The following is a 72,089-nucleotide window of genomic DNA, read 5'->3' as shown; positions in this document are numbered from 1 at the left end:
ACCAAGACCATACTCAACAAGCTGTATATGGCCATAAGCAAACAGGAAAACGCTCATCCAGAGGCGGCGCTCCTAGTGGCCGGGGAGTTTAATGCAGGGAAATTGAAATCCGTTTTACCTCATTTCTATCAGCATGTTAAATGTGCAACCAGAGGGAAAATAAACTCTAGACCACCTTTACTCCACACACAGAGACGAGTACAAAGCTCTCCCTCGCCCTCCATTTGGCAAATCTGACCATAATTATATCCTACTGATTCCTGCTTACAAGCAAAAACTAAAGCAGGAAGCACCAGTAACTCGGTCAATAAGAAAGAGGTCAGATGAAGCAGATGCTAAGCTACAGGAGTGTTTTGCTAGCACAGACTGGAATATGTTCCGGGATTCTTCCGATGGCATTGAGGAGTACACCATATCAGTCACTGGCTTCATCAATAAGTGCTTCGATGACGTCGACCCCACAGTGACCACAGGTACATACCCCAACCAGAAGCCATGGATTACAGGAAATATCGAAGAACCATCAAACAGGCAAAGCGTCAATACAGAACTAAGATTGAATCTTACTACACCTGCTCCGACGCTCGTCGGATGTCGCAGGGCTTGCAAACTATTACAGACTACAAAGGGAAGCACAGCCACGAGCTGCCCAGTGACACGAGCCTACCAGACGAGCTAAATTACTTCTATGCTCGCTTCGAGGCAAGTAACACTGAAACATGCATGAGAGCATCAGCTGTTCCAGAAGACTGTGTGATCACGCTCTCCGTAGCCGATGTGAGTAAGACCTTTAAACAGGTCAACATCCACAAGGCCGCAGGGCCAGACGGATTACCAGGACGTGTGCTCTGAGTACGCGCTGACCAACTGGCAAGTGTCTTCACTGACATTTTCAACCTGTCCCTGACTGAGTCTGTAATACCAACACATTTCAAGCAGACCACCATAGTCCCTGTGCCCAAGAACACTAAGGTAACCTGCCTAAATGACCACGTATGTAGCCATGAAGTGCTTTGAAAGGCTGGTCATGGCTCACATCAACACCATTATCCCAGAAACCCTAGACCCACTCCAATTTGCATATCGCCCCAACAGATCCACAGATGATGTAATCTCTATTGCACTCTTCACTGCCCTTTCCCACCTAGACAAAAGGAACACCTACGTGAGAATGCTATTCATTGACTACAGCTCAGCGTTCAACACCATAGTGCCGTCAGAGCTCATCACTAAGCTAAGGACCTCCCTCTGCAACTAGATCCTGGATTTCCTGACGGGCCGCCCCCAGGTGGTAAGGGAAGGTAACGACACATCCGCCACGCTGATCCTCAACACGGGGGCCCCTCAGGGGTGCGTGCTCAGTCCCTCCTGTACTCCCTGTTCACTCATGACTGCATGGCCAGGCACGACTCCAACACCATCATCAAGTTCGCCAATGACACAAAAGTGGTAGGCCTGATCACCGATAACGATGAGACAGCCTATAGGGAGGAGGTCAGAGACCTGGCCATGGTGGTGCTAGGACAACAACCTCTCCCTCCACGTGATCAAGACAAAGGAGATGATTGTGGACTACAGGAAAAGGATGACCGAGCACGCCCCCATTCTCATCGCCAGGGCTGTAGTGGAGCAGGTTGAGAGCTTCAAGTTCCTTGGTGTCCACATCACCAACAAACTATCATGGTCCAAACACACTAAGACAGTCGTGAAGAGGGCACGACAAAACCTATTTCCCCTCAGGAGACTGAAAAGATTCAGCATAGGTCCTCAGATCCTCAAAAGGTTCTACAGCTGCACCATCGAGAGCATCCTGACCAGTTGCATCACCGCCTGGTATGGCAACTGCTCGGCCTCCGACCGCAAGGCACTACAGAGGGTACGTACGGCCCAGTACATCCCTGGGGCCAAGCTTCCTGCCATCCAGGACCTCTTTGCCAGGCGGTGTTAGAGAAGGGCCTAAAAATTGTCAAAGACTCCAGCCACACTAGTCATAGACTGTTCTCTCTGCTACCGCACGACAAGCGGTACCAGAGCGCCAAGTCTAAGCCAACAGGCTTCTTAACAGCTTCTACCCCCAAACCATAAGACTCCTGAACAGCTAATCAAAAAGCTACCCAGACCCCTCTTTTACGCTGCTACTACTTTCTGTTTATTATCTATGCATAGTCACTTTAACTCTACCCACATGTACATATTACCTCAATTACCTCGACTAACCGGTGCCCCTGTACATTGACTCTGTACCGGTATCCCCTGTATATTGCCTCGCTATTGATATTTTACTGCTGCTGTTTAATTATTTGTTACTTTTATTTGTTATTTTCTATTACTTAACACTTGTTTTTCTTAAAACTTCTTAAAGGATTTTGTTGTATTCGGCACCTGTTGTATTCGGCGCATGTGACAAATAAAATTTGATTTGATTGGAGTATCAGGTGAGCTTTTAATTTGTCAAACACAGTGAATGCAGCGAACTTAGTAAACAAGGAAATATAGTTATTTGCAAATAACCATTAAGGTTTAAATAAACATGCAGGCAGTTTGATAAATGGATTGTTGGCCATTGTATTTTGGCTTTGTTAAGAAGAGATATTCATCTTGCTGAGAGAATCTAGACTCTGGAGTTTGTTGGCTTTCCTCATTTCCTGATGACAAAGGGTTTATTGTAGCAGAACTTGCCTGGACATGTTTCAGGGCAGGTGATTGGCTGTTTGGCTGATGCTCTGAAGAGGTTTCAAATGAACTAGAGAGAAGAAGACACAGAGGGACTGTGACCTCTAACCCAACATGTCAGGGGTCAAAGCCCATCGATCTTCACATGCTATTCCTACTCGACTGTATGTTGTAGCCTGCAGATATTTGGTTACTTTGCAGTCAGGATAAAATGTTTTATTATTTGTGTGTTTGTATTGTGTTTGCGAGACATTCTACTTCACTGTTGGAGCTAGTAACATGAGCATTTCGCTGCACCTGCTATAACGCCTACAAATCTGTCTTTACGACCAGTAAACTTTGATTTTATATGTGTGTATTTCTGTTACAAAGCCTTTGTAAAAGGAGGTAGCTATTACAGTACCAAATATGTTCCTAAATAATATGTAGGCTATTCTCATTGTAAGAATGTAGAAGGACCAGGGTAAAGTTTGTGGTGTTCTTTTTCACCAGCCCTCTCGTTGGCACTGGGCCTACTGTGGCATTAGCTCAGTATCTCAATAAATGCTTTTAATCAAACCAACATTTCCCTTAAATTCCTCAAGTTTAGCCTGTACATTACAATCTCTCTCTCTCTCTCTCTCTCTCTCTCTCTCTCTCTCTCTCTCTCTCTCTCTCTCTCTCTCTCTCTCTCTCTCTCTCACACACACACACACACACACACACACACACACACACACACACACGCACACACGCACACACGCACACACACACACACAGCAGGAAAGTGTTTCGCAACTCACTTCTCTCCTCTCTCCCTTTCACTCCCTCTGTCTTTTTCCAGGAATCTGGTATTCTGGAAGTGGGGCCAATGAGTTTAAGAGTGTGATGGGTCGGACAGCTGCATGCGTTTAGCTTGGAAGGAGCCAGGCATGTACTCACATGCATGCAGCCATTCCTCTCTCTGTCCCAATTCAGGGAGTGGAGAGAGGATAAGTGCTTAGCAATCACAACACATGCAGATTAGTCATGAAACATAAACAGAAAAGAAAATCATTCCCACACCTGTAGAGGTCCTTCATGCCTACTCGATCGCTCCGTCTCTCTTTCACGCATGCAAACACTTGCACTACTTTTCCTGAGAAAAAGGTGATGCAAATTACAATACTCTACCTAACCCTTTTCAAATTTCTACCATCTTATTAAGCCAATGTAATCAAGCCAATGTATGCCCGTGGCAAATAAACTACACATTTATGAAATAATCTTCATTCCGGTGTTCTTCAAGTCTTGCCCTGTGGATCCACAGGGTGTGCAAGCTTTTGTTCCAGCCCAGCACTAATAAGACACCTAATTCAACTGATCAAGGGCTTGATGATTTGTTGAGTCCGGTGTGGTACAGTAGCAATGGGCTTGAACAAAACCCCTGCACATCCCAGTACAATTCTCTCCGCCTCCCTTTCTCTCTCTGTGTTCTGCTGCATGCATGGCCAGCTGACTGGTAAGAGCCCTTGTCCTGGGACCGCCCTGTGTTAGCCTGCCTAGCCGAGATCCTTCTGCTGGATCTCCAGCTATTAATACCCAGTGTCCGTGTGAAAGAATGTGGACACAGGAGGTTAAATCTCACTTAAGCCCACGCTGCATTGGATCAATTTGGTGTTGGAAATATAACAATAATTATATTATTATTGATAAATGTATTGGATTGTTGAGGGAGCAAGCATATAGGCACTTTGCTGCACCTTTTATACCTGCTGGAAACTGTGACAAATAGATTTTTATTTGAAATATGTTTGGTTATCCTTGTAGTATCCAGAACACGCCTGCACCCTGTTCCTTAATAGTACCATGTTTTATTCATTGAGATGTTACAGGGATATAAGGGTTTTATCCTTTAATACCCACCATGTTGCACATTCATTTTAGACTGAGTCTATGGTCACGCCCCCAAGTGTACAGTACTGTCGTGAGTTTATGAAAACAGTTCTCCTGTAGGTTTGTTGAGTTGACGTCTGGGCTTCCCTGTGGAAAGAATTTGAGCTAATCACTTTTATTTTATTTAACCTTTATTTAACTAGGCAAGTCAGTTAAGAAGAAATTCTTATTTACAATGACAGCCTACCCCGGCCAAACCCTCCCCTAACCTTGACGACGCTGGGCCAATTGTGCACCGCCCTATGGGGCTCTCGAACACGGCCAGTTGTGATACAGTCCGGGATCAAACCACGTGTCTGTAGTGACGTCTCCAGCAGTGCGATGCAGTGCCTTAGAGCACTGCACCACTCGGTCCCACCAAATATTACCTCACTTACATTGAAGTGTAAAATTAAGTGTTCAAGTTGAACAAGCAGTGGTGTGGTTTAGATGGTTCAAGTTGGTAAGAGAATAGTTTAGGTAACGCTACAATTGACTCCTGGACACATATAATTTAGGTTAAAAGCACAGCTATTAGTTTACCTACACGTTGAACAGCACAAGCTTGAACAGAGGCTAGAGTAGAAACTTGACACTGCATAGCAAACATGCCTGTAGACACAATGCAAATGGATTACAGCGTAGAGTAAAAACGTCTTTGATGCCCGACATCATTCCGGAATACTTTTCTGTATCTTGACAAATAGTTTGGCTCTCCCTGCTGAGCTATAAAAGTGATGTTGAGATGTTGCAAAATGATTGGACCAGACTAGAGGAACAGTGCTGGTTATATCACCAACATCAGGTCTTCTGTACACATCCACATGATGCTTAGCAACAGCTGCTCTATCAAGGTCAAAACATTATTTTGTCTCTAGCAACACCACTATAATCATTGTAAGAATGGGCACAATGGAGCCAGAGCATCTAAAAGCTATAAGCCTAAATTTACTGATGATCAGTAGTTGGGCTTATTTAACCATGTTGAACTTGCTTTGAGAAATACATCAAATCGCTTTAATGGCAATGTATGGTTAAATGACTGGAATTGTTTGGTAATTTTATATTACTTGAAGGGTCACAATACACCTGCATATGATAATGTATCATAAATAGGGTGAAGTTGTCTACAGTACAAATGGTATCCTACTGCTCACATTTGGACACCAACCTCTAATAGGTGACACGACACTGTCCATGTAGCAACACTTGCTGCATTATGTACAAACCAACCCCCATTAAAAGAGCACAGAAAAGTGAATTGTTAGACAATGTTTTAATACGTGAGCATCACGCAATTATCATAATCCATGGCAGATTATGAAAATACATAGATTGAGTAGGACAGTAAAACAGTATTTACAGGCACACTATTACAAATGTACAAGTCTTTATAAAACAAAGACACTGTAGTGACCAGCAAATTCACAACAGATTGCGTTAGCATCGAGTCACATTCAGTCCCATATTATCCACGCTAAAAAGGATAACGTATCAATTGATCAAATGTAACATGGCGCTTTTGGTACGTTACAATGTACACGACTTGTGTAGAAGAAGCACGTTGACTATCAAGAGCCCATCGTTAACATTTGTATCACTTCCTAAAAGCACCTCTCGAACATTCTTTCAAGAGACGTCACATGTAAATAGCTACTACAGTAGGCCTACTTTCATTATGATGTTTGGGGAACTCCAATTTTACTAGGTACTCAGTCCACCACGTGTTTGTGGGGGTAGTTGGTGGAACTTTGCTTCATGTTCCAGCTTTATTAATATCCCCAAGAGGTCAAAACCACAGTTTCAATGTTTAAAAAGCGACAATTGCAGTACTCCAAGGGTTGATGTTTTTTAACATTTGATCACAACAAATTTGTCCTGAGTCACTGTCCTCTGCCTCGGAATCGGGCTGCGCTCCGTCTTCACTACTCAAGAGTCCAGAAAAACTGGAACCGAATATTGTTATCAAACTCGAGACATTGCTGGTGTCCATTTCTTCGGTTTCCGCTTTCTTTTCGTCGTTTTTAGAAATTAGAGTTGGGGACATTACTTTCGTTCTTTTCGGCAGGGAGTCTGTGAGTTCAGAGTCGTCGGCACTCCGTTTCCTGTTAGTGCAAGTATAGGGCACTATGGGCTCGTGCGAATTTTCCTCCACTGATTCACTGTCCGTCTGGCAGTCGTTCGGCGTCTCTGTGGCCTGTTTTGGATTACTCGGAGGGGGACCACTAATACAGTTGGATGAGATAGTAGTAACAACATTGGAGACCTCACATGTAGGACTAGCCTCTGGGCTCTCTGGTGTTTTCAGTTTGCTGCATCCTGAATCCAAAACTCCATTTTCGGCGTGATCTTGCTCACCTCTCGCTTCAGATTCAACGTCCAGTGCCGCGTGGGATTCGACCACAATGCTGGGCTCCTGCTTGTCCACGGCCACTTCACTTTGCCCGTCTGATTCAGGCAGGCTCTCTGTCGAACCGGGGACCAATCTGTCTTGTTCTGAGTCCATGTATTCTCCCTCACACCACTCTCTTGCTTGCTGAGCACTCAGGCATATCCCGCCGTAGTAGTCACGAAGGTATACTTGCCGGGCACTCCGTAGAACCAGGGAGACCAGAAGATTTTTGTGTAGTTTGATCCCACCACGTTGAACTCTGGAGTTGTAAATCTTCCCCAGTGAGATACTCATAATCCGATGCGCCTCAACTTTATACTCCATGATTAAACACTGAGGTTGTTTAGCAAAAGCACCAAGTCTCTCGTGTTTCAGTTCTTGTGGAAACACAAATGGTTAAAAGTAGCCTAATCCTCAAATCCCCAACGGAGTTGTTTGTCCTATAACGTAGCGACTAATTGCTTCCAAATGGTACTGAATTCTCAACAGTGACGTAACAACTTGTTTGTTTTAGAAACATACATTTGATAAACGCAAGATGTGCTTCATCGTTTCTATGTGCAGAAGCCAATGAGTGTATGGGTCTAAGAAATTAAACGGTAAACCAAATCAACAGCTGAACATTGAGAAGAATGGAACTGTTTCTAGTTGTAACACTATTTTATACCCTAACGTAATAACCACGCCATCCAATGAAAACACATCTCGTCTTTACCATCCCTACGAATTCCGCCCCGCCAAATTCATATGGACCAATGGGCGTGCTCTAAAAAGAGAAATATAATTTGAATACACACGTGGGAGAGTGATTTAAAGACATAAGCACACGTTTAAAACACTGGTGGGAATTGCTATCTAAAAAAAGAAGTGCAGATAAACTATAGCTTATTATACTGTAGGCTACTCATGTACATTTCACAATAAGAATGCGTGTATTGTATAATTACATTTTTAAAAAAATATGCTATCGATTAATATAGGTTATTTTACCCTAGTCCTAAATGTTTCCAGTTATCATACCATTAACACCAGAAATAAGTTTAGATTTCCCCTCACTGTATTCTCTCCAACCAAAATGTTAGTCGAGTCTTTTAGCTAGAACAAAAACACTAATCCACACAGTTGTTTTCTGTTCTAATGCCCATTTCAGAGTATGTATATTTTATTTTGATGGCTGACTTCCTGGGCTGATGTAATGCTTGGACTTTTTTTCAGCCAGGTCACATGATGCTTTTGTGCTGCGTCTTGGCAATGGCTTAACGCTATAGAATGGAACCGTTAGAAGGGGGAGGGGTAGTGGTGTTTTGTCTCATGAGACTGTTAGGTATGTGGGATGAGGGGCGTAGTGACGCCTCAGGCACTAAGATGCAGTGCCTTAGACCGCTGCGCCCCTCGGGAGCCCTTCTTGAGCCTATAGCTCAGTAAAAATGTGATGATTTGTCAAGTCATTGTGTGGGTCATAATTTGCATGATGTTTGTGTAAAAAAAAAAAAAAATGCATGCCCCTGGGCTACTTTAAAGAAGGATTTCCCATTTTGGCATGTTGAATAATTATCTAATTGATGAATGATTGTTTATTTGTATTAATGCTTTTTAATCACAAATATTGAACACAAAGGCCCCCTTTCAGACTGTGCTCGAGTTTGAGATCGACTACTGCAGTCAGTAAACTGACTGATCCTCAAATGATAATGAGCCAAATTCCCAACCTGGCCCTTTTCAAGCATGGCCACCTAATCATCCCACTGATTCCCAATTGGCATATATCACTCCTCACCTCTCTATTTTGAGGTTTAGGTCACATACACGTGTTCAGCAGATTTTATTGGGAGTGTAGCGAAATGCTTGTGCTTCTAGTTCTGACAGTGCAGCAATATCTAACAAGTAATATCTAACAATTTCACAACAAATACCTAATACACGCAAATCTAAGTAAAGGAATGGAATAAGAATATATACATATATGGAAGAGCAATTTCAGAGCAGCATAGACTAGGATGCAATATATAGTATAAAATAGAATACAGTATATACATATGAGAGGAGTAATGCAAGATATGTAAACATTATTAAAGTGACTAGTGTTCCATTTATAAAAGTGGCCAATGATTTCAAGTATGTATGTAGGCAGCAGCCTCTCTGTGCTAGTGATGGATATTTAACAGTCTGATAGCCTTGAGATAGAAGCTGTTTTTCAGTCTCTCGGTCCTAGCTTTGATGCACCTGTACTGACCTCGCCTTTTGGATGATGGCGGGGTGAACAGGTTGTTTTCCTTGATGATCTTTTTGGCTTTCCTGTGACATCGGGTGCTGTCGGTGTCCTGGAGGGCAGGTAGTTTGACCCCGGTGATGCGTTGTGCAGACCGCACCATCCTCTGGAGAGCCCTGCGGTTGTGCGTAGTGCAGTTTCCTTACCAGGCGGTGATACAGACCGTCAGGATGCTCTCAATTGTGCATCTGTAAAAGTTTGTGAGGATTTTAGGTTGCGCCTTCTTCACCACACTGTCTGTGTGGGTGGACCATTTCAGTTTGTCAGTGATATGTACGCCGAGGAACTTGTTGACGTTGAGTGAGAGATTATTTTCCAGACACCACACCCCCAGAGCCCTCACCTCCTCACTGTAGGCTGTCTCGTCATTGTTGGTAATCAAGCCTATTACTGTTGTGTCATCTGCAAACTTGGTGGTTGAGTTGGAGGCGTGCATGGCCACGCAGTCATGGGTGAACAGGGAGTACAGGAGGGGGCTGAGCACGCACCCTTGTGGGGCCCCACTGTTGAGGATCACCGAAGTGGAGATGATGTTTCCTACCGTCACCACCTGGGGGTGGCCCCTCAGGTAATCCAGGACCCAATTGCACAGGGCGGGGTTCAGACCCAGGGCCTTGAGCTTAATGATGAGCTTGGAAGGTACTATGGTGTTGAATACTGAGCTATAGTCAATGAACAGCATTCTTACATAGGTATTCCTCTTGTCCAGATGGGATAGGGCAGTGTGCAGTGTGATGGCGATTGCATCGGCTGTGGACCTATATGGGCGGTAAGCAAATTGAAATGGGTCTAGGGTGACAGGTAAGGTGGGGGTGATATGATCCTTAACTAGTCTCTCAAAGCACTTCATGATGACAGAAGTGAGTACTACGGGGCGATAGTCATTTAGTTCACTTACCTTTGCATTCTTGGGTACAGGAACAATGGTGGCCATCTTGAAGCATGTGGTGACGGCAGACTGGAATAGGGAGAGATTGAATATGTTTTACTCACGTCCTCCACGGAGAAGGAGAGCCCACAGTCCTTGGAAGCTGGCCACGTCAGTGGCACTGTGTTATCCTCAAAGCAGTCAAAGAACGTGTTTAGATCAGTTAGGCTGGAGTCGCAAACTGCAGTAGTTGATCTCAAAGACACCGAATGAGCAAAATAATGCTCTCAGTCAAACACTTCCCTTAACATAGTGGATCCAATCAGTAACCACACAGGTGTGGCTGAAGCAGTTGTCGGGGTTTAAGTTCTAAAAACAGTCAGTGTGTAACGGTAGTCGTCATATTCCTCCTCCTCGGACGAGGAGAGGCGAGACGGATCAGACCAATACGCAGAGTGGTTAGTGTTCATAATGATTTATTAAAACGAAACTGAATACTGAATTACAAAACAAATAAACAAAGTGCATAAACCGATACAGTACCGTGTGGTGCAACAAACACAGACACGGAAACAAACACCCACAAAACACACGTGAAACCCAGGCTGCCTAAGTATGATTCTCAATCAGGGACAACGATTGACAGCTGCCTCTGATTGAGAATCATACCAGGCCGAACACAAAAATCGAAACATAGAAAATCAACCATAGACAAACCCACCCAACTCACGCCCTGACCAACTAAAATAAATATAAGACAAAGGAAAACAGGTCAGGAACGTGACAGAACCCCCCTTAAGGTGCGAACTCCGGGCGCACCACCATAAATTCTAGGGGAGGGTCTGGGTGGGCGTCTGTCCACGGTGGTGGCTCTGGTGCGGGACGTGGACCCCACCTTAACAATGTCTTTGTCCGCCTCCTTACTCGCCCCCGTGGCCTCCTCCTAACAACCACCCTCCATGTGCGCAGCACCGGACTGAGGGGCAGCACCGGACTGAGGGGCAGCACCGGACTGAGGGGCAGCTCCGGACTGAGGGGCAGCTCCGGACTGAGGAGCGGATCCTGGCTCTGGCGGATCCTGGCTGGCTCTGGCGGATCCTGGCTGGCTGGCTCTGGCGGATCCTGGCTGGACGGCTCTGGCGGATCCTGGCTGGACGGCTCTGGCGGATCCTGGCTGGACGGCTCTGGCGGATCCTGGCTGGACGGCTCTGGCGGATCCTGGCTGGACGGCTCTGTCTGCTCATGGCTGGCTGACGGCTCTGTCTGCTCATGGCTGGCTGACGGCTCTGTCTGCTCATGGCTGGCGGAAGGCTCTGACTGCTCCTGTCTGGCGGAAGGCTCTGACTGCTCCTGTCTGGCGGAAGGCTCTGGCTGCTCCTGTCTGGCGGAAGGCTCCGGCTGCTCCTGTCTGGCGGAAGGCTCCGGCTGCTCTTGTCTGGCAGAAGGCTCCGACTGCTCCTGTCTGGCGGAAGGCTCCGGCTGCTCCTGTCTGGCGGAAGGCTCCGGCTGCTCCTGTCTGACGGAAGGCTCTGGCTGCTCCTGTCTGGTGGACGGCTCTGGCCGCTCCTGTCTGGTGGGCGGACGGCTCTGACGGCTCGGGACAGACGGGCAGCACAGCTCTGACGGCTCGGGACAGACGGACAGCTCTGACGGCTCGGGACAGACGGACAGCTCTGACGGCTCGGGACAGACGGATAGCTCTGACGGTGCTGTGCAGGCAGGCAGCTCAGACAGTGCTGGGCAGATGAGAGACTCTGGCTGCGCTGGAGAAGAGGAATGCTCTGACAGCGCTGGACAGGTGGGAGCAACTGGGGAGAGAACCCGGAGAGACAGCCTGGTGCGGGGCTCTGCCACCGGAGGACTGGTACGTGGAGGTGGCACCGGGTATACCGGACCGTGAAGGAGGACACGCGCTCTTGAGCACCGAGCCTGCCCAACCTTACCAGGTTGAATGATCCCCGTAGCCCTGCCAGTGCGGCGAGGTGGAATAGCCCGCACTGAGCTATGCTGGCGAACCGGGGACACCATTTGTAAGGCTGGTGCCATGTACGCTGGCCCGAGGAGACGCACTGGAGGCCAGATGCGTTGGGCCGGCTTCATGACACCCGGCTCGATGCCCAACCTAGCCCTACCAGTGCGGCGAGGTGGAATAGCCCGCACTGGACTAAGCACGCGTACTGGGGACACCGTGCGCTTTACCGCATAACACGGTGTCTGACCAGTACGACGCCCTCTCACTCCACGGTAAGCACGGGGAGTTGGCTCAGGTATCCTACCCGGCTTTGCCACACCCCGCGTGTGCACCTCCCCAAGAAATTTTTGGGTATGACTCTCGGGCTCCAAACCACGTCGCCGCGCTGCCTCCTCATACCAGCGCCTCTCTGCCTTCGCTGCCTCCAACTCCGCCTTGGGATGGCGATATTCCCCTGGCTGAACCCAGGGTCCTTTGCCGTCCAGGATCTCTTCCCAGGTCCACGAGTCCTGTGTCTTCTGTTGCTGCTGTCGCTGCCCTTCTCCACTCCGCTTGGTCCTTTGTTGGTGGGTGTTTCTGTAACGGTAGTCGTCATATTCCTCCTCCTCGGACGAGGAGAGGCGAGACGGAACGGACCAATACGCAGAGTGGTTAGTGTTCATAATGATTTATTAAAACGAAACTGAATACTGAATTACAAAACAAATAAACAAAGTGCATAAACCGATACAGTACCTTGTGGTGCAACAAACACAGACACGGAAACAAACACCCACAAAACACACGTGAAACCCAGGCTGCCTAAGTATGATTCTCAATCAGGGACAACGATTGACAGCTGCCTCTGATTGAGAATCATACCAGGCCGAACACAAAAATCCCAACATAGAAAATCAACCATAGACAAACCCACCCAACTCACGCCCTGACCAACTAAAATAAATACAAGACAAAGGAAAACAGGTCAGGAACGTGACACAGTGGCAAACCATTACCTGCGGTCCCCATGGTGTGTTTGGGGGACCACCATACTGGCTTGTAGAGCAGTGACCAACCTCCCCAAATCAACATGTTGAATTTATCTGCAGTGATTCCTTTCCGCCTTGAGCCAATTAGAAAACAAATGTTGTTAGTAAATGAGGGGTGAATCTAAATGTTTCTTGCATCCTCTATCACCTCATTTTCAAATAGTTTTCTTGTAGAAGTTCTGAGAGGAATCTGAGACCTCCTCCAATGCGTTTTAATAAGGAGATGGGGAAAGAGGACAGGAGGAATTAAGAAAATAAAGGAGGTGCACCCATTCCCAAGATGATAACTAAAAACCTGGGTTCCTATAGAGCCCCACAGTGGAGGTGTCATAATACCCATAAAACCTAGCAGTCAAAATGGTTCCAATAGTTTTTCCACCATTCATTTCCCAGAGGGGATTTTAGAAACACTCACAATAATGTCTGTGTTTCGTGTAGGCTTACCATGGTGTGACGTTTTAATAAACATGTAAATCTCTCTCGGACAAGAGGACTTTTGTTTGTTTTTGCTGTTCTCCAAATGACATTTTAGAGTTTTTTAGTTGTGTAGAAGTACAGTAAACTGGTGGGTGTATTTCTACCCAACCCACTTTGCCATACCTTAGGTTTAGCTGAACTGACGCCATTGTTCCCCACCCCACCCGCGAATAAAACACAGCCCTCCCAGCCCAAACTACTTCCCGCAACTATGAATTGTATGATTTCATGAGTTGAGAAATGGATTGATGTTATATCATAATGTGACCATCAAGGCAAAACCCAAGCCAAAATGTTGGATTGAAACAATCATCTAAATGTCCGTACAGCCTCTTTATGTGCAGGTGAAGTAGTTGTAGCTAGAGAAGTTATATGGGTTCAGTGCCTTGCTCAAGTGCACGTCTGGAGATATACTGAACACAAATAAACACAACATGCAACAATTTCAAAGATTTTACTGAGTTACAGTTCATATAAAGAAATTTGTCAATTGAAATAAATAAATTAGGCCATAATCTACGGATTTCACATGAATGGGCAAGGGTGCAGCCATGGGTGGGCCTGGGAGGGCATAGGCCCACCCACTGGGGAGCCAGGCCCAGCCAATCAGAATTAGTTTTTCCCCACAAAAGGGTTTTTATCACAGACAGAAATAGTCCTCAGCACTCCCACAGGTGAAGAAGCCAGATGTGGAGGTCCTAGGCTGGCGTGGTCTTGGGCTGGCAACAGCTCTTTTGGACATTGCTGCAGTCAGCATGCCAATTGCACAATCCCTCAAAACTTGAGACATCTGTGATATTGTGTTGTGTGACAAAACTGCGCATTTTGGAGTGGCCTTTTATTGGTCCCAGGAGAAATGCTCACTAACAGGGATGTAAACAAATTTGTGCTCAAAATTTGAGAGAAATAAGCTTTTTGTGTGTATGGAACATTTCTGGGATCTTTTATTTCAGCCCATGAAACATGGGACCAACACTTTACATGTTGCGTTTATATTTTTGTTCAGTATAGTACCTTTTAGTTACCAGTGCCCCACCAGATAATCCCATTACCTGGGATACGAACCAGTGACCCTCCAGTTGATGCCCTTCTACCTGCTGAAGGTTGTTTCTTATCTAGGCCTACGTGTGACGACTGATGGTTAGATAGCTTTAAAGATAAATACTTCTGGTTGTTCACTTTGCATATCTAAATATTTCAGAAACCAGTCACCAAATAATACACTGACCTTCGAACCGGAAGCAAATTTGTGGGGTCATGGACGCTTTGAAACGTTTTCTGTCGAATGCACGCATGTAAACAGATCCTCTTGTTTTGTTGGTGTAAGACAATCAACAGGTCATGCATGCCTCTCAAGGGGGTACGAATTTGAAACATTAGTATTGCAGTAAATTATTGAGCAAAAATGTCTATGGAAGATCCGTTTTTCGTCGTCAAATGGTAAATAGCTAAGCCAGCTTCAACGTTATATTGTATTCCATCAAGCCTGACTTTAGCAGGGATGGCTAACGCTAGCTAACTAGCTTGTAACAAATGGGATTTGTTGATGCTATCCGTCTAGGAAATTGCATTCGTATTTGACAGCCAATTTCACAATGATGAGCGGCATACGATAGCATTTTGTGGCATTTGTCTAAACGGTTTGGATATACAGCTACCATTATAGCTATAGCTAGCATGTTTAGCTAACTCGCTGTCGCAGTAGACAACGTTTAGCTTGTTAGCTACTGTACAATGTATGATTTGTTAAAGACAGAAATATCAGTAGCTGTATTAATGATGTTGTATGTGTGGTTATGTTAATATTCCACTGTGACTGTAATGTTATGTCTTGCCAGCTACCTTTGATATACACAGTATTGCATTTCTATGTGATTTAACTAGATATATAGATACATGTACTTTATTATTGACTCTCCTAATCTCCAGTGAGGTCCAGAAGGCGGTGAACACTGCCCAAGGTCTGTACCAGAGATGGAGCGAGCTGCTACAGGATCCTAGTGGTACTTCCAAGGAGGAGGTGGACTGGACCACCAATGAGTTGAGAAACAGTCTGCGGTCCATCGAATGGGACCTGGAGGATCTCGATGAGACCATCAATATCCTTCCAACATAAAATGTAAATTAGTATAACTTGCACATATATTGGTTTATCAAAACAAATACAGTACTTCCTCCAATTGTAGTAGAGTTCAGTCTTCATAGAGAATCACATGTAATGGATTGTCATGTCTTTGGTGCATGTTAGTGTTGAATAGGCTATTCCTTAACAGTGAATGCAAGTATTGTTGAATCAAACCCTAAGAAGTTCCATCTGGATGCAGTGGAGCTGACCAAACGGAAAGGCTTCATCACAAGCACTAGACAAACTGTTAAGGTGAGTCAGGCCTGATTCACACGGGCTAGGAAGGAATCCGGTTGAACTTGAAGTAATCATCACACACAAATATGACTGCAAGCAGCAGTAACACTTAGAATAACAGGGTTCCTGCACCTTCTGTGCTAAAGGTTAAAAAAAACACCCCTAATTAGAGTTGTTGTGTTTTGTAATAGCCATTAACGATATGATGGCCGGTGTATGGTGTATGCCTTTATTACATTTGTATTAATTTCTTTGCTGTTTTCTATTTCAGGAAATGAAAGACCACATGTCCAGTCCAACGGCCTTAGCCATGTCAGACAAGAAAAATAGACAGGTGTGTGTAGCTCTGAATAACTATTGGACTAAGATCTTACTGAACTATTTGCATGTAATGGTGCAGTATGATGGAATGCACTTGTCAAACATGTAGCACATGTTAAAGCAGCAGGTTGCTTACGGCTTTGTCAGATCGTGAACACTGCAAACATCCTCCATTAAAATTGGTCAGAGAATAAGTGCCATTTGTATTGGCTGGATCCTTGCACAGAAGACTCCTCCTCACCATTGTAGTTGAGCGACCATACTTCAGCAGATCTCATGTGTAATAATGTCTACTCTACTTCTCCACCAGGCTCTGTTAGGGAACAGTGGGTCTCAAGGCCCAATCTGGCAACCAGGACCCGACAAATACACCCGTCTGGACCAAGAGCTACGTACGGCCAACTCGATGTTCATTGATGAGCAGCAAACCCAGCAGCAGGTATAGTTAATAGAAATGTCTCACTCATTCTTATGATTTTGATATCGACTATTGCTGATTGCTGTACTTACTATGTGCTGGATTTTACATTTTTTTTGTCTAAGGAATCATTTTTCCTGGTGGTAGAAGCTGTTAGGGAGTCTTTTGGACCTAGACTTGGTGCTCCGGTACCGCTTGCCGTGCGGTAGCAGAGAGAACACTCTATGATTTGGGTGTCTGGAGTCTTAGAAACAATTGTTTGGGCCTTCCTCTGCCAACGCCTATTTATATAGGTCCTGGATGGCAGGAAGCTGCACTACCCTTTGTAGCGCCTTACGGTCAGATGCCGAGTACTTGCCATATCAGGCAGTGATGCAACTGGTCAGGATGCTCTCTAAGGTGCAGCTGTAGAACTTTGAGGATCTGGGGACTCATGCCAAATCTTTTCAGTCTCCTGAGGGGGAAAAGGTGTTGTCGTGTTCTCTTCACAACTGTCTTGGTGTGTTTGGACCATAATAGTTTGTTGGTGATGTGAACACCAAGGAACTTGACTCTCGACCCGCTCCACTACAACCCCCTCAATGTTAATGGGGGTCTGTTTCGGACCTCCTTTTCCTGTTGTCCACGATCAGCTCCTTTGTCTTGCTCACATTGAGGGAGAGGTTGTTGTCCTGGCACCTCTGACCTCCTCCCTATAGACTGTTATCTTTGTCGGTGATCAGGTCTACCACTGTTGTCGTCAGCAAACTTAATGATGGTGACATAAGACATCGGCATTGACCTGTGTGTGTTTACATGTGTGTGTGTTCCTGCGTGTGTGTTTGCCTGCATGCGTGTGTATGTGTGTGTGTCAGCTCATGGCAGAGCAGCAGGATGACCAGCTGGAGCTGGTGTCTGGGACCATCGGGGTGCTGAAGAACATGTCTGAGAGGATTGGTATGGAGCTGGATGAACAGACCGTGTACGTACACAGCCACAGAAACAATAATCAATAACAAGGTTTCAGGTCTGCAAAGATAATCAGGTGCTGTATGTATCAAGCGTGTCTGACTAGGAGTGCTGATTTAAAGATGGAATTCACAGTAGGGGAAACGGAGTCACTGTCCGCCCCTCCGCCGTTGTTTTGATTTTGTTTTATTGACGAATCATGGGTGAGGAGCGTTGCGCAACATGGTAAAAGATGTCAGTCCATTTTCTGCTGTTCTATCGTGGCGCAGTGATGTCTGAGGGAATACACAGTTTTCTTGTTTGCAATAACTTTATTTGTTGTAATATCGCAAATGGACGTGGTAGTTTCACCATTAAGGAGTCCATCTTTAAGATCAGTTTTGACGTTTAGATTATCATGAATAATATTATATGCAGAGGGGGGACCTGATCCTAGATCAGCACTTCTACTCTGAGACGTTTTGTCAATACTGGTATATATCTTTCCTGGTATCTACAATGCAGCATCTCTTTCCTCTTGCAGGATGCTGGATGACTTCTCCAATGAGATGGAAGGTACCCACTCCAGACTAGACAATGTCATGAAGAAGCTGGCCAAGGTCTCCAACATGACCACCGGTGAGTAATACAGCAGTCTCTTTATTCACTACTTTCTACCTTGAGGAAGAATACACTTCAAAGTTCAGGAGCCATCTCCACTACCGCAAATGATCAAAGTCTGCAACTTACAGAGGTGGCAGTATGGTATTATTGTCGATGTCTTTTGATGTTCTTTAATATGTCCAGGTCACTGATGTATGGATGGTCATTAAAGATGATATATGCTTTACTTGAGAGTGGAGGCTTCCTGTTGAAGGGAACGTCTGTGCCAGACGACCTGGAGTCATAAAGGGTCACGGCTGGAGAGGAAGGAAAAGTACCCCCCCACACCCCATCAAATGGTGGCACCTCCTTATAAGGAAACACCCTCAGGAAGCTTTCAACAGGAAGAACTCGGGAGACAGGGAGTCAAATGAAATCTGGCCCTTTTTTTGTCAGGATATCCTGCCGGTACTTTCCCCCCAGCCCCTAGACAATGTGCCTGCCGGTACTTTCCCCCCGGCCCCTAGACAATGTTCTTAGGGTTTTATATTGTATTATTTCCCTGCTATTTCTTCCCCCCTTTGCAACATGCCACTCCAGTTGCAACTTTAAAGTATGATTGTTTCAGGTTGAAAGACATGATAGCCTTCATAGAACATAAATTCCTCACAATTGTATGTATTTGGACCTTTCATGCGTTAACATGTCTGAAATAATTTTGTAGTATTTTTTTTTTTTTTTTACAAAAAAAACTGCAGATCAATTGCTTCTCCCGTTGTTTGATACAGTTCACCCTCCTCCTCTCTCTTTTTCTCTCTTCCCTTCTCTTGCAGACCGCCGACAGTGGTGTGCTATCGGCATTCTACTGGCCATTCTGTTTGTGGTCGTCATGCTCCTCTTCATCCTATGATGACCGTCCACCACCACAACAACACCCCTGTCTCCTTTTCACCATAGGGATGGACTTTACTTGGGGCTTGGGAAAACATCAAGGTTTCCATTGACATAGTCATTTCCCTATCTACCCCAACCCTCTTAACTACATACTGCTGAATATACAGCGATTCTTCTGTAGCTGGTGCAAGTTTCCTCTCAAGCAACATTCTCAGTCGTCATTTTAGCACTAAACTTAAACCTTCCTTGGCATCTCTATGTAGGATTTGGCCCTATGTGAATACTAGGCCTCAAAATATTTTCCGGAAACCCATTTGAGGTAAACCAGGGTGTAACCAGGGTCGTTGCATACTCCTTGTGACATTTTAGTGTTAATATTCAGAGTATAATGTATGAGATGACTCCACTCCGCTTATCTAATCGTTAGTGTTTTTATTGAAAGGGGCTTGTCTATCGTTTCTCGCTGGAAAAACCCCTACGGCTACCTGATGCACTGTTGGCATAAAACGTTTATATGTATATATTAAACTGTATATATAATCTTAATTGAAACAAAACACTGGAGTTCCCTAACAAGGAAAATAATATATATTGCTAAGCGGGTATACATATCACTAACCACACTAAAATGGTTCAACTAAATGTGTTATTATATATATATTTTTCTTAATCTATGTTTTTTCCTTTTGTACTATATGTATTTTGGAGTGTTGGCTTATACACGATCAACAGGTGTTTAACACTCGCCTGCAAGATCAAGTCGCTGCCAGCAATACTGAACGTAGTGGAGCATGTCCATAGACATCTGGAACAGGGCTCAATCCTGAATTTATGTGTCTAATGTGAGTAGTCTTATCTTGTACGTAAAGTGGCATGATCTAGAAGTCCTTCGCCCACATGTCTATATGTTTGATATCTTTCAGTCCGACAACATTTCACCATGAGGGCCATTCTAAAGACTTCAATACATGCTTATGAACAGTGTGTGACACACCCCCAGGTGTACTTGAAGGTAGCATGTCAACAGACCTAAGGTTCTTTATCTCAGCGACTAAGGGTCATGCATTTGTTTTGGAATGTGGTTTTTACAAGGCCCTAATACCAAAGGCTTGTGTTTTTTTTTTCGCTAATTGAGAAGCCTGACCTGTGTTGTGGTTAATCAGTGTTACAGGAACCCTGTTGTAATAAGGATCATTAGGGCACTCCGTAGCGAAACATTTTGCAACAGAAAAGTAATGTTTAATTTCAGTCAGCTTTCTTCTGTTTGGTGCTTAATGAATACAGCCCTGGTAGTTGTGATAAGACAGAGAACATCTATCTACATAGCCAGTGCTGTCTGCTGATACTGTAGTAGGCTGATGCTGTATGTTATGCTAGGGCTGGAAACGTCATTTTGATCTTGCTTCCCTGTACCTCGCCCCTACCTTGGGTTCCAGGATAAGTTGTAAATTGAGGGTTGAATGAATCTGCTCTCAGTGTGTTCCTATACAGTTCAAGGAGAATGATACTGTTATGTTGGTTATCGTGGAAACCTGGTAACAGTTTGATCTGAAAAGGCCTCAATTCATTTGAGGACTTGATATGAATGTAATACATTAATTGACTGTATTTTAGGTTGTACCACCTCAATCCACAAGTGACAGTAAATCAAGACAGTCAAATAATGCAATTCACCAGAATGATAAGGGTCATGTGATGGTACTACTATATGAAATATAATGGACACTTGTGATCAAATCTGAGTTCTGACAACACTCCACTATCTTCTTTTAAAGGTTTTATGAAGTTAGAAAGAAATATTGTATGTCAATTGTTTTTATTTGTTTATTTATTATTTCATGACGGTTAGTTAACACACGTTTACTGTAATAGGAATACAGTATTGCATTTATAGTGTATATGACATCATTAGGTAGAAAACATTTACTAACATGTCTTTGTTTACTTTGTTTTCTTTTTCAAATGGTCTCTTTTAAGCGTCCACACATTTTCAGCGGTGTTATATCTGGTAGAAAGGGTGTAACTTGGTTGAAAATATTGGCATTTATTTCAGATTATGGATATTTTGAAAGCATGACAATGACCCAGGCAGTGATGTACCATCTCAGAATCACTTGTCGGTCACAATTTTGAATTTGTTGAAGTTGCAAGTAATTGTGATGCTGTATTACGATACAAAGTACCCTTAGTATTAAATACTGTACTTAATGCACAACAAAGTCACTGGTGATACGTGGATGAGACCTATTTGGAATATGTGATAATAAACAGTACTGTTTGTGGAGAATGGGTACAGTCCATGACATTGGAAGTCATGATTAGTGTTTGATTGGGTGAAACAACTGTGTTCCCAGAGAGGAGGAGGCGAAGCGAGAGGTTTCACTCGCCAAAATCTGATTTAAGCTTGTCGCCCGCCTTTGGGACAACGACTGCCATTTTTAGGGCAGAGACATAAGCATGATCTCGTCATATACAGATCTTTGGTGTTCCTCTTCCTTGTTTGTGTAGTCATGCGTCTGGAGTGTATGAAAATGCTTTTTACCCTTGAACTTTGACCTCATGTCATCGTATCATGGCTGTGTGTCTGTCCTGAAAATAAAACAGCAAGCAGGATGCTGCGAAGATTCACTGTTTCAGCTCATTTCAATAACATATGAATGATGTGCTCAATTTGCCTGATTCTCTTGTGTTTTCAGAAGGGTCTACAGCTCTTGATGTAAACCAATACTAGCCGCAGATCTAGGATCAGAATACCCTTCTCTGTTCCTATCCATGTAGAGGGAGGATAAGTTATCTGACTCTGTATTATTGGTTATGGGCACCTTGTTCCTACTCAGGGTTGTTATTCTTCCTGATTAGTCAAATCCTAATTTCTAGATGTTCTACGGTGTACTGATCACGAGCCTTGTCCATTTGGCTCCGTGGAATTGTCCTAGGATGTACAATGAGTGTACAAAACATTACACATGCTCTTTCCATGACATAGACTGACCAGGTGAAAGCAGTGATCCATTATTGATGTCACCTGTTATATCCATATCAGTGTAGATGAAGGGGAGGAGACTGGTTAAAAATATATTTTTAAGCCCTGAGACATGGATTGTGTATTTGTGCCATTCAGAGGGTGAATGGACAATACAAAAGAGTGCCTTTTGAACAGGATGTTGTAGTAGGTGCCAGGTGCACCGGTTTGAGTGTGTCAAGACCTGCAACGCTGCTGGGTTTTTCACGCTTCACAGGGGGTGTGACTCATTTTTAGGAAGGTATTCCTAATGTTTTGTACACTCATTGGATGTTGGGAAGGTTCTAAGAGGAAAAGGGGAGACCGCGTTAATGTCAGCGGGGCCAGCTGGGCCGGTGGTGGCAGTTTCAGACGTCATCTATTGATCCAGACAGCCAGAAGGGAGCAGAGCACTTCTTATTGAACATCACTGAGCAGTGGTTGAACCCAGGCCACTTGACAGGTGGCCCTCTCCTCTCATGTTTCCCCTCCCTCCCGCCCTCCCACGTTTTTCCTTTGTCCGGAGAGGAAATTATTAGTCATCCACACCTGGGTACCCCACTCACACACAGCGCTCACCCCTGAATACAGCACTCTGTATCTGTGGAAAGACAATGGTTTACAGGAAGCCAGAGAAGTATAACATAACGCTGACACTAAGTTTGTCCCCCTGACATTGTCTGATAGCAATGACAGTGTTATTTTTACCACTAGATTGCAGCTTGTACCACTAAGGGCAAAGAGCTTCCTAGGATCCAGGAAGAGATGGAGACTGCTATGAGGGGATGTTTGGATGGCACTGATATAATGTGCAAATCTTCATATAAAAGAAGAGAAATTACTGTATGTGTGCGTTCATATGTGCCTGGTCCAGAAGGTTGGTGGAATTGGGGAGGATGGACTGGTGGTAATGGCTGGAGCTGAGTAAGTGGAATGGTATCAAACACATGGTTCCAGGTGTTTGATTCCATTTGCTCCGTTCTAGCCAATATTATGAGTTTTCCTCTCCTCAGTAGCCTTGTGTGGTGCCTGGCTGTGTGTACATGTGTTTGTGTGTGTGCAGGAGCACCCGGCTAAGGGGTTGGTGGTGTACTTGGTGGGGCGCAGGTGCATGTGGCAGGTTCCCAGCTCCCCCCTTGTTCCACAAAAGATGTATAGAGGGGCCAGCTAAGCACACGCCCCCATAGAGAGGAGAGGACGGAGGGGGTTCAGCCAGCCCCTCTAGACAGCTGGTGTCAGTAGCTTTGCAATGCATGGTGGGGGTGAAGTGTTTGGGGCTCAGACATTGTGAGTATTGGTATACAAGAGAAGGACAGTGGAAGTGATTCCTTTGCTGAATTCTAAATGGACAGTGAGTCACAAAAGTGTATCCATTCATCTATTTGATCTACTTCGATTGTTCTCCACCAAATCATCTGCCTGAGACACCTCTATAGTTAAAGAGGTCTTGCAGGGTGTGTTGGTGGTGATATACCAACCATCATGTTACCAGGGAGGTATAGGGGGGGGTAGGATATTGATCAAACTCCCCCGTCGGTCTCCCCTCCTCGCTTTCTACAGACCACCTGAGGCCCTGGCTAGTCAACTCTACACAACGGTCTCTTCTTCCCAAATTCATCCTTCTTTCACCTCTATTGCTGAAAGTCAAAGAGGCCATTGACTCAAGTGGTGAAAGATGACCCCATACAGCTGGTTGACATCGGTAGATACTGTGTAGATGCTTCTTGTTATTGAAGTGAAGCTGACCATTTGCATTGAGCAGGACACAATCAGTGTGTATAATTTGAATAATGGAGAGGACAATATTGAATGAGAAACAATTCTAATGCAAACTATGAAAGAACGAGTAGTACACAATCTGTTTTATTTGGACCATAGATATAAATAAAACAAAATACATATTGCGTGACAGTGTATGCTATAGCGTCTGTTCTTTGTCCACTTTTAATACTGGTGAAGCCGTCAAATGACTCTTCACATGTCGATACTTTCAGTGCTTTCCTGTCGTCAGTCACCCATTTAATGACCTCTAGTACCGTGTATTTACTGTTGAAATGTCAAAATAATTGACTATGCATTTCCAATGGGTCTGTCTGATATTGACATCAACTTCTCTGATCTCGTTTCTCATCGTTGTCTCTACAACCCAATGGTTTGACATTATGGTTTTCAAATGCCTTTCTTCGGACACTTAGGCAGTTATTGCTTTGTGTACAGTGCATTATTGTAATAACATTAACAAATCAGCAGCATTGGAAAAGACTTTGTACATTGACAGATTAACCCAGAATTCAGAACCAAGACTGACAACCAGGAATAACCTAATAAATGAGAGATGATTAGATAGCCTGGTCTCACATCAGATGTGACAATGACCATAAGAGTTGGCAAGACAGAATAAACAGATCTGGGCCAGGCTAAGATAAGAGGGGTTCAGTCACTGTGAGTACATTTCTGATCAATAGAGGAACTTAATCCTATTTGGGTACAGCACATTTATATGGCAAATGTCAACTAATGATGATTCTTTGTTTGGCAAATAGACAAGCAAAGAAGAAAGTGGAGGATCCTTCAGTACAATCAAGTTGGCATGGATATAGAGTGTTGTTAATCCATGTGGATTGAGGAAGAACGTCAAACAAAATGGAAGAGTTCGAGGCTATGGGTGTGGGTTTTGTAGTGATGTTCGATAAGAACAGTCTAGGATAGAACACACGAGTTCAAAGAATTAGTAACACAATGAAATATTGTCATTTTCAAGTTATTACTATTGCAGTTGACAAAATGTAGTTGAACCTGGTTCTGAAGTGACGCCTCGTGCCTTAGATCCGACAGACCATTTCTGTATGGACCTTGCTTTGTGCATAGGGGCATTGTCATGCTGAAACAGGAAAGGGCCTTCCCCAAACTGCTGCAAAGTTGGAAGCACAGAATCATCTAGAATGTCATTGTATGCTATAGTGTTAAGATTTCCCTTCACTGGAACTAAGGGGCCTAGCCCAAACCATGAAAAACAGCACCAGACCATTATTCCTTCTCCACCAAACTTTACATTTGGCACTATACATTAGGGCAGGTAGCATTCTCCTGCCATTGACCAAACCCAGAATCGTCCGTCGGACTGCCAGATGGCGAAGCGTGATTCATCACTCCAGAGAACGCGTTTCCACTGCTTCAGAGTCCAATGGCGGCGAGCTTTACACCACTCCAGCTGACGCTTGGCATTGTGCATGGTGATCTTAGGCACGTGTGCGTGCGGCTGCTTGGCCATGGATACCCATTTCATGAAGGTCCCGACGAGCAGTTCTTGTCCTGATGTTGCTTCCAGAGGCAGTTTGGAACTCGGTACTGTGTGTTGCAAAGGAGGACAGACGATTTTTACACGCTATGCTCTTCAGCACTCAAGGGTCTCGTTCTGTGCGCTTGTGTGGACTACCACTTTGCGGCTGAGCCATTGTTGATCCTAGACGTTTCCACTTCACACAGCACTTACAGTCGACCGGGGCAGCTCTAGCTGGGCAGAAATTGGATGTACTGACTTGTTGGAAAAGTGTCATCCTATGACGGTGCCACGTTGAAAGTCACTGAGCTCTTCAATAAGGCCATTCTACTGCCAATGTTTGTCTATGGTGATTGATTGGCTATGTGCTCGATTTTATACACCTATCAGCGATGGGTGTGGCTGAAATAGCCGAATCCACTAATTTTAAGGGGTATCCGCATACTTTTGTATACAGTATATGGTGTACTTCTTTATCCCCTTAGTGCTTCAGTTCATATCCAGTACTATTTTTATGACTAGTCCAAGTCCAAAACTCTTATTTTTCGGTTATGATGCTCTCCTACAGTTCCATTCACTCCATGAGGCTGGCTGAGCAAAATTAGCATCTTGGACTCGAAGAGACTGCCCAGTGTCTTCTCTAACAACTGTGAGGTTTGCTTCAATCGTATCACTTTTGAGATGCTTCATGTTTCTAACCCATACATTTATTATCTCAATTCCAGGTCTGGTTTCTGACTAAACCAATTACCAAAATAAAAATAGGATTTAATTGCATAAAGATGACCTCAGTCAAGATGCATAGAATGGAGGAGATTGGTGTGAGGTATTTAACAGAGAATCTCCTACCATACTGTATTGTTGCTGTGTGAGCAGCTGAAAGCTTTGTGCATTACCTGTAATGATAATGTGTATTTTGGCACTGCTGGTTATGTTTTCAACAGAGAAAGTAAGGAGCATCTAAAGCCAAAGATCTCAAGGAAAAGTATATAACAGGACATGAGGAAATGTGAGACAGCTTCTGCTCTAATAGCAACTCCATCTGAACCATCGAGAAAAATGACCGAATCGTGTCAAACATCTTGACGTGTCTTCCGAAGAATAACGCAACATTTCTGAGAGAAGACACTACGGTCAAAGCAAGCGGCCATAGACATATTCACAGTCATTGAGCCGGTCTCACTCACTGTCCCTCTGTCATACCCCAAACACCCCAGGTTTCCATTGTGTTTGTGGTTGCTGTGGTGTCTGGTTGCCATTACATTGCGGGTTTCCATGGCATTGCATGGTGACCGGCGATCCTCAGGTTGTGTAGCGAGGAGGGGGGAGCCTCCTGTGTCGGAGCACGCGGACAGAGGCTATGTTCTCCTTGGTCATGAGGCGTGTCACCAGGTCCAGACTGAGGCCGGCCACCTTCTCGCCGTTCACCTCCAGCAGCTCGTCTACCACCCCCAGCAGCCCCCCGTACATCTTCACTGTGCTGCTGTCGCCCATCTCTTCAACATACACACCTACAGAACAAACAGAATAACGTACTGGTAGGGTCACACATACACACTTATTTTATAACACACATCTACAGGCAAATGTATGCATGCTACTGATAGCACCGGGTACATACGAGGAGTATCATTACACCTGATAATTACACACAAACACCTACAGGACAGACTGTAGGTGAGGGGAGTACTATTACACCTGATAATTACACACCAACACCTACAGGACAGACTGTAGGGGAGGGGAGTACTATTACACACCAACACCTACAGGACAGACTGTAGGGGAGGGGAGTACTATTACACCTGATAATTACACACCAACACCTACAGGACAGACTGTAGGGGAGGGGCACACACACACAACTAATATAAAACATACAACCTTAGGTAATATGTTGTATCCTAACACACACACACACACCTACAGGACACATATATTACTAAACACACACGGAATACAACACTAAACACACATCCAACTGCAGGACACGAGTGAAGTAAGTTAACAATAAAATATTCACACCTTGAGCACACAGAATTGGAACATTTTAATGAACAGGACATCATTACACAACACTAGATTAGAAAGTCAACCAAAACAACAAGTCCCCAATCTGGCCCCAGACGGCTCTGGGTTAGAGCAGGATAGGCCATCTAGGACCAACCCTAGGCTTTTGGCCCCAGTCTAAGTCATGGAAACACTAGACTTTAGGCCCAAGTACCGGTGTAAATGGATGCAGTGTAAAAGGCTTATTTTGTGTACCTGAGTCGGGTCGTCCTTTGCCCCGGGAGATGAGGAAGCCGAAGGGTCCTTTGGGAGGTCTGTTGAGCTCCAGCAGGGGGGTACCGTCAGGGAAGGCCTGGGCCACCCTGCCTACCGAGCGCACCCCACTGGGGCTGCCCACATCCTCCACACTCAGAACCATCTGGAGGCCCTTACTGGAGAGAGACAGAACAGCAGCTTTGAGGTGACATATATGGGGTGCTGTAGCATGCTATATTTAAAAAAGATATATATGTATATATATATATATGAATTCCGTGCCACATAATGCAAACATTGAAATCTTTGACACAGGCTCGGATACATCCATGTAGAGTTTACAGGATACACGCTGCAATCTATCCTCCCAGGTGATTTCCTGAACAACGTTTTGACTCCCAGGTCTTCATCAAGTCCCATTACTTTTTGCTGGTTCTTTTTACTGGAACTCTTTGACCTAAGATCACCTGTATGATACTTGTGGACGAGCGTAGGTAATCCTGTTGTATAGAGTATCATATTCAGTACGGCCAATAGGGTTTCAATCAATATATACTGGGCACACCCTTGTGGAATCAATGTTGTTTCAATGAAATTACGTTGAATTGACGTTGTTGCCCAGTGGGGATGTTTTGACTCATTTCTACATGACGTTGATGTCGATTAAGGCAGCCCCTCCCACCTCTCTAATTCAGAGGGGCTGGGTTAAATGCCATTAGACACACTTCAGTTGAATGCATTCAGTTGTATAACTGACTAGGTATCCCCCTTTCCCTATCATACCATAGCAAACATGCAATTTGATTTCAGTAATAAGCTATGAAGGTGATTGGAGAGACAAATGATGGCCTGCTGCCGTGTGCCATTTCCAGTTTTATAATGTAAATAATGAAGTCATTGAATGGAGATGGTCTGCTTCCTATATTAAGGTCTCTATGGCAGAACCCCCCATAGAAAGCCATGTAGCGCGGCCCATATATAGCGCGGCTCTGTCATACTCCTAGCCTATCAGGTTTCTGCCTCTCCACGAAGTTGAGTTAAGTGCAAGGCTGAAATGTCCTCCTCTCTGGTCTCTAGTGTGTCAGCAGCTGGGACACACACACACACTCACGTACATGTACAGGCACACACACACATTGCATTGTTGGGTTTTGAATTTGCAAGAAAAGCATTTCACTGTAGTTGTGCATGTGACTTTAAAATTTTAAACACACACTCATGTACAGACACACACACACACACGCGCGCACGCACTTGACGGACACGCACACTAATAAACAAACACACACTCACTAACACAGGCAGTGTCAACAACATCATCAAACAGTCAATGTTCAATTTCATCACTGCTCCAAGCCACCTTCCCAAATCCAACATAAGATGTTGCAATAGTCTTCGAATTCCATGTCTTTCTTCGGCAGCACCACTGCACTCAATCTATTTTTATCTGTCCACTTCGAACACCCCGTCAGATCCAGTGAATGGAAACTATTCGGATGGACGACACACACGGTAGCCATCCATGCATACCAGAGATTCCCGGGAGCCTTGAACACATGCCATCCGTGTAACATCCTGTCAGGAAGGATCCATGTTGACTTCATTCATAATGTTTTGACATGAGGTGCCACTTTAGAGAAGATCAATGTGCAAGCTTTGCATTGTGACAGATTGGATGTTAGATTGACTGTTATTACTGCAACAGTTGCCTATTTTTATGTTGCTGATGTCATAGTTCTAATGTGTGTGTGTTTATGTTATACCCAGTGATGTGTATTCATGGATCCCAAGGGAAGCCAGGCTTCCCCCAAAATTTGACCAATAAATAAATTAACATTGCCGTAGCATTTGATTGACTGATACCAGCAAGCATTTGGCCTCCCTTGATAATTTTTGGGTAAAATAATTAGCTGAGCTCAACTGTGGGTTGTCCAGGTGCAGCAAAACACCCGCCAAGGGAGGCCAGTTTGGATTTGGCTTCAGACAAATCAAATCACTTCCTTTGCAAAATGTAATATTCAGAAAAACGTGTCCGTTTGTCTGCTTGTGTTGATGTCCTGCAGTAGTTAGCTTGCTAAATTGGCCTCAGTCTCAGACGATCCCGCAGGTGAAGAAGCAGGATGTGGAGGACCTGGGCTGGCGTGGTTACACATGGTCTGCAGTTGTGAGTCCAGTTGGAAGTACTGCCAAATTCTATAAAACGAAGTTGCACCTGTGTAATGATCATGTTGTTTAATCAGCTTCTTGATATGTCACACCTGTCAGGTGGATGGATTATTTGGCAAAGGAGAAATGCTCACAAAACTTTGTGCACAAAATTTGAGATAAATAAGCTTTTTGTGCATATGGAACATTTCTAGGATCTTTTATTTTAGCTCATGAAACATGGGACCAACACTTTACAATTTTGCATTTATATTTTTGTTCAGTATAATTCTCTGTACAGGCCAATGATTATGACGCCGATTCTGATCTAACCATAAATTAATCATTTGTGCCACTGGCCTGAGATGACTGAATTTCAATATGTAGCCTAGCTAACATAGCTGGTTCATTGTTGCCCATGCGAGGAAGGCAGGCTAGCACGCATTTTAGCTAGGTAGCCTATGAGAACAAAACTTAAAGTGTACTGTATGACAGGGCCATAGACCGTTTTGCCAACATGAAAGAGAGGAGGATGCCATTGGTGTTCAACTACAAGTAGGGTGAGTCAAAAAAAAATGTTTTACTTGCGCGCGCAAGCACACACACATCAGTACCATTGATAGCCACATAATATATAGCAACACTGATTGGACAGAATTTTTTTGGAACAGTACCTTTAAGTTTGCTTTCACATTCACTTTTCACTTTTTTCACACACACTTTTAACATTCACTTGCGTGACCATGCTGCATGTGATATGTTTGTCTGCAATATTTGCTTTGTGGACTTCACTGGACAGATGTTTCTTTACGGTTGTGTGATGAAACAAACGTATGTGTAGTTGAATTTCTTCCACCACTGTGTGACTGTTGTCTTTTTGTTGTCACGGCCTTACGTACATCACGGTGGAGTTTGAACAAATGGGTTATAGAGTAAACAATGCAATTATCACAACATAGGTTGTAATTAAGCAATAAGGCCCGAGGAGGTGTGGTATATGGCCAATATACCACAAACCCCTGAGGTGCCTTATTGCTATTATAAACTGGTTACCAACGTAATTAGAACAGTAGAAATAAATGCTTTGTCATACCCATGGTATATCACGGCTGTCAGCCAATCAGATTTCAGGGCTCGAACCCTCAGTGATGTTATTGACGCACTGTACTGGTTATACCTGAGAGCAGGGCTGCTGGGCTGATCTCCAGGTGTGTATGCACTGGAGCCATCTCCCTTCTTCTTGGAGGACTGTACATTCTGGACTGATGACGATTTCCTCAGCTGCTTAAAGGGTGACCCCTGGAGATGAGAAATGAACATGACAGCAGCCCTATGCGACTTTTCATAATATGCATTTGGATTCATTATAAGATGGTGTTACTTTTTTCAAGGTATCAGCAAATACCTTGACCAAATAGGCACTTTACAGGATAGTTATGAGGAAAAATATTAAAATTTCTAGTACACGGTCACAACAATGTTCAAACTAACTGAGATCTCAGTATCCTTATGGATTAAACAGTTTGACAAACATAAAGCAGAACCTCTCAGACTACAATCAAGGTTAGAATCGCTGTAATTCCCTATAATTCAAAAGATATATCTCCTCTCACCATGCGTAGGGACTGGAGCGACGGGGCTTTTCTCAGTTGGCTGGGTTCTGGGCGTGCAGGACTGGGGTTAGAGCTGGAGCTGGGGCCAGGAAAGGCCGGGGGGACACCCCGGGGATGGAAGCTAAGCTGCTCCATGCTACTGGAGCGCCCTTTACCCAGCTTCCCCACTCCATTCAGGCCGATGGCGGAGAATAAACGGCGCAGAGAAAGCTTGGACCTGGCCTCCTGCTGCTCTGTCTCTGTCCCTACCATCCTGTGAGGGGGAGAGGTGTGAAGGAGGGAAAGAGGGAGAGACAGATCAACAGAAAGACATTGAGAGAGGGACAACAACATATAAACAAGTACAAACATGATGAGTCACATCTAAGCTGGACTCAACTCCATTATAAATTCTAGTTATTCATTTGATCTGGAAAACCTTTTGAAATAGATAGAATTCATCCAGGAAATTGATATAATAATTTCACCTCAGATGCTTGCATTAATTCACTTATTACTCTTTGGTCAGAAGAGGTCAGTGTTGAGTTAAAAAGTATTAGACTGAGGCAGTGCTTGTTTATGTCTGCACCACAACTCTAAAACCACCTGGTTTGAACTAGTTTGTATACAAATATTAACAGTCTGTGGAATACCACTAATGACTATAGGCTAAGGCTGGCTGTCAGGCAGAGCTCCAAATTAGATGATAGTTTAGTAAAATAGAACATTGTGGGAATCTAAAAATAGATTTCTTCAACATCTCTCTCTGAAAGGGAGGAGGACCGATGTTAATTTTGGGTCAAACCTCTAAAATATTTGGTCATATATGCAAATAAATATTCTGATGTGCGACCAGGAGTTTTATTTTGAGAGCACACTATGATTTGAGAAAAAATCTTCCAGATAATAATTGTTGTAATCAAAAATCAAATGTAATTTTATTTGTCACGTTTTGTAGACAACAGGTGTAAACTAACAGCAAAATTATTACTTACGGGTCCTTTCCCAAAAATGCAGAGTTAAAAAAAAATGTAACTAGTGACAGTGAAATGCACAGTTAATAATAAATAAAAATAGTGAGTAAAAATATCATGGCTGTCACACCCTGGCCTTAGTATTCTTTGTTTCCTTTATTATTTTAGTTAGGTCAGGGTGTGACATGGGGAAGGTATGTGTTTTTTGGTTTGTCTAGGGGTTTGTATGTTTAATGGGGCAATGTCTTGTCTAGGTGTTTGTATGTCTATGGCTGCCTAGATTGGTTCTCAATTAGAGACAGCTGTGGTTTATTGTCTCTGATTGGGAGCCATATTTAAGGCAGCCATGGGCATCATGTGTTTGTGGGTAATTGTCTTCTGTGTCTGTTGCACCACATGGGACTGTTTCGGTTTGTTCGTTCGTTTGATGTAGTCTGTTCGTGAGTTCTTCGTGTCTTCATGTAAGTTCCATGTTCAGGTCTGTCTACATCGTTCGTTTTCTTATTTTGTAGTTTGTTGAAGTGTGTTCGGTTTTCGTCTGTACTTTAATAAACTTCGTTATGTCCAAATATCACGCTGCACTTTGGTCCAATCCCTACTCCTCCTCTTCGTCTGAAGAGGAGGAGGACAGCTGTTACAGAACCACCCACCTACCATGGAGCAAGCAGCGTGAGAGGAACCAACAGCAGCGGCCAAAGAACCAGGACTCGTGGACATGGGAGGAGATACTGGATGGAAAGGGACCTTGGGCACAACCGGGAGAATATCGCCTCCCTCGTGAAGAGCTGGAGGCAGCGAAAGCCGAGAGGAGGCGATATGAGGAGGCAGCACGGAGGCAAGGCTGGAAGCCCGTGAGTACAACCCAAAAATTTCTTGGGGGGGGGGCTTAAAGGGAGAGTGGCGAAGTCAGGTAGGAGACCTGCGCCTACTCCCTGTACTTACCGTGGAGAGCGAGAGTACGGGCAGACACCGTGTTACGCAGTAGAGCGCATGGTGTCTCCTGTACGCGTGCATAGCCCGGTGCGGTACATTCCAGCTCCACGTATCGGCCGGGCTAGATTGAGCGTTGAGCCGGATGTCATGAAGCCGGCCCAACGCATCTGGTCACCAGTGCGTCTCCTCGGGCCGGCTTACATGGCACCAGCCTTACGCATGGTGTCCCTGGTTCGCCTACATAGCCCGGTGCGGGTTATTCCACCTCCCCGCACTGGTCGGGCGACGGGGAGCATACAACCAGGTAAGGTTGGGCAGGCTCAGTGCTCAAGGGAGCCAGTACGCCTGCACGGTCCGGTATTTCCTGCGCCACCTCCCCGCCCCAACCTAGTACCACCAGTGCCTACACCACGCACCAGGCTTCCTGTGCGTCTTCAGAGCCCTGTGCCTCCTCCACGCACTAGCTCTATGGTGCGTGTCTCCAGCCCTTTACCACCAGTGCCTACACCACACACCAAGCCTCCTGTGTGTCCCCAGAGTCCTGTGCGTCCTGTTGCTGCTCCCCGCACTAGCCCTGAGATGCGTGTCCCCAGTCCGGTACCACCAGTTCCGGCACCACGCACTAGGCCTAATGTGCGCCCCCAGGGTCCAGCATGCCCTGTTCCTTCTCCCCGCACTAGCCTGGAGGTGCGTGTCTTTAGCCCGGTACCTCCAGTTCCGGCACCACGCACCAGGCCTACAGTGCGTCTCAGCCGGCCAGAGTCTGCCGTTTGCCCAACGGCGCCTGAACTGCCCGTCTGCCCAACGGCGCCTGAACTGCCCGTCTGCCCAACGGCGCCTGAACTGCCCGTCTGCCCAACGGCGCCTGAACTGGCCGTCTGCCCAACGGCGCCTGAACTGCCCATCTGCCCAACGCTGTCTGAACTGTCTGTCTGCCAAGCGCCGTATGAACTGCCCGTCTGTACTGAGTCTTCAAAGCCGCCCGTCTGTACTGAGCCTGCAAAGCCGCCCGTCTGCCATGAGCCTTCAGAGCCGTCCGCCAGACAGGAGCCGCCGGACCCTTCCGCAAGACAGGAGCCGCAGGAGACTTCCACCAGACAGGAGTCGCCGGAGCCTTCCGCCAGACAGGAGCCGCCGGAGCCTTCCGCCAGACAGGAGCAGCCGGAGCGAGACAGCTGTGGTTTATTGTCTCTGATTGGGAGCCATATTTAAGGCAGCCATGGGCATCATGTGTTTGTGGGTAATTGTCTTCTGTGTCTGTGTATGTTGCACCACACGGGACTGTTTCGGTTTGTTCGTTCGTTTGATGTAGTCTGTTCCTGTTCGCGAGTTCTTCGTGTCTTTATGTAAGTTCCATGTTCAGGTCTGTCTACATCGTTCGTTTTCTTATTTTGTAGTTTGTTGAAGTGTGTTCGGTTTTCTTCTGTACTTTAATAAACTTTTATGTCCAAATATCACGCTGCACTTTGGTCCAATCCCTACTCCTCCTCTTCAGACGAAGAGGAGGAGGACAGCTGTTACAATGGCTATCTGTATAGAGGGAGTACCAGTACCGAGTTGATGTCCAGGAGTACGAGGTAATTGAGGTAAAGTGACTAGGAAACAGCATAGATAAGACAGTAGCAGCAGTGTGTGTAAAAGTGTGTGTGTGGCATCAGTATTCATGTCTGTATGTTATGTGTGTATTTGTGGGTAGAGTCCAGCGTGTGAGTTAGTGCAAAAAAAGGGTAAATGCAGGTAGTCTGGGTAGCCATTTGATTAGCTATTTAAGTTTTTTTTATAAGTCTTATGGCTTGGTGGTAGAAGCTGTTCAGGGTCCTGTTGGTTCCAGACTTAGTGCATTGGTACCGCTTGCCACGCGGTAGCAGAGAGAACAGTCTGTTGCTTGGGTGGCTGGAGTCTTTTTGGGCCTCCTCTGACACCGCCTGGTATAGAGGTCCTGGATGGCAGGGAGCTCCTATGGGGAGGTGGTCAGAGAACTGGCAGTGTGGTGCCAGGACAACAACCTCTCAATGTCAGTAAGTCAAAGAGCTGATTGTGGATTACAGGAAACGGAGAGCCAAGCATGCCCCCATTCACATCAACGGGGCTGTAGTGGAACGGGTTGAGAGCTTCAAGTTCCTCGACGTCCACATCACTAAGGATCTATCATTGTTCAAACACACCAACACAGTTGTGAAGAGGGCACAAAACACCCCTTCCACCTCAAGAGGCTAAAAAGATTTGTCATGGGCCCTCAGATTCTCCAAAAGTTCTATAGCTGCACCATCGAGAGCATCTTGACTGGCTGCATCACCGCATGGTATGGCAACTGCCTTCCGACTGGAAGGCGCTACAGAGGGTAATGTGTACTGGGCCGCTGTCTCATCGTTGTCGTTGATCAGGCCAACCACCGTCGTGTCGTCGGCAAACTTAACAATGGTGTTGGAGTCGTGTGCAGCCACGCAGTTGTGGGTGAACAGGGAGTACAGGAGGGGACTAAGCACTCACTCGAGGGGCCCCTGTGTGGAGGGTCTGCGTATCAGAAGTGTTATTACCTAGCCTCACCACCTGGTTGCGGCCCGTCAAGAGGTCCAGAATCCGGTTGCAGAGGAAGGTGTTCAGTCCCAGGGACCTTAGCTTAGTGATGAGCTTTGAGGGCACTATGGTGTTGAACGCTGAGCTGTAGTCAATGAATAGCATTCTCACATAGGTGTTTCTTTTGTCCAGGTGTGAAAGGGCAGTGTGGAGTGCAATAGAGATTGCATCCTTTGTGGATCTGTTGGGGTGGTATGTGAATTGGAGTGGGTCCAGGGTGTCTGGGATGATGGTGTTAATGTGAGCTATGACCAGCCTTTCAAAGCATTTCATAGCTACAGGTGTGCTATGGGCGATAGTCATTTAGACAGGCTACCTTGGCTTTCTATGGGGGTCTGCTTGAAACATGTTGTTATTGCAGACTGGATCAGGGAGGGATTGAAAATGTCAGCCCATGGCTTCTGGTTGGGATATGTACATACGGTCACTGTGGGTATGATATTGTCGATGCACTTATTAATGAAGTCGGTGACTGATGTGGTAAACATTGGATGAATCCTGGAACACATTCCAGTTTGTGCTACATAAACAGTCCTGTAGCTTAAGCATCCACTTCATCGGATCACTTCTGAATTGAACGTGTCACTGGTACTCCCTGTTTGAGTTTTTACTTGTAAGCAGGAATCAAGAGGATAGAGTTATGGTCAGATTTGCCAAATGGAGGGCGAGGGAGAGCTTTGTATGTTTCTAGTTGTGCGGAGTAAAGGTGATAGTGTTTTCTCCCCCTCTAGTTGCACAGGTGACATGTTGGTAGAAAATAGGGAAAACGGATTTCAGTTTTCCTGCATTAAAATCACCAGCCACTAGGTGCGCTGCCTCTGGATGAGCATTTTCTTGTTGGCTTATGGCCCTGTACAGCTCGTTGAGTGCGGTCTTAGTGCCAGCATCGGTTTGTGTTGGTAAATAGACAGCTAGGAAAAAGATAGTATGCTCTACAGCTTATCATGAGGTATTCTAACTCAGGCGAGCAAAACCTTGACTTCCTTAATATAAGAGATCGTGCACCAGCTGTTGTTAAAATGAGATTTCCTCCTCCCGCAGTCTTTGAGTTTATGATAATTACATAATAAATGTAATACGTGTAATGATAAGGCTTCGCTGTACCGTTGTTTCTGAGTGCTCTAGAGGAAAAAGCGAGTGCAGATTCGATAGAGTCATGGTTGCACCATTATCAGACCGGAAATGGCTTGCTTGTAGGCGCCCAACCAGGTCCAAAGATCTGACCTATAGGCTATCACCGGTGCACCATTTTTATCGTCCTACAGTGGATTGCCGGGAACGCATTTTACATTCATAATAGATGTCGTGGGACGTTCGAATGCAACTTACAGTGCCTTCGAAAAATATTCAGACCCCTTGACTTTTTCGACATTTTGTTAGGTTACAGACTTATTCTAAAATTGATTGAATACTTTTTTTATCCTCATCAATCTGCACACAATACCTCATAATGACAAAGCAAAACAGGTTTTTAGAAATGTTTGCTAATTTATATAAAAAATGAAATATCACATTTACATAATTATTCAGACCCTTTACTCAGTACTTTGTTGAAGCAACTTTGGCAGCAATTACAACCTCTAGTAATGTTTTGTACTTTTTGTTGTTGTATGTATATGTGTGTGTTAATATAACAATTGTTGCTCTGTACATTAACGCCACATAGGGTATTGTCATGACTTCCGCCGGAGTCGGTCCCTCTTCATGTTCGAGCGGCCGTCGGCGGTCGACGTCACCGGCCTTCTAGCCATCACCGATCCACTTTTCATTTTCCATTTGTTTTGTCTTTGTTTTTTACACACCTGGTTTGTATTCCCCCATTACATGTTCATTATTTAACCCTCTGGTTTCCCCCATGTTTGTGTGCGTGTTTGTTTTATTGTAAGGCTGTATCTGACGGCTAGTATATTGTTGCCGGGTTTTGTTATTTACGCCTGTTTATTTCGTGGTTCCGGTATTTTTTCAGCACCATAGTATTGTGTTTGTACTGGTGTTTTCTTGTATTAAATACCTTGTCCACGCATCTCAGCTCTCCTGCGCCTGACTCCTTACACCAGTTACCCACAGCCTTGACAGGTATTACATGTACACGTACTTTACATGATAGTGGAGTCCAATGATTTTCAAATGGAGAAGGGTAAAATTACATTCTTTGATCTACGAATTGGAATGATTCCTTGGAAAGTCTTTCCTCATTGAAAAGGACTTGTCTGATGATTTTTTGGACCTCAGTTTATCTTAAGTCAATTATTTAGTTTGTCCAACATTACCATTCTGTTCTATACTGTGTGAACGCACCCCTTGTAAGAAAAACACGGGCACTGGCTGGGCCATTCAAGGACATTCAGAGACTTTTCCCGAAGCCACTCCTGCTTTGTTTTGGCTGTGTGCTTAGGGTTGTTGTCCTGTTGGAAGGTGAACCTTTGCCCCAGTCTGAGGTCTTGAGCGCTCTGGGGCAGGTTTTCATCAAGGATCTCTCTGTACTTTGCTCTGTTCATCTTTGCCTCGATCCTGACTAGTCTCCCAGTCAATGCTGCTGAAAAACATCAACACAACATGATGCTGCCACCACCATGCTTCAAAGTAGAGATGGTGCCAGGTTTCCTCCAGAGGTGACACTTGGCATTCAGGCCAAAGAGTTCAATCCTGGATTCATCAGACCAGAGAATCGTGTTTCTCATGGTCTGAGAGTCTTTGCGTGCCTTTTGGAAAACTCCAAGCGGGCTGTCATGAGCCTTTTACTGTGGAGTGACTTCCATCTGGCCACTCTACCATAAAGGCCTGATTGGTAGAGTGCTGCAAAGATGGTTGTCCTTCTGGAAGGTTCTCCCATTTCCACAGAGGAACTCTGGAGCTCTGTCAGAGGCACAATCGGGTTCATGGTCACTTCCCTGACCAAGGCCCTTCTCACCCGATTGCTCAGTTTGGCCGGGTGGCCAGCTCTAGGAAGAGTCTTGGTGGTTCCAAACTTCTTCCATTTAATAATGATGGAGGCCACTGTGTTCTTGGGGACCTTCAATGCGGCAGACATGTGTTGGTACCCTTCCCCAGATCTGTGCCTTGACACAATCCTGTCTCGTAGCTCTACGGACAATTCCTTTGACTTCATGGCTTGGTTTTGCTCTGACAGGCACTGTCAACTGTGGGACCTTATATAGACAGGTGTGTGCCTTTCGGAATCATGTCCAATCAATCAAATTTACTTCAGGTGGACTCTAAATCAAGTTGTGGAAACATCTCAAGGATGATCAATGGAAACAGGATGCACCTGAGCTCAATCTCGAGTCTCATAGCGAAGGTTCTGAATACATATGTAAATAAGGTATTTGTTTTTTATTTGCAATAAATAGGCAAAAAAAATCTAAAAACCTGTTTTGGCTTTTTCATTATGGGATATTGTGTGTAGATTTTTACTGATTTAATCAATTTTAGAATAATTGTAATGTAACAAAATGTGGGAAAAGTCAAGGGGTTTGAATACTTTCCGAAGGCACTGTACACGTAGTTAACCATTTGTTTCCACTTTGTTCAGTCATGTTACCTCATTGACTAGTTAGTTAACTGGTAACTTTGCCATTTTATCCAAATATTTGGGGGCGCAGAAAGAAAGGAAAAGGGATAGCTTCTTCAGGAGATCTATGTTCATAGCAATGAATGAATGAATGAATGAATGAATGAATGACAAATCTCTTGCATGTCATCATCACAAACCTGATGTTTTTAAAGAGACAGTGTACAAATGTCAACATAATGTATCCCCACTAGGAAAATAGTGCTTTATACACAATGTAGAGACCTAATAATCCACAAATGACATTGTAATTTCAATGACAGGTATTCATATCAACATGTTAGCTTTTATAATAAACAAATGTGTTACATATTAGTTTCTAGTGCACAACATGCTTCTAAAGTAGCTAGACTTCATATAGGCTGTATCTCAATTCATTTTTTTAAAATCGTATTTTCTGGTGCTCCTAAATTCCATGTGGTGCTCCTAACTTTTACAATCAACATAAAGCTTCAGGTCAGTTTAGAATTAAGCATAAGAGTGTGGTGTAGGGAGGGATTTACCAGTACTCACTGAGCTGGACTAGTGCTTTCCTCCCTCTGATGCTCAGCTCTCATTGGCCCCATGACCAGTCCATCACACCCAGAATGGTATGGGGGAGGGGGTAGGATGTTGGCTCCTCCCAGAGAGAGCTCTCCCATCCATGGATGTTGCAGCTCCACTTCTAGAGGGGAGGGAGGGATGTTTACAAGGTGAAGAATCTGTAACTTTCATATTTTTTTAATGAAAAGTAGGAATGAGTAAGAGCCTTGTTAGACTGACATTTGCATGTGGTATGATATATTTTTGTAGAATATTGTTTGCGAGATGTGAATTTCTTGCTACATATTTGCTACATATTTTTCTGGGGGGGGATTGTTGAGTATTTATCATGCATAGACACAGCGAGAGACATAAAGAGAGTCAGAGGGGAGAGAGAGAGAAGGCGTCCGCATGCTTCCCAGCAGAACTAGTTCAGAAGAGTTTGTGCATATATTATGATGACATTTCCTTAGTTTTGGTTTTCACTAAGGGGTTTTCCGGCTGTTCGGGTAAACACTTCGTCAACAATGGGGATTCTTCATTCAACGAGAAACAACTCGTTTTCGTGTACATTTTTTAATTGAGAAATACTGCACCAAATAGAGAGAGAGAGTGAGAACAATCAGATGCTTCACATATCTAATCAACCAGGCTGTGGAATCGGGTGGAACAGGCCTTGGTAGGACTACAAGGCTGGGGTTGGTGGATGTGCTGACTACAAAATCCCTGCTGGGACCTGGGTGCAGCACACACAAGCACACCCCACACATGCGCATGCATGCAATCACACGCACGTATGCACAAGCGAACACATGCACACACAGAAGCATATGCACACACGCACAGATGCACTCTCGGATACATACACACACACCTTCACAGTCACTGATCTGACACCTCACTGACATCAGCAGCATGGACTTGACCACCCATGAGGCAGTGCATTTACCAATGGCTACTTGGGGACTGAAAACACATTTAATTGTGTCCTTTAAAGTATATATTTTGACTAATGAGACTCCATTGTTAGAATTCAGTTACAGTTCAGATTGCATTTTGAAGTAATCCACCTAACCCTGTTTGTAACAACCTCTAATTGTTATCTTTAACACATCACCTTTAACAATTATACTTAAAGGTTGTCTGATGTTAGGGATCTTGGACTACATGAAAAGGAGGGCCGAGCACTTCGACAGGGCTGTAGTGGAGCAGGAGTCCACTTGTGGTAAATTCAGTTGATTGGACATGATTCCGAAAGGCACACACCTGTCTATATAAGGCCCCACAGTTGACAGTGCATGTCAGAGCAAAAACCAAGCCATGAAGTCAAAGGAATTGTCCGCAGAGCTCAGAGACAGGATTTGGTCGAGGCACAGATCTGGGGAAAGGTATCAAAAAATGTCTGCCGCATTGAAGGTCCCCAAGAACACAGTGGCCTCCATTCTTAAATGAAAGAAGTTTGATACCACCAAGACTCTTCTTAGAGCTGGCCGCCCGGCCAAACTGAGCAGCCAGGGGAGAAAGGGCGGCAGGTAGCTTAGTGGTTAGAGTGTTGGACTAGTAACCAGAAGGTTGCAAGATCGAATCCCCGAGCTGACAAGGTAAAAATCTGTTGTTCTGCCCCTGAACAAGGCAGTTAACCCACTGTTCCTAGGCCGTTGTTTAAAATAAGAATTTGTTCCTAACTGACTTGCCTAGTTAAACGTTTAAAAAATGGCCTTGGTCGGGAGGTGACCAAGAACCCGATGGTCACTCTGACAGAGCTCCAGAGATCCTCTGTGACGCTGGGAGAACCTTTCTGAAGGACAACCATCTCTCCAGCACTCCACCAATATGCCTTTATGGTAGAGTGGCCAGACGGAAGACACTCCTCAGTAAAAGGCACATGACAGCCCACTTGGAGTTTGCACCTGAAGGACTCTCAGACCATGAGAAACACGATTCTCTGGTCTGATGAATCCAAAAATGAAGTCTTTGGCCTGGATGCCAAGTGTCACATCTGGAGGAAACCTACCAACATCCCTACGGTGAAGCGTGGTGGCAGCATCATGCTGTGGGGATGTTTTTCAGTGGCAGGGACTAGGAGACTATTCAGGATCGAGGCAAAGATGAACGGAGAAAAGTACAGAGAGATTCTTGATGAAAACCTGCTTCAGAGCACTCAGGACCTCAGACTGGGACAAAGGTTTACCTTCCAACAGGACAACGACCCTAAGCACACAGCCAAGTCAACGCAGGAGTGGCTTCGGGACAAATCTCTGAATGTCCTTGAGTGGCTCAGCCAGAGCCCGGACTTAAACCTGATCGAACATCTCTGGAGAGACCTGAAAATAGCTGTGCAACGCCGCTCCCCATCCAACCTGACAGAGCTTGAGAGGATCTGCAGAGAAGAATGGGAGAAACTCCCCAAATACAGGTGTGCCAAGCTTGTAGCGTCATACCCAAGAAGACTCGAGGCTGTAATCGCTGTCAAAGGTGCTTCAACAAAGTACTGAGTAAAGGGCCTGAATACTTATGTAAATGTGATATGTTTTTTTTATTTCTAATAAATGTGCCAACATTTCTGTTTTTGCTTTGCTATTATAGGGTATTGTGTGTAGATTTATGCAAAAAAAAAAAAAAAAACTAGCAATTTTACAGTAAGTCTGTAACCTAAAAGAATTTGGAAAAAGTCAATGGGTCTGAATTCCTTCCGAATGCACTGTATTACCTCAATTATCTCAACTAGCCTGTACCCCTGCACAATGACTCTGTACCGGTTCCTCCTGTATATAGCCTCGTAATTTAAATTTTGTGTCACTTTTTTTATATGTCTTTTTTTACTTTATTTTTTTTATTTTATTTTTTACCTTTTCTCCCCAATTTCGTGGTATCCAATTGTTAGTAATTACTATCTTGTCTCATCGCTACAACTCCCGTACGGGCTCAGGAGAGACGAAGGTCGAAAGCCATGCGTCCTCCGAAACACAACCCAACCAAGCCGCACTGCTTCTTAACACAGCGCACCTCCAACCCGGAAGCCAGCCGCACCAATGTGTCAGAGGAAACACCGTGCACCTGGCTACCTTGGTTAGCACGCACTGCGCCCGGCCCGCCACAGGAGTCGCTGGTGCGCGATGAGACAAGGATATCCCTACCGGCCAAACCCTCCCTAACCCGGACGACGCTAGGCCAATTGTGCGTCGCCCCACGGACCTCCCGGTCGCGGCCGGCTGCGACAGAGCCTGGGCGCGAACCCAGAGTCTCTGCCGGCACAGCTAGCGCTGCGATGCAGTGCCCTAGACCACTGCGCCACCCGGGAGGCCTTTACTTGAGTTTTTAAAGTAAATATTCTTAACTCTTGTTTTTCTTAACAGCATTAAGGGCTTGTACTGTTGTATTCGGCACATGTGACAAATAAAATGTGACAAAGTAAATTCACTGGATTTGCATTCACCTCCTTTGCTCTCAACAAGGCATTTATCATCACCACCAATTGATATGCAGATGATGGTGTTACCTTTGCCCTTTGCCATTCAGATTTTTTAATTTTATTTCACCTTTATTTAACCAGGTAGGCTAGTTGAGAACAAGTTCTCATTTACAACTGCGACCTGGCCAAGATAAAGCAAAGCAGTTTGACACATACAACAACACAGTTACACATGGAATAAACAAACATACAGTCAATAATACAGTAGAAAAAGTATATATACAGTGTGTGTAAATGAGGTAGGATAAGGGAGGTAAGGCAATAAATAGGCCATGGTGGCGAAGTAATTACATTATAGCAATTAAACACTGGAATGGTAGATGTGCAGAAGATGAATGTGCAAGTAGAGATACTGGGGTGCAAAGGAGCAAGATAGATAAATAAATACAGTATGGGGATGAGGTAGTTGGATGGGCTATTTACAGATGGGCTATGTACAGGTGCAGTGATCTGTGAGCTGCTCCGACGGCTTGTGCTTAAAGCTAGTGAGGGAGATATGAGTCTCCAGCTTCAGTGATTTTTGCAGTTTGTTCCGGTCATTGGCAGCAGAGAACTGGAAGGAAAGGCGGCCAAAGGAAGAATTGGCTTTGGGGGTGACCAGTGAGATATACCTGCTGGAGCGCGTGCTACGGGTGGGTGCTGCTATGGTGACCAGTGTGCTGAGATAAGGCAGGGCTTTACCTAGCAGAGACTTGTAGATGACCTGGAGCCAGTGGGTTTGGTGGCAAGTATGAAGCGAGGGCCAGCCAACGAGAGCATACAGCTCGCAGTGGTGGGTAGTATATGGGGCTTTGGTGACAAAACAGATGGCATTGTGATAGACTGCATCCAATTTGTTCAGTAGAGTGTTGGAGGCTATTTTGTAAATGACATCGCCGAAGTCGAGGATCGGTAGGATGGTCAGTTTCACGAGGGTATGTTTGGCAGCATGAGTGAAGGATGCTTTGTTGCAAAATAGGAGGCTGATTCTAGATTTAATTTTGAATTGGAGATGCTTAATGTGAGTCTGGAAGGAGAGTTTACAGTCTAGCCAGACACCTAGGTATTTGTAGTTGTCCACATATTCTAAGTCAGAACCGTCCAGAGTAGTGATGCTGGACGGGCGGGCAGGTGTGGGCAGCGATCGGGTTGAATAGCATGCATTTAGTTTTACTTGCATTTAAGAGCAGTTGGAGGCCACGGAAGGAGAGTTGTATGGCATTGAAGCTCGTCTGGAGGTTAGTTAACACAGTGTCCAAAGAAGGGCCAGAGGTATACAAAATGGTGTCATCTGCGTAGAGGTGGATCAGAGAATCACCAGCAGCAAGAGCGACATCATTGATGTATACAGAGAAGAGAGTCGCCCTGAGAATTGAACCCTCTGGCACCCCCATAGAGACTGCCAGAGGTCCGGACAACAGGCCCCCCGATTTGACACACTGAACTCTATCAGAGAAGTAGTTGGTGAACCAGGCGAGGCAATCATTTGAGAAACCAAGGCCGTTAAGTTTGCAGATAAGAATGTGGTGATTGACAGAGTCGAAAGCCTTGGTCAGGTCAATGAATACGGCTGCACAGTAATGTATCTTATCGATGGCGGTTATGATATCGTTTAGGACCTTGAGCATGGCTGAGGTGCACCCATGATCAGCACTGAAACCAGATTGCATGGCGGAGAAGGCACGGTGGGATTCGAAATGGCCCCCCGGGTGGCGCAGTGGTCTAAGGCACTGCATCGCAGTGCTAGCTGCGCCACCAGAGTCTCTGGGTTCGCACCCAGGCTGGGCTGGGTTCGCGCCCAGGCTCTGTCGCAGCCGGCCGCAACCGGGAGGTCCGTGGGGCGACGCACAATTGGCATAGCGTCGTCCGGGTTAGGGAGGGTTTGGGCGGTAGGGATATCCTTGTCTCAGTATGTAAAAATGTAATAAAATGTATGCACTCTACTGTAAGTCGCTCTGGATAAGAGCGTCTGCTAAATGACTGAAATGTAATGAAATGTGAAATGGTCGGTAATCTGTTTGCTGTCTGTTTGTTGTTGGCTTTCGAAGACCTTAGAAAGGCAGGGTAGGATAGATATAGGTCTATAGCAGTTTGGGTCTAGAGTGTCTCCCCCTTTGAAGAGGGGGATGACCGCGGCAGCTTTCCAATCTTTGGGAATCTGAGACAATAAAAAAGGGAGGTTGAACAGACTGGTAATAGGGCTTGCAACAATTTCGGCAGATCATTTTTAGAAAGAGAGGGTCCAGATTGTCTAGCCCGGCTGATTTGTAGGGGTCCAGATTTTGCAGCTCTTTCAGAACATCAGATATCTGGATTTGTCAAGGAGAAATGGGTGAGGCTTGGGCGAGTTGCTGAGGGGGGTGCAGGGCTGTTGATCGGGGTAGGGGTAGCCAGGTGGAAAGCATGGCCAGCCGTAGAAAAATGCTTTATTGAAATTCTCGATTATAGTGGATTTATCGGTGGTGACAGTGTTTCCTAGCCTCAGTGCAGTGGGCAGCTGGGAGAAGGTGCTCTTATTCTCCATGGACTTTACAGTGTCCCAGAACTTTTTTGAGTCTGTGCTACAGGATGAAAATTTTGGCTTGAAAAAGCTAGCCTTAGCCTTATTGGTTCCTAACTTCCCTGAAAAGTTGCAGATGAGCTGTGAAGAGCAGCAACACTTATTTTTCTTACCAATCCACTGTCCCACAGCACACAAATTAGTGTTTGTGTGTGTGTGTGAGCAAGTGGGTATTTGAAGCTGACCTGGTGCCTGTGGCGTAGGGTGCACCAACTTCTCTTCTGCTGTCTTCGCTGGTGATGGGGAGGTCTTCAGCAGGAAGGCAGGCCTGATACAGGGCATTATCGTGCTAGTGCTGGAAGTCAGCCCCAAAGACAGACCAACCTCCTTGAAGTTCCCCCCAACCGAGTGCTCGTTCTGGGGGTTGGGTGCAGCCCCTCTCCCCTGGTCTTCCAGGGAGTCCCGGGGGAAAAGGCGGTACTGTGGTGAAGGCATGAGTTTGACTGATAGCTGGCCATTGGGCCGAGTCTTAGGTACTGTTTTCAGAGCTGATTTGATGGGCACTGAGGAAGGTGAAAGGGGTTGCTCTTGAGGCACGGGGGACAGTTTGTGGGTTCTTCTGGGGGAGCGGGAGAGTGAGTGTGCAAACCCACCACCATTGACACGGGTTTCTCAATGGTGTAAGGATTGGGCTGCACCACCATAATACCATTAGTTGAGCTCACTGGTGCCAAACTGTGATTGGACCTTGGTCGTGATGGGTGCTCCATGCCCATTGGTGCCCAGAATCTCCCCTCTCCTACTCCTCCTTTTCACCGTCGACACAACCGAACACTCCCACTGCTGCTGTCCGTCTCTCCCGCCCAGCCACGCCCTGTCCCGGTGCTATCCGCCACATCGCGGAGGGTTACCTTCCCAATGTACGTCTCCTTGATCACCTCGGTAAGAATTGCCTGGCTGGGCTCACTGGGAGCCACCCAGCAAGACATGAGCACCTTCCCCTTCCCCTCTCCGTTCACTGGGCCGTTCTGCCCTTTCGGGGGTGATGGGTTCAGATGGAGGTTCAGATTCGGGACCCCGACTTCCAGAAACGTCCTGCACGAGTTGCACTGCCTGTTGAGCTCCTCCTGTGCTACCGCAGCTTTAAAATGGCCCCTGCTGCCCCTGTTTACGTAGCCCTCCTGTGTCCTGCGAGCCTTCTTGTGCCATAAGAAGCTGCCCTCGAGGCAGCGTCCTCGCTCGATCACTATTCCAGTTCCTGGATCAGTGTCCATCCGCCCGTTGACATAGGAAGAGAGGTTGGGCTTGGATATGAGCAGACCCTGGGCCCTCCTCCACTGACGGAGCCTCACCAAGTAGCGCACCTCCGCATCGTTCTCTGATTCGTCCTCGAAGCGGACCCGTGTCGGCGATTGGCTGGGGCGTTGGCGGGGGCCGCAGCCCGAGTCGCCACTGGAGGAGTCACTGAGATTTCCTGACAATGAGGTAACGGCGGCAACTATCGCCGATGACACACCTCCCTTCCCCACCAGAGGAGCCCGGTGAACGGGAGCTCCAGCATTGGACAGCTGCTCCCTGTAGATGGACACACACACAGAAAGACAGAAACCCCATAAAGAAACATCCAGCATTTTTCCTCCGAACACAGATTGGTTACATGGCTGTGGGATTCTTCTCCGTGTTCTGGCACGTGTGTATCCCAGCCTCTACATTCCTAACATGCTCAGCTCTTGCTAAGGGGAAGGTCATCCCCAGTACAGCCGTCCTCTCTGTCTGTATCCCATCATCTAGCCTATTTTATGACTTTTCTATTTTACTGATGAAATAAACACATTCATGACTATCTAGAGTGGTGTGAGTGTATTAAATAAGCAATCTATTGTTCCTAATACAACTTCATCTTTAAATGTATTTATTTATTTTCTATGTATTTATTATTTTTTATTTTCATGATCCTTTTTACAATGACTGAACAGAAAACTTATAGTGGGTGAGAGTCTATATTATTGCACTGTACTGGTAGGGAACAGCAACCTGCATGGCTGGCTAAAATAGCTCCCCAGAGGGAGGGAGTGATGTACTGTTCTTGCCTTGCATGTGCTCCTCCTTTTATACCCTTTCGGAATGCTTGTGTGTGTGTGTTGGGGGGGGGGGGGGGGGGGGGGTAGCTTGCAAATATGACAGGTGCAGTGAAGCAGTACGAAGAATCAGTCTTATCAAGTGTCAAATTACAACCAGAAAACTCCCTTCAAACCCAGATATATTTCCAAATTAAATCAGACCCAACATTGTAAATACAAAATTAATTGTTCTTACATAACACAATCCAATGCATAAACACACTCACATCAATCCAAATTGATTTCATTTAGAAGGATTTTGATAATAGTTGGCTGTCATTGCAGGGGCCATTATTTCAATTTTATATCACATCACCTACTGGTTGGTCGGTATCCAAAACTTCCCATGTCACGCCCTGACCTGAGATATCTCTGTTTTCTTTATATTTTGGTTAGGCCAGGGTGTGACTAGGGTGGGTACATTAGTTGTTTTGTATTGTCTAGGGTTTTTTGTAAGTCTAGAGTTTTGTTGGTCTAGGTATTTGTATGTCTATGGTGGCCTGATATGGTTCCCAATCAGAGGCAGCTGTTTATCGTTGTCTCTGATTGGGGATCATATTTAGGAAGCAATTTTCCTTTTGGTGTTTGTGGGTTCTTGTTCTATGTTTAGTTGCCTGTCTGCACTACTCATATTAGCTTCACGGTTCATTTTGTTTGTTTGTTCAGTGTTCGTTCTTATAAACAAGAAGACTGTACGCTTACCACGCTGCGCCTTGGTCTCCTCCTTACAACGGCCGTGACATCCCATCCAATCAGTCTAATCTGGAGTGGATGTTGACACTGTCTGGTAATTGACAACTGTATGTGTGGGAACATCCCACCTTGATCAGAATTAATATATCCCTCTAGTGGTGTGGGGGCTGTGCTTTGGCAAAGTGGGTGGGGTTATATCCTGCCTGTTTGGCCCTGTCCGAGGGTATCATCGGATGAGGCCACAGTGTCTCCTGACCCCTCCTGTCTCAGCCTCCAGCATTTATGCTGCAGTAGTTTGTGTCGGGGGGCTAGGGTCAGTCTGTTATATCTGGAGTACTTCTCCTGTCTTATCCGGTGTCCTGTGTGAATTTAAGTATGCTCTCTCTAATTTTCTCTTTCTCTCTTTCTCTCGGAGGACCTGAGCCCTAGGACCATGCCTCAGGACTACCTGGCATGATGACTCCTTGCTGTCCCTAGTCCACCTGGCCGTGCTGCTGCTCCAGTTTCAACTGTTCTGCCTGCGGCTATGGAACACTGACCTGTTCACCGGACGTGCTACCTGTCCCAGACCTGCTGTTTTCAACTCTCTAGAGACAGCAGGAGTGGTAGAGATCCTCTTAATGATCGGCTATGAAAAGCCAACTGACATTTACTCCTGAGGTGCTGACTTGTTGCATCCTCGACAACTACTGTGATTATTATTTGACCATGCTGGTCATTTATGAACATTTGAACATCTTGGCCATGTTCTGTTATAATCTCTACCCGGCACAGCCAGAAGAGGACTGGCCACCCCTCATATCCTGGTTCCTCTCTAGGTTTCTTCCTAGGTTCTGGCCTTTCTAGGGAGTTTTTCCTAACCACCGTGCTTCTACAACTGCATTGCTTGCTGTTTGGGGTTTTAGGCTGGGTTTCTGTTCAGCACTTTGAGATATCAGCTGATGTAAGAAGGGCTATATAAATACATTTGATTTGATATGCTGAGGTAATCAGTAATCTGCTCCAGGACCACAGATGATATTAGGATTAAGATCGGGGAGGTGTTGTAGTTGTATAATTACAGCTGGATTGTGTAACGTGTATGTTGGAAATAGCCGTGAGAGAGAGAGGACCTGACATAGCAACCAAGGTAGCCCAATGGGCCATCATGTATAAGCCAATGCTTTACATTAAGTTACCTAATACTAAACTCAGCAAATAAATAAATGTCTTTTCACTGTCAACTGTGTTTATTTTCAGCAAACTTAACATGTGTAAATATTTGTATGAACATAACAAGATTCAACAACTGAGACATAAACTGAACAAGTTTCAAAGACATGTGACTAATAGACATGGAATAATGTGTCCCTGAACAAATGGGGGGTCAAAATCAAAGTAACAGTCAGTATCTGGTGTGGTCACCAGCTGCATTAAGTACTGCAGTGCATCTCCTCCTCGTGGACTGCATCAGATTTACCAGTTCTTGCTGTGAGATGTTACCCCACTCTTCCACCAAGGCACCTGCAAGTTCCCGGACATTTCTGGGGGGAATGGCCCTAGCCCTCACCCTTGAATCCAACAGGTCCCAGACGTGCTCAATGGGATTGAGATCGGGGTCTTGGCTGGCCATGGCAGAACACTGACATTCCTGTCCTGCAGGAAATCATGCACAGAACGAGCAGTATGGCTGGTGGCATTGTCATGCTGGAAGGTCATGTCAGGATGAGCCTGCAGGAAGGGTGCCACATGAGGGAGGATGTCTTCCCTGTAACGCACAGAGTTGAGATTGCCTGCAATGACAACAAGCTCAGGCCGACACACCGCCCCAGACCATGACGGACCCCCCACCTCCAAATAGATCCCACTCCAGAGTACAGGCCTCGGTGTAACGCTCATTCCTTCTCCGATAAACGCGAATCCGACCATCACCCCCGGTGAGACAAAACCGTGACTCGTCAGGGAAGAGCACTTTTTGCTAGTCCTGTCTAGTCCAGCGACGGTGGGTGTGTGCCCATAGGCGACGTTGTTGCCAGTGATGTCTGGTGAGGACCTGCCTTACAACAGGCCTACAAGCCCTCAGTCCAGCCTCTCTCAGCTTATTGCGGACAGTCTGAGCACTGATGAATGGATTGTGCGTTCCTGGTGTAACTCGGGCAGTTGTTGCCATCCTGTACCTGTCCCGCAGGTGTGATGTTCTGATATACCGATCCTGTGCAGGTGTTGTTACACATGGACTGCCACTGCGAGGACGATCAGCTGTCCGTCCTGTCTCCCTGTAGCGCTGTCTTAAGCATCTCACAGTACAGACATTGCAATTTATTTCCCTGTCCACATCTGCAGTCCTCATGCCTCCTTGCAGCATGCTTAAGGCACATTCACACAGATGAGCAGGGACCCTGGGCATCTTTCTTTTGGCGTTTTCCAGAGTCAGTAGAAAGGCCTATTTAGTGTCATAAGTTTTCATGACTGTGACCTTAATTGCCTACCGTCTGTAAGCTGTTAATGTCTTAACAACCGTTCCACAGGTGCATGTTCATTACTTGTTTATGGTTCATTGAACAAGCATGGAAACAGTGTTTAAACCCTTTACAAGGAAGATCTGTGAAGTTATTTGGATTTTTACGAATTTACGAATTATCTTTTTGAAAGACAGGGTCATGAAAAAGGGACATTTCTTTTTTTTGCTGAGTATAACTATGTACTCAGCTGTACATGGTCACTGCAGATAAGCGACATTAGCGACATATTGTATAGTTAGTGTAGTTAATAGTTAGTTAAATGTAAATATCAGCATGTCACATTACTACATAATGTAGTATCTGTGTAACACACTTTAAAGCGCAGGTGTCGCGCAACTCGCAACTCATTCCACGGAGGGCCGAGTGTCTGCTGGTTTTTGCTCCTCCTTTGTACTTGATTGATGAATTAAGGTCTAATTAGTAAGGAGCTCCTCACGTCTGGTTGTCTAGGGCTTAATTTAAAAGGAAAAAACAAAAACCTGCAGCCCCCCATGGAATGAGTTAAAAGCAGAGGTGTCAAAGTGTGACCCATAATAGATATCTGCGACATACCAGGCATTTAAAAACTACTAAAGTGCACTATAAACAGAACACAGATGAACTATACATTTTAAAGCAGTACATCAAATATATATATATATACAGTTGAAGTCAGAAGTTTACATACATTTAGGTTGGAGTCATTAAAACTAGTTTATCAACAACTCCACAAATTTCTTGTTAACAAACTATAGTTTTGGCAAGTCGGTTTGGACGTCTACTTTTTGCATGACTGTCACGCCCTGACCATAGAGAGCCTTTTATTCTCTATGTTGGTTAGGTCAGGGTGTGACTAGGGTGGGTTATCTAGGTTGTTTTATGTCTATGTTGGCATGGTATGGTTCATATATAGGCAGCCATTTCCCCACTGTTTTTTTGTGGGATCTTGTTTGGAGTTCGTGTATGTTGCACCTCTTACGTTACGGTTCGTTGTTTGTTTATTTTTTTGTTTTGTAAGTTTCACGAAATAAAGATGTGGAACTCAGGGCACGCTGCGCCTTGGTCCTTCTCTACACACAGCCGTGACAGAAGATCCCACCACAACAGGACCAAGCAGCGTGCCCAGGAGGAGAGGGTAACATGGACTTGAGGAGATTCTGGATGGAAAGGGATCCTGGACTTGGGAGGAAATCCTGGCAGGACAGGATCGCCTTCCTTGGCAGGAGTCACAGCAGACGCAAGGAGAGAAGGGAGAACAGCGACGACGCCGGGGTTCGCGGCCACAAGTAAAGCCCAAAAGACAGCCCAAATTTTTTGGGGGGGGCATACGGGGTGGTCGGCGGAGCCGAGGAATGAGCCAGAGACCGTCAGGGTGTCGAAGGAGGAACTTGACGAAAGATTCCGGAGAGAGGTGATGGCGATGAGAGTGCTGCAGAGCTGGCATGCTGAGGAGCATGACACCAGTCCGGTGTCATCTGCACCAGTTTCACACATCTGGCCTCCAGTACGCCTTCCCAGTCCGGTACGTCTTGTGTCTCCTCCACGCACTCGCCCTGTAGTTTTGTAACTTTTGTTATTGACCAAATACTTATTTTCCACCATAATTTGCAAATAAATTAATTAAAAATCCTACAATGTGATTTTCTGGATTTTTCTTTCCCATTCTGTCTGTCATAGTTGTAGTGTACCTATGATGAAAATTACAGGCCTCTCTCATCTTTTTAAGTGGGAGAACTTGCACAATTGGTGGCTGACTAAATACTTTTTTGCCCCACTGTATAAATATATCTTAGTATTACAGTGAAACAAGCACGACAAGAGAGCACTGCCTGTTGTAGTTATCTACACTGGACACTGTCAGTAAATAGAAAAGAGAGAGCTGCAGCACCTTTTAACCAGCCTAACACAATACAGCCCTTCCGGTCTGTCCAGCACAAACACCTCTAGAATCAGGAAAGGGGACAGAAAAGGGAGAGAGAAGAGGAGAGAAAAACAGTTTATTGTTTGGTCTTGTTTGGTTGGTCATGGTGGTACAGGTGTCTGCTACAGCTAAGCTCGGTAGGTAAACACACACTGACGACTCTCCAACCCCCCCCCCCCCCCCCCCCCACACACACACAAACAAACATGCACTGTTGTGGAGCAGTACTTACGGGTTGTCCCTCTGTATGGGTAGGATAGTGTGGTCGGCCTTGAGTGGGCAGGACCGGGTCTTCATGCGGGCTCTCTCCAGGAGCCGCTTGGCCTGCTCATGGCGCTGACTCAGCGGCAGGTCCTCGCTGGACACAAAGGCCCTGTTTGCGCACAGACCGTCTCACACACACACACAGGCAGAGGGGTGGTGGGAGAGATGGTAGAGGCAAAGGTCAGTGCCTGTGCAGGAGAGGCACTCAGAGTAGGGGACTAGGCCGAGCAGGACCACTACTAATTAGGCTGACAAGGTCTGTGTGTGCAAATGAGATTTGGAGTGTGTGTGTTTCAATTTGCTTTTACTGTGTGTGTGTGTGTGTGTGTATTTTCATACGCTTTTATCCTGTTTGCCTGTGCTTTGTGTTTGTGTGTGTATTTGTGAATGAGTATACAGTATGTGACTGAAGAAGTCCCTTTGCTTGTATACGTCTCTATGCATGGGCATTAACAGACGCAAACATTTTACAAACACCAAAAACACAGTTACCCACAGTGCTCAGGGCTTTAACGACTAACCACACATAGCTGCCCATTCGGTTCCACAACGACACCTGCTTAACAGGCACTCAATGGGGGAACAAATCAATGAGTGTGTTTCTTCTTTCTACGATAAGCTGTTGTACCGAGATTCCCTCCTCTTATGTTGAGACTGACTCAGACGAGTGAATGACCTAGACAGAGAAGTGAGCGATATAACCGTAATCCTCTCTGTTGATGACAGTGGAGCTTTTAGTAACAGCTGTTGTAAACACTGTGACCCTGTCACTCTTTGCAGCTTGCGGCTCTAACAGGGAGCGGTACAAGAGCCAAGCAGTAGAGTTATAGGTGTTGGTAGTGTCATTAAAGCTATGTAGATGTATCAGGATGAAAATACTTAGGTTGGGATTTTGCGTAACATCTTAACCAAAGAATAAGCAAAAAGACGTCTCAACAAACATAATTTAGTTGGTAAAGATCAGATTATGTATGTTTTACAGTCAGGAAATGTTAATACTATTTTAAGTGAAGTAATTTCACATGGGTCACAAGTACACACTTTACATCATTAGAAATGAATAAAAGAATGTAGGGAAAGAGGAAGATGGAGCACTGACTGTGTTGATGGCCAGTACTGACAGTTCGTTTCTTAGAGCAACAGAAGACCCAGTTGACTCAAACTGGAAATACGTTTATGATACATCTGTCTGTGGTCAACCCTCCCCTGGCCCCTGGAGAGCTCCTGGGTGCTCAGATTTTGCTCCAGTCCTACTCGAACACAAATCATGTCTTTTAGAGCAGGGCTAGAGCAAAAGCCTGCATTCCTGGAAGCAATACGTGAGGTTCTACTGTACCTTCGGCTGTGCTCGCTGTCTTGTAGGGAGATGCCTAAGTCCCAGTCATTGTCATGCAGGGTAATGAAATCTGTGGAGAGAGATGAAAATTGTAACTAAGCAGGTTGAAGTAGAATTTTTCTCCAATATTGAAATGCGCCCGTCTCTGTTTCTCTAGAAATTACAACACAAAAAGCACAAATCAAATCCAATTTTTCCGGTCGCACACACATGTTTAGCCGATGTTATCACGTGTGTAGCGAAATACTTGTGCAGAGTTGCAAAGAAAAAGCCATATCTCGGGCTGGCCAATGAAAATAAAAGATTAAGATGGGCAAAAGAACACAGACACTGGACAGAGGAACTCTGCCTAGGAGGCCAGCATCCCGGAGTTGCCTCTTCACTGTTGACGTTGAGACTGGTGTTTTGCGGGTACTGTTTGCTGCCAGTTGAGTACTTGTGAGGCATTTGTTTCTCAAACAAGACACCCTAATGTACTTGTCCTCTTGCTCAGTTGTGCACCGGGACCTCCCACTCCTCTTTCTATTCTGGTTAGAGCCTGTTTGTGCTGTTCTGTAAAGGGAGTAGTACACAGCGTTGTACGAGATCTTCAGTTTCTCATGGAATAGCCTTCATTTCTCAGAACAAGAATAGACTGACGAGTTTAAGAAGAAAGTTCTTCGTTTCTGGCCCTTTTGAGCCTGTAATCGAACCCATAAATGCTGACGCTCCAGATACTCAACTAGTCTAAAGAAGGCCAGTTTTTCTGCTTCCTTAATCAGAACAACAGTTTTCAGCTGTGATAACATAATTGCAAAAGGGTTTTCTAATGATGAATTAGCCTTTTAAAATGATAAACTTGGATTAGCTAACACAACATGCCATTGGAACACAGGAGTGATGGTTGCTAATAATGGGCCTCTACACCTATGTAGATATTCCATTAAAAAAGAGCCGTTAGCAGCTACAATAGTCATTTACAACATTAACAATGTCTACACTGTATTTCTGATCAATTTGTTGTTATTTTAATGGACCAAAAAATGTTTTTCTTTCAAAAACAAGGACATTGCTAAGTGACCACAAACTTTTGAACGGTAGTGTGTATGTATGTATGTACAGTATATCACAAAAGTGAGTATACCCCTCACATTTTTGTAAATATTTGAGTATATCTTTTCATGTGACAACACTGAAGAAATGACACTTTGCTACAATGTAAAGTAGTGAGTGTACAGCTTGTATAACAGTTTAAATTTGCTGTCCCCTCAAAATAACTCAACACACAGGCATTAATGTCTAAACCGCTGGCAACAAAAGTGAGTACACCCCTAAGTGAAAATGTCCAAATTGGGCCAAAAGTGTCAATATTTTGTGTGGCCACCATCATTTTCCAGCACTGCCTTAACCCTCTTGGGCATGGAGTTCACCAGAGCTTCACAGATTGCCACTGGAGTCCTCTTCCACTCCTCCATGACGATATCACGGAGCTGGTGGATGTTAGAGACCTTGCACTCCTCCACCTTCCATTTGAGGATGCCCCACAGATGCTCAATAGGGTTTAGGTCTGGAGACATGCTTGGACAGTCCATCACCTTTACTTTCAGCTTCTCTAGCAAGGCTGTGGAATTCTAGGTGGTGTGTTTGGTGTCGTTATTGTCTTGGAATACTGCACTGCGGCCCAGTCTCCGAAGGGAGGGGATCATACTCTGCTTCAGTATGTCACAGTACATGTTGTCATTCAAGGTTCCCTCAATGAACTGTAGCTCCCCAGTGACGGCAGCACTCATGCAGCCCCAGACCATGACACTCCCACCACCATGCTTGACTGTAGGCAAGACACACTTGTCTTTGTACTCCTCACCTGGTTGCCGCCACACACCATCTGAACCAAATAAGTTTATCTTGGTCTCATCAGACCACAGGACATGGTTCCAGTAATCCATGTCCTTAGTCTGCTTGTCTTCAGCAAACTGTTTGTGGGCTTTCTTGTGCATCATTTTTAGAAGAGGCTTCCTTCTGGGACGACAGCCATGCAGACCAATTTGATGCAGTATACGGCGTATGGTCTGAGCACTGACAGGCTGACCCCCAACCCCTTCAACCTCTGCAGCAATGCTGGCAGCAATCATACGTCTATTTCCCAAAGACAACCTCTGGATATGACGTTGAGCACGTGCACTCAACTTCTTTGGTCGACCATGGCGAGGCCTGTTCTGAGTAGAACCTGTCCAGTTAAACCGCTGTATGGTCTTGGCCACCGTGCTGCAGCTCATTTTCAGAGTCTTGGCAATCTTCTTATAGCCCAGGCCATCTTTATGTAGAGCAACAATTATTTTTTTTCAGATCCTCAGAGAGTTCTTTGCCATGAGGTGCCATGTTAAACTTCCAGTGACCAGTCAGTATGAGGGAGTGTGAGAGCGATGACACCAAATTTAACACACCTGCTCCCCATTCACACCTGAGACCTTGTAACACTAACGAGTCACATGACACCGGGGAGGGAAAATGGCTAATTGGGCCCAATTTGGACATTTTCACTTAGGGGTGTACTCACTTTTGTTGCCAGTGGTTTAGACATTAATGCCTGTGTGTTGAGTTATTTTGAGGGGACAGCAAATTTACACTGTTATACAAGCTGTACACTCACTACTTTACATTGTAGCAAAGTGTAATTTCTTCAGTGTTGTCACATGAAAAGATATACTCAAATATTTACAAAAATGTGAGGGGTGTACTCACTTTTGTGATATACTGTATGTATGTATGTATGTATGTATGTATGTATGTATGTATGTATGTATGTACACACACACACACACACAGTACCAGTCAAAAGTTTGGACACCTACTCATTTAAGGGTTTTTTGTATTTTCAAAACTATAAAATAACACATATGGAATCACGTAGTAACCAAAAAAGTGTTAAACAAATCCAAATATATTTTAGATTCTTCAAAGCAACCACCCTTTGCCTTGACAGCTTAGCACAGTCTTGGCAGAAATGTTTTGGTACCTTTCCCCAGATCTGTGCCTCGATCCTGTCTCGGAGCTTTATGGACAATTCCTTCAACTCATGGCTTGGTTTTTGCTCTGACATGCACTGTCAACTGTGGGACCTTATATAGACAGGTGTGTGCCTTTCCAAATCATGTCCAATCAATTGAATTTACCACAGGTAAAGTCAAGTTGTAGAAACATCTAACATCTCAAGTATGATCAATGGAAACAGGATGAATACTTTCCGAATGCACTGTATGGAAGAACCGTATTAAGTTTATCCCATTTGTTTACTTATCACTTTGTCTATAAAAGCATGATTCATTTAGCATGAGAATATTTGAGGCCATGAAAGTGAGGGACAGAGCAACCCACAGGCGGAAGAAAACTTCTGTTTGTGAGACGGTCACAATTAGAGGGGCATTACGATCATTAAACATCTGGTCAACAGTCAGAAATAGACTATTATCGGCCTCCCTCCCACCTTCTCCTTGCTATTTAAAAAAAAAATCTCTACATTCCGTTGTAATTTATTACCTTTATCACATTACATTGATTGTTTATAAAGGTCCAATGCAGCCTTTTCATCTCAATATCAAATTATTTCTGGTTAACAATTAAGTACCTTACTGTGATTCTTTTTTATAAAAATTGTCAAAAATAAACAAATTTAGCTTCCTAGCCAAAGAGCAATTTCTCAAGCCAGAATTTTGTTTGGACTGTCTGGGAGTGGTCTGAGTGGGAAGGGGAAAACTGAAAACTAGCAGTTATTAGCAGAGATATTTGATCTATTAACTAATTCACTGCCTAGTGATGTTACTAGGCAGGCCAAAACTCCATCCCACCAAAACAGGCAGAATTTTCAGGCAGTCTTTTCAAACAGCTCTTACATTACAGGGTTATTATCATCATTTTCACAACTTCACAGTATTATTCAACCTCATAGTGTGGGAAATCATGTTTTATTCCAGCCTCATCAAAATGGAGGTGTCTGTTGCAAGAATATCACTGTGGTGGAAATATACTCTCCACTTGACTGCAAATAGATCAGGTCTGTCTCAGATAAATTCCTTACATCACTGAGGGTAAAAAAAATCCTTACTGTCTAGACTCTGTCTCTACTCACTGTAATCTCACTAATGTTATCTGAAGGTATGCTAAACAAGGCTAACGCATTTGCTAACATTCGATAATATAATCCAAGGTTTTGATAATGTTAGTCTGAAAAAGTAGTGTGCTGAACTTGAAAATAGCAGTACAGTGTGCTACTGTGTTTTTGGGGGAGAAACTCATTCAACAATATATATTTTTTGTTTATTAGTTGGTGCAATATGGTGGAGAATACAGGCTCAGCATCTTTAGCTCTTTACTGTACCTCTTCCATTGCATGGGGTCACCTCTGCCTTCTGCTCTCTCTCCAGGTTTTCTTTGGACCCTGGCTCCGGTCCCTGGCTCTTATTCAGCATCTGCTTGAGGAGGCCCCGGTTCATCTCCACCCTCTCTGCCAGAGATATGGAGATCCGGTTGCTGCACACACTATCCAGGCTGTTGGCCCTCCACAGGCCAAACGTTTCCCCCTGGGACCCCAGCTCGCCCATACACCGCCTCAGACCCTCCAGGCTGTCCCTGCGTAGCAGCTCCCTGCCCACCCTGCTGTGCCCCTTGGCCTTCCTCTGCTGGCCCCAGGGTTTAGCCACGTTAGCGGCACTAACGTTATCCTCCAGGGGACTAGCGTTGGCGCTAACGACAGAGAGGTTCTCTCGGCTGGAGCCCTCGCCCAGGCCGCGTGGGAGTGCTAGCAGGCTGAAGTCCAACCCAGCCATCCCTGCCCCCTCTATCAGGCTGTCAGGCACAACTGGTGAGAACGTGTAACCCTGGGACTCTGCATCGTCATCGCTACTGCTGGAGCCCCAACTCACAAGCGAGGGACTGAATAGGGAGGAGGGCACAGGGGAGGCCTTCTTATCCATGTCAGCCTTGAAGGCTGTCTTGTTGCGCTCAGACAGGGCCTTGACCTTGGATTTCACGGGTGACACGGCTGATCCCGGGGGCCCGGGTTGCTGCTGGAGCAGGAGCTGGCTGAGGGGGTATGGGGAGGACGAGGTGGGTCTGGGGCTGGAGGAGGGTTGGTCGTCTTCTGTACCAGGGTGGAGGGTCTGGGGCTCGGCCCTCTGTGGCACACGAGGCATGGGGAGAAAGGAGTCGGCCGAGGCTACTTTCTCCATGTCCACATCACACAGTCAGTCATGGAGGAAAGAGAAGAGAAAGACACAAGCTTTTTATTAGGGTAGGTAGCCTAGCGGTTGGAGCGTTGGGCCAGTAACCGAAAGACTGCACGTTCTAATACCCGAGCCGAAAAGATTAAAAAATCTGTCGATGTGCCCTTGAGCAAGGCACTTAATCCTAATTAGCTCCCTGGGTGCCATGCCTGACCCTGTAAAACAACACATTTCACTTTACCTATCCGGTGTATCTGACAATTAAAGCTTTTTTTATGTGAGATGTTGATTCAAAAGAGAGAACAATGTTTTTAATTTTAAGTTCACCGTTTTTGGAACTACAGCCTTTCAAATCTGTACTTTGATATGACAAATAACTATTAAATCAAACTACAATCCACAAAGGGCTTCAACCTGAGATTAACCTATTTGTCCCTGAATAGAAGAGAGAAACACAAAGGAAGTCTCTTTCCCCTGTCTTTGTATAAAGTTTGTAAAAGGCCATGTGCAGTCAAAAATGTGATTTTGCTGTGTTTTATATACATTTCCAGACAAATTTTGATAATGCCTTTTTTATGTCAGAGCTGTTTAAAAAGCCTGTTTTGGTGGTTTTGGCCTGCCTAGTAACATCACCAGGTGGTCAATTAGTTAATAGACCAATAAGAAAGAGTTTCAAACCTCTCTGCCAGATAGTTTTCAGTTTTCCGCTCCCCACTCAGACCACTCCCAGACAGTCCTAGCAAAATTCTTGCTTGAGAAATAACTCTTCCCTAAGAAGCCATTTCGTTTTCTTTTTGACCATTTTAATTGAAAGTACTAGAAATGATTTTATCTTGAGATTAAAAACTGCTGCATTGGACCTTTAAGAGAGACCTGGCCTTTGTTAAGGAACATGGTGTGCAGAAGTACAGCATTGCCTGGCAGCTAATTACTATGGCAACCCTCTCTGATATTCACTCCACTTTGAGGACACCACTTCGTCGCCAAGGGTAACATGACGGCGGCGATAAATGATGTCACAAACAGACCAGCTCAAAAGATAACTAGCAGACCAGTTTTAAGAACATTACATTAACAGTATGAATTGTGACCATTCCAGAGACTGTGGAAACAGCTTGTAGGTTAAAAGGAATCTAATAGACCACTGTATCCTATTATATTGCATTGAAATTAATTGTGTAGCACTCAAAGCTATAGAAAACTATGGAAAAACATTTGTATGTCACCCCTTTCCAAAACATATTGCCACATATTTGTCTTATCTCGAGAAGTATTCAGATCTATTGGCATTCGCAGCTTGCTTTTCTCACTCACTATGCAGCCGCAAATCCACAGAAGACCTCTAATTCTGCTGGCTAAATAGGCTAAATGGCATTAGATATACATCAACAAACCTAAAATATAAATCCTATTATTACTGGTTAGAGGTTAACAGGGTTGCAACCACCACATTTGAATAATTTTCTGCAGTAAATTTTGAGAATATTTTATGAAACACTAGGCAGGCTTTCGCAACTGTATGAAGAAAAGAGCAGAATGGTTGCCAGAGTCATCCTCATGTGTTCTGATTAATATAGTGTTTGTTGCTATGTTACCTTTCAATAACTACTCAGATTTTTACTCTGACCATAATTGACTTGCTACTCATCATACCCATATTCAACTACCTATCTCTATGAACATAGGCCTACTGTGCACATGAGTGTTTCTTAATGTTAGCGAGCGGAATTAATGTAATACCACAGGAGGTTGGTGAGGGGAGGACGGCTGATAATAATGTCTGGAATGGGGTGAATGGAATGGTATCAAATACATGGAACCATGCGTTTAATGTGCTTGATACCATTCCATTGATTCAATTCCTGCCATTACTAGACACCAAATTAAGGTGTCACCAGCTGCACGTGTGAAATACTACATACCATCGTCACCAAACAAACCCCAACACAGTTCTGTGTTTCTGAAGACACATCCCCTGCAAACACTGACAGCTCAGTAGAGTGCATGCTCACATGAGAGAAAAACACAGTCTTGTTCTCTGATAAACGAGTGTACAAAACATTAGGAACACCTTCCTAATATTGAGTTGCACCTCAGAAAAAGACTAAATTCATCAGGGTATGGACTCTACAAGGTGTTGAAAGCGTTCCACATGGATGCTGACCCATGTTTACTCCAATGCTTACCACAGATGTGTTAAATTAACTGTTGAGCGTGAAAAACCCTCCAGTGTTGCAATTCTTGACACAGTCAAACCGGTGTGCCTGGCACCTACTACTATGCCCCGTTCAAAGGCAGTGGTGGAAAAAGTACTCAATTGTCATACTTGAGTAAAAGTAAAGATACCTTTACAGAAAATGACTCAAGTGAAAGTCACCCAGAAGAATACTACTTGAGTAAAAGTCTAAAAGTATTTAGTTTTAAATATACTTACAGTTGAAGTTGGAAGTTTACATACACTTAGGTCGAAGTCATGAAAACACATTTTTCAACCACTCCACAAATTTCTTGTTAACAAACTATAGTTTTGGCAAGTCAGGTAGGACATCTACTTTGTGCACGACACAAGTAATTTTTCCAACAATTGTTTACAGACAGATTATTTCTTTAACGGTTTCTCTCCTCCTCTTCGTCTGAAGAGGAGGAGTAGGGATCAGACCAAAATGCAGCGGGTTTTGAAAACATAATGATTTATTAAACGACGAAGACGAACACGAAAAAACACTTGGAATGATTACAAAATAACAAAACGAACGTAGACAGACCTGAACTAGAGAACTTACATATAACACGAAGAACGCACTAACAGGTACAGACTACAAACAAAACGCTACAGTCCCGTGTGGTACGAACATACATACAGACACGGAAGACAACCACCCACAAACAAACAGTGAAACCAGCCTACCTTAATATGGTTCTCAATCAGAGGAAACGTCAAACACCTGCCTCTAATTGAGAACCATATCAGGCAACACATTAAACCCAACATAGAAACACAACACATAGAATGCCCACCCCAACTCACGCCCTGACCAACTAAACACATACAAAACAACAGAAAACAGGTCAGGAACGTGACAATTTCACTTATAATTCACTGTATCACAATTCCAGTGGGTCAGAAGTTTACATACACTAAGTTGACTGTGCCTTTAAACAGCTTGGAGAATTCCATAAAATTATGTCATGTCTTTAGAAGCTTCTGATAGGCTAATTGACATAATTTGAGTCAATTGTAGGTGTACCTGTGGATGTATTTCAAGGCCTAACTTCAAACCCAGTGCCTCTTTGCTTGACATCATGGGAAAATCAAAAGAAATCAGCCAAGATCTCAGAAAAAAATTGTAGCCCTCCACAAGTCTGGTTCATCCTTGGGAGCGATTTAAAAACATCTGAAGGTACCACGTTCATCTGTACAAACATTAGTATGCAAGTATAAACACCATGGGACCACGCAGCCGTCATACCGCTCATGAAGGAGACGCGTTCTGTCTCCTAGAGATGAATGTACTTTGGTGCAAAAAGTGCAAATCAATCCCAGAACAACAGCAAAGGACCTTGTGAAGATGCTGGAGGAAACAGGAACAATAGTATCTATATCCACTGTAAAACGAGTCCTATATCGACATAACCTGAAAGGCCGCTCAGCAAGGAAGAAGCCACTGCTCCAAAACTGCCATAAAAAAGCCAGACTACGGTTTGAAACTGCACATGGAGAAATGTCCTCTGGTCTGATGAAACAAAAATAGAACAGTTTGGCCATAATGACCATCATTATGTTTGGAGGAAAAGGGGGAGGCTTGTAAGCCGAAGAAAACCATCCCAACCGTGAAGCACGGGGGTGGCAGCATCATGTTGTGGGGGTGCTTTTCTGCAGGAGGGACTGGTGCACTTCACAAAAAAGATGGCTTCATGAGGAAGAAAAATTATGTTGATATATTGAAGCAACATCTCAAGACATCAGTCAGGAAGTTAAAGCTTGGTTGCAAATGGGTCTTCCAAATGGACAATGACCCCAAGCATACTTCCAAAAGTTGTGGAAAAAATGGCTTAAGGACAACAAAGTCAAGGTATTGGAGTGACCATCACAAAGCCCTGACCTCAATCCCATAGAACATTTGTTGGCAGAACTGAAAAAGCATGTGCGAGCAAGGAGACCTGCAAACCTGACTCAGTTACACCAGCTCTGTCAGGAGGAATGGGCCAAAATTCACCCAACTTGTGGAAGCTTGTGGAAGACTACCCGAAACGTTTGACCCAAGTTAACCAATTTAAAGGCAATGCTACCAAATACTAATTGAGTGTATGTAAACTTCCTACCCACTGGGAATGTGATTAAAGAACTGCAAGCTGAAATAAATAATTCTCTCTACTATTATTCTGACATTTCACATTCTTAAAATAAAGTGGTGATCCTAACTGACCTAAGACAGGGAATTTTTACAAGGATTAAATGTCAGGAGTTTTGAAAAACTGAGTTTAAAAGTATTTGGCTAAGGTGTATGTGAACTTCTGACTTCAACTGTAAGTATCAAAGTAAATGTAATTGCAACAATATGCTTAAGTATCAAATGTAAAAGTATGAATAATTTCATATTGCTTATAATGAGCAAATCGGACAGCACATTTTTTAAAATGTACGGATAGCCAGGGGCACACTACAAAACGCAGCCATCATTTACAAATGAAGCATTTGTGTTTCGTGAGTCCTCCAGATCAGAGGCAGTAGGGATTACCAGGGATGTTCTCTTGAATAGTGAGTTAATTGGACCGTTATCCTGTATCCTGCTAAGTATTGAAAATATAACGAGTACTTTTGCATGTCAGGGAAAATGTAAAGAGTAAAAAGTACATAATTTTCTTTCAGAATGTAGTAAAGTAACAGTAAAAGTTGTCCAAAATATAAATAAAGTACAGATAACGAAAAAAAAACTACTTAAGTAGTACTTTAAAGTATTTTTACTTAAGTACTTTACACCCCTGTTCAAAGGCACTTCCATACCCCATTCAAAGGCCCATCCACCCTCTGCATTTAACAAGTCAATAAGGGATCATAGCTTTCACCTGGGTTCTAATTTGATATAATTACTGTGTGTGCTTAATATGCAGGGCTCCCTGACAAGTTAACACAACCCACAGGCCTCAACTGTGAGCTGTCAAGTACCCTCAGTACCCTCTACTTAACCACACAAAGCATTACTGTAAAATACAGTACAACCCCACCAGGCAAGATGGAACATTGCATTTGCTGTGTCACTTGAACATGACCTACCATCATAAGTCACAGACACAGCTTTGATGGGAATGTGTTAATGTGTCTGTCTCAAGTCAGACCAGGGCCCATATTCATAAAGTGTCTCAGAGTGCTGTTCTAGGATCAGTTTTCCCCTTTAGATCACAGAGAATAATATTACAGGGTGGAACCTAGTGCTAGATCAGCATTCCTACTCAGAGACGCTTTATGTAGTGGCACCGTAGGGTTTTTTAATCATCAAAGATTTTGTCAGGAATGCAGCTGCTATCTCCAAATTCCAGGGAGCAACTGTGAGACACAGAGAGCATGTTAGAGGTTATAAGCTACACTTCCACTGCACTTATGTTGAAATGCAATGCATTTTTTTTTTTTTACATTTGTCATATAGCAGACACTCTTATCCAGAGCAATTTACAGTAGATTTTCTCATACTGGTCCCTCGCCCCGTGAGAATCAAACCCACAACCTTGGCGTTGCAAGCGCCATGCACTACCAACTGACCCACACGGGACGTCAAGGTCTACTTATGAGACCAAGCGAGAGAAGGAAAACAATTACTTCTGCAAGACTGGGTTTCTACTATAAGAAACTGTCTTATTCTACCATAATTTATCATAATTTCCTCTCATAGTCCCATCTCTACTGAATTGCCAGGTTTCTAGTACACATACAAATACGGTGGCCACAAAGGCTGTGAGAGATTTTGGCCTCTCCTGTCTGTACTTGAACTCAGACCAGAGATGACACCACAGATGCTGGGATCACAGCTACATTGAATGCTAGATCCAATTCTATTACAAATAATGACATATAGATGTCTTCCTTCTTTAAGTAATAGTTTGAGCTTATAGTCTCACTGACAGAATAAAAAGAGGGAAAAGTTATGAGGTCTTATCTCTCCCACTTCCATTGGGGTTTGGAGACTGAGGTAGCTCTTCCTCTGGTCTCCTCTCTCAAATCCCATCGTAAATTCGGTGAAATCTCAGCCAATGCATTTTTACTGTTATTTAAGCGGCACCTTCTATTTTGAAACAACCTTCCCCTTTCCCTCCCTCGCTCTCTCTCCCTCCAGCTGTGTTGGGGCAGTTCAAGTGTGGTGCTCATCTTCACTGAGCACTCTGGGATTTTCACCAACATTCTCCTCCCCTCAACAGCCCCTGCTGCCAACTATCTAGCTCCTCTCTCCTCCTTCCTCTGTGAAACCATCTACAGCAAGCAGTGGGCAGCAACAAACTGTAAAAGGTGATCAACATGTGTGGAAACCTCAGGGTTGCTTGGGAAGACAGTCTTGAGCAGCTGGTAGAGGACTGGCCACAGAAGTTCTTACTGGAACGCCAAGGACAGCTCTATTGGTGGAGAGGCTGAAACACTGCCCACTGTGGGTGGAGTCTCATAACTTCACCCTTGAATTTGAGAGAGAGGTGGAGAAAAAAAAGTATCAAAGGAATCTTAAATGCAGAGGAAGTGCACAAGTCTCCAGGCTCATATTCCGGTTCCTGTTGCCTCGGAATTTCCTTTGTTGATTCTCAATTTGGACTTGGCTCATTCGTCACTTCATATGTTAATGATTGTCAGATAACAATAATAACCCTTACATTTGAATTAATCTTTAAATATGCAAAAAGTTTCACTAGTTACGAACTGCGTTCTCATGTTTATTTTTTTTTCAGGGAGAAATTTTGAATCCCCAAAGTCTCCAAGGCCTGTTTTGAAACAGGGCCAAAGTAATAGGGAAAATTGGGTAAAAGATTGAACTTTATGCACTGCCAGATCCAAATACACAGACCTGAGTTAAAAGTAAAGCTTGGGAAACTGAGGAATCTATCACAAACTCACAGCCTTATGAAAAAAATTCTCTCCTTACCCCAAATCAATTCTGACCCTATTTTCCGAGCTGAAATGTGAGTTGCTCAATTCATCCTTTCCTTCTTCGAACAAGACCTCTATTGTACTCTAACTCCTATTTGTAACATATTACCACCACGATTCTAGACCAGGACTATGTCACATTAGCATTAGACCAATGCCCATCTCGACTTTGGGATAAAGCCGACATCTGTGTCTGGTGTTTGTTCACATTCTGTCAGTCTGAGTACCAGACTGGTAGTGTAATGGTGACTCTAATTATTTTTGAAAAGCAACAGTTTATGCCAGTGTTTCCTCAGTAGAGAGGGTTCTCTGAGTAACGCAGGACTATTACCTAATTTCTGCCAGTGGGCTGCTGAAGCAATAGTCCAATAGTATGTGTAGCCAGAGAGAAAGTAGTCGACAGCATATTAAGCTTTAATGTTGAAACAGTACTCTTCAGATTGCGGGGTTTTCAAAAAAAAAGCTGAATTCTAGTGCCTTCATGAGAGGATTAAAAAGCCTTGCTGTATGTATCTGACAGCCTTAGAAGGACAATGGGAGAAGACTATCGAGGATGCGGTGAAATCTGCACTTTTCACCAAGCTTGAAGTTGTCCTTTCCCTTGAACACAGATTTAGGAACAGTTTACAGCAATCCTAACCACCACTATTGAGGGATAAATGCAAACCTGACCTCAAGTCAGTGACTCTTCCATCATAGAGTCTGATGTTCTGGATCCCAATCATCATATACAAGACTCATTGAGCAACCTAGACCAAACGCTGGACATATACATCGTGTTTCCCCTGGGTTTTTTGCAGTAGAGGTGGCAAAGGTAGCGTGGTGGGGTGCATTGCTACTAGCGTTAGTGCAATGTCATGCTAGCTTTTCCAGTAGACTTTCAGTCATTGAGCCAACAGCTATCCATTGAAAATAACGTTTTGGCGTTAAATTACATCATATTTCTTGCTGAGGTGGCAATAATTTAGCAGCGGTGAGACACCTCTGTTAAATTAATATAGGGGTAACACTGTACATAACATCAGATACTTTTGTATAGATAGTGTATGTGGACACCCCTTCAAATTAGCGGATTCGGCTATTTCAGCTACACTCATTGCTGACAGGTGTATAAAATCGAGCACACAGCCATGCAATCCCCACAGACAGACATTGGCAGTAGAATGGCCTTACTGAAGAGCTCAGGGACTTTCAACGTGATACCATCATAGGATGCCACCTTTCCAACAAGTCAGTTTCTCAAATGTCTGCCCTGCTGGAGCTGCTCCTCTCATTGTAAGTGCTGTTATTGTGAAATTGGAAAGTCTAGGAGTAACGAAGGCTCAGCCGCGAAGTGGTAGGCCACACAATCTCACAGAATGGGATGGCAGAGTGTGTCTGTCCTCCCTCTTTTCTTGGTTGCAACACTCACTACCAAGTTCCAAACTGCCTCTGGAAGCAACATCAGCTGTTCGTTGGGAACTTCATGAAATGGGTTTCCATGGCCGAAGATCACCTAGCGCAATGCCAAGCGTTGGCTTGAGTGGTGTAAAGCTTTCCGCCATTGGACTCTGGAGCAGTGGAAACGCGTTTTCTGGATTGATGAATCACCCATCACCATCTGTCGTATCTGGGTTTGGCAGATGCCAGGAAAACACTGCCTGTCCAAATGCATTGTGCCAACTGTAAAGTTTGGTGGAGGAGGAATAATGGTCTGGGGTGGTTTTTCATGGTTCGGGCTAGGCCCCTTAGTTACAGTGAAGGGAAATCTTAACGCTACAGCTTGCAATGGCATTCTAGACCCATTGCTGATCCCACCTGATGTTTGGGTGCACGGGGGAGCGGATTACTTACTACCAATACAGTGGTAGGCTAAATTCTGTCAATATTATGTTGCTCTTTTCTGAAATGGCATATCATCATGTTGGAAAAGCCCTTCTATGGGGCGGAGCTAGCATGTTGGAGTGAACGGCTGCGTGTGAGAGGCTCCTGCAACTTTTTTGCGAAATAATCTAACTTAACCTACTTTATGATACTTTTTACAACAAACGTTTCTTTCTAATACAACATCGTAACTTTCTGTGTAAAAATACCGAGTAATAAGCGACCAAAGGACAATAAATCCACATCGGAGGCCTACTCCACACCAAACAACGAGACAGACATGGCGGAAGGCACAGGCAACAACGTGACACTTAAAGAACTTACCCAGGCTTTGGGAGAACTACGTGTTGCTTTAGCTGAGGATCTTAAGGCTACTATTGCTGAACTGGACACCAAAATCGAGGGCACCATTCGAGCGGTCGCTTCGCAGGGCCAGAGTATTGTGGACCTTGAGAGGGCTTCTGAATTCAGCGCTGGTAGGATCGACGAGTTAGAGAAGCTGTGCTCGTCACTACAGGGTACTGTGCAGAGGCTTTCTGTGAAAGTGGTCGACCTGGAGGGCCGTTCCAGACGTAATAACCTTCGCGTTGTTGGTCTGGCAGAGGGGGTAGAGGCGGGCTCTCGCCCCACCGACTTCTTCGCCAAGCTATTGAAGGATGCAATGGGATCGGACGTTTTGGCTTCGGACCCCCAGCTGGACCGTGCACATCGCGCCCCTGTCCCAGTGCCTGGACCGGGTCAACGCCCTCGCCCAGTAATCATCTGTTGTCACAGTTTCAAGACCAAGGATCTTATCCTGCGCGAGGCCCGAATGAGGGGCAACCTGTTACATAAAGGGCACCCCTTCCGTGTCTATGATGATTATGCGCCCAATGTGGCAAAGGACCGTGGCGGCTACAGAGATGTCATGGCCAAACTCTACAAACTCCATCTTCGCCCAGCCTTGCTCTTCCCTGCAAGACTAAGAATTACCCCGCCCTCCGGTGAGAAGATTTGGCTCTCCTCGGTTTTGGACGCAGAGAAGTTTATCCGGGAACATACGCCAATCCCCCGTACAGGTTAGAGTGCCTTGTCATTGTGTGTTAGGGTCTGCTCATGGAATCGAATCCATACTAAACCATAACGGGTGAAACCGTATTGAACGGTCTCAACAAGGGCTACCGAACATGTAAGATGCTGTGGAGGGCGGTCTTGGCTCTCAATTAAAGTCACTTTCATTCTGGCTGTGTTCAGAGCGATGCCTATTTAGGATGCCTTCCAGGTTTGATCATTGACACTTTCGGATGAATATACTTAAATTCCCCCCATTTTTTTATTATTTTTTTTTGTTTCGTTATTTATTTTTTAATTCTTACATTTATTGTTATTACAATACCATTTATTTAAAGCTTGCAGGGGACTGGGGGTGATGGTGGGGAAGGGGCAGACACAGACACCTGGATAGCAAGTTGATGTTTTGTGCCGTTCTGCCTTTGATATAGCCGAGGGCCGCTCTCCCGATTAGATCCCTACCAGCCCTCTGTAGTGTCTAGGTAGGTGTGCGTACATATAATTATTATTTGTACTTTATAATTATTTTCTCTTAGCATTTTACTATTATGTATGTGTATATTTTAAATTAGTGTAGATTATTACTCTGGGGCATGAATGTTTCTGTATGTATGGGTATGTATGTGTATATGCGCATATGTATATATGTATGGGTGTGTGTGTGTGTGTGTATATGTATATATATATATTTTTAAATATATACCTTTATATGTATTTTTTGGGGATGTGTGTGTATGTGTTTGTATGTATGTATGTGTGTGTGGGTATGTGTATGTATATATATATATATATATATATATATATATATATATATATATATATATGTGTGTATATGTATGTATGTATATGTATATATATATATATATATATGTATATGGGTAAGTATGTGTATGTGTGTGTATGTATACATGTATATAACCTTTTTATTTATTTATTTTCTGACTGGGGGATACGTTTAATTTAGAAAAATTCTTGTTTCCGATCTAACCCACAATATGTAAATGTACGGCTGTCTAAGTTGGTTGCTGATGGTTCATGTTTAGACCGGCAGTGCTTAGCAAAATAATCTTGTGATGCTATATCTTGCTTATCTCAGGGATAGATAGACCCAAGATGACGCTTAAGTGCGCAATATGTTTAGGTTGCAACTTATTCTCTTTAGGTTTATTAGATGCTAATTGGACACTTTATTCGCGGGAGCCTCCTCAGTTCATATGTTAGTAGAAGTTATAGGATAGTGAGAGGTGAACGTACAGTTGGGATTTTATTTTTGTTTCACCTCTTGTTCGAGGTCGCGCCGTGCTTTTTTGGCATCGGCCAGACAATGTGTTTATTATTTTTATTTTAATTTTATTTTCTCTCCTATTTGTGTATGCCTGTTAAAGGTGGGTTGGTCGGGGGGGTAAATAGTGGGGAAAGTAGGGGAACAGGGTGGGAAGTAAAGGGGCTTGCAGGGGGGGAGGGGCTGGTTGGATACTGCTCGGGTGTAGCTACTACATATGCTGATCGTGATGGTTTGGTGCGCTTTCTTACCTTTTTATTGAGTTACAAGTTATGCAGGCCACCATAGGAACTACAAATGAGAGGGGGGCGGGGCTCACATTCACTTCCTGGAATGTCAAGGGCTTAAACGAACCAATTAAGAGAGGCAAGGTCCTAGCCCACTTGAAAGCACTCTCGTCTGATATCATATTTTTGCAAGAAACCCATCTGAAAAATAATTCTCACAGCAGACTTAAATGTAGGTGGGTGGGGCAAGTGTATCACTCTAACTTCTCTGCCAAAACGAGAGGCACAGCGATTCTGGTACGGAAAGGAATTCCCTTTCTACATAAAACCACTATTGTGGATAAAGAGGGTCGTTATGTGATCGTAATAGGAGAGATCCACTCTACTTCTGTAACTCTACTAAATATCTATGGGCCAAACATTGATAACCCCTCTTTTTTCAAAAGAGTCCTTGCCCTGATTCCAGATATCTCCCATACTAACCTGATCATTGGAGGGGACCTTAACTGCGTGCTAGACCAATATTTGGACAGATCCTCTACCCGGCGAACCCCCACCTCCTATTCAAGTGAATTCTTGAATACCTACATAAAGAATTCTAACTTATTTGATATATGGAGG

The 72,089-nt window shown here is 44.6% G+C and overlaps 3 protein-coding genes across 3 annotated transcripts; 1 reads left to right on the top strand and 2 right to left on the bottom strand.

Annotated features, from left to right (window-relative positions):
* Positions 1-5,827: 5,827 nt before the first annotated feature.
* LOC129867566 (immediate early response gene 5 protein-like) lies at positions 5,828-7,601 on the bottom strand. Its single transcript, XM_055941048.1, has one exon. The coding sequence runs from the start codon at positions 7,280-7,282 to the stop codon at positions 6,377-6,379; it is 906 nt and encodes a 301-aa protein (XP_055797023.1). The 5' UTR covers positions 7,283-7,601; the 3' UTR covers positions 5,828-6,376.
* Positions 7,602-14,678: 7,077 nt separating this feature from the next.
* On the top strand, positions 14,679-21,725 carry LOC129867565 (syntaxin-6-like). Its single transcript, XM_055941047.1, has 8 exons — positions 14,679-15,012; positions 15,502-15,671; positions 15,855-15,949; positions 16,206-16,268; positions 16,566-16,694; positions 17,528-17,634; positions 18,145-18,239; positions 19,037-21,725. The coding sequence occupies exons 1-8, from the start codon at positions 14,978-14,980 to the stop codon at positions 19,111-19,113; spliced, it is 771 nt and encodes a 256-aa protein (XP_055797022.1). The 5' UTR covers positions 14,679-14,977; the 3' UTR covers positions 19,114-21,725.
* A 2,248-nt stretch (positions 21,726-23,973) lies between these two features.
* LOC129867564 (uncharacterized protein KIAA1614-like) lies at positions 23,974-59,926 on the bottom strand. The gene is given in 12 exon segments (XM_055941046.1): positions 23,974-26,889; positions 27,644-27,819; positions 30,966-31,087; positions 31,402-31,654; positions 39,949-40,099; positions 46,154-46,483; positions 46,486-46,661; positions 46,663-46,733; positions 46,736-47,483; positions 53,355-53,495; positions 54,723-54,792; positions 59,077-59,926. Coding segments are annotated over 12 exon segments (3,297 nt in total). The 3' UTR covers positions 23,974-26,680.
* Between the last annotated feature and the right edge of the window lie 12,163 nt (positions 59,927-72,089).

This window comes from Salvelinus fontinalis, chromosome 12, assembly GCF_029448725.1.
Source record: "Salvelinus fontinalis isolate EN_2023a chromosome 12, ASM2944872v1, whole genome shotgun sequence".
NCBI lineage: Eukaryota > Metazoa > Chordata > Actinopteri > Salmoniformes > Salmonidae > Salvelinus > Salvelinus fontinalis.
This window is presented reverse-complemented; position numbering and strand designations above follow the sequence as displayed.

Excerpts from the sequence above, each read along its gene's own strand:
- LOC129867565 (XM_055941047.1), top strand. The coding sequence starts at position 14,978 with ATGTCTATGGAAGATCCGTTTTTCGTCGTCAAATG. Across the intron at positions 15,013-15,501 it reads CCGTTTTTCGTCGTCAAATG|TGAGGTCCAGAAGGCGGTGA; the intron begins GTAAATAGCTAA and ends CCTAATCTCCAG. Across the intron at positions 16,269-16,565 it reads CAGACAAGAAAAATAGACAG|GCTCTGTTAGGGAACAGTGG; the intron begins GTGTGTGTAGCT and ends CTTCTCCACCAG.
- LOC129867566 (XM_055941048.1), bottom strand. The coding sequence starts at position 7,282 with ATGGAGTATAAAGTTGAGGCGCATCGGATTATGAGTATCTCACTGGGG.